A 69,105-nucleotide genomic window follows, 5' to 3' on the forward strand; every position below is an offset into this window, starting at 1 on the left:
ACAATGAAGAAAAATGGCATTGGGAGAAGATTCCTAGAGGCACTAGGAGACATCATGGCTTGAAGATGACACATGGAGGCCCAAGAATCTTCTAGATTAATTATAGATTTCGGCAAAAAGGTGAAAATCCCAAGTGATTTTGGGTTGTTGGACGTAATGGAGATATTTTTGGGAATTAAATCTGATTTTTCAGTGGGAAATCATGGAGATAACGTGAAATATCCAAAGAAAATCAAGGAAAAACATTGGAAATATTTTAGGGAGAATTTCAAGGGATTGTGCAACAAGAAAAAGCTCAAAACAAGTCTAGATTAGTTGCTAAATCCCCTCAATATATTTTGGATGAAAATAAGGAATAAAATCTGCATTTTGTCATGAAAATCAAGAGAAAATCAAGGGGAGACGTTAAAGATAAGGCCATGGAGAGTTTTAAGGAAAAAAAATGTTCAAAATGTGTCCAAATTCATTGTCTAGGTTCATTCCTTGATATTTGGCCAAAAATGAAGAAGAAAATCAGATTAAATCCATATATATTTCGGCAACAATATATTAAGGACTTATTTTTAAGGCTTTTGATTGGTTGGGTGACACAACAAAGCTGACATGGCGCTACGTGATTGGTCGAAGCTGTGTGGAATTATTAAATAAATCTTTGGGAAAATAAAAGAAGATTCATGAAGCTTGGAGACCAAGTTCACGCCCCCTATATATACTCCCCCCTAGGCTTGACATTCTACACATTCTCTCATTCACAAAATACTTCCATTACGTTAGAAAACTCTCTCCCTCTCTCCACTCTCTAGTTTCAAGTTCTGCGTTTTCAAGCAAGGAGAGGAAGAAGAAGAAGGAGCCGTGAAGATCATATCCTCCATCATCCACCTTGAAGACTTGCTTCCAAGATTCAAGAGTCCAACGTTTAAGCTCTCCATCTCCATCTCCACTCACAGTGTAATTCAATCTTTTTCTTTGTAACCTTTTGGTTTTCCTTGTTTGGATTCGTAGGAACTTGTTTCTAGTTAACAATAACGTTTAGGGCAAAATTTAAGCCCAACTTCTATGTTTAAATAAAGATTTCGTATTCCATAATTGTGATTCTAAGTTGCTTATGTGAGTTTGTTCGATTGAATTTGCTTGATAGAAAACTTTTATATGTTTATCTTATTTGGGTCGACACTTATAGGATTTGCATGTAATTGGTGCTAGATTTAGGTAAACAATTCACCTAATAGTTTTGTGAACCTATTTCAAAAGTAGTAAAACAGAACCGAACTAATACTCACACCAACAACTCGACCAAATCACCCTGAGAAGCACCTAATCACCAACTGTACATACCGCCTATATCACATACCGCCAAGCATAAGCAACAACCTCGTAGGTGGCCCCCGCAACATGGTAGGTCCCGCCTACAACATGCATCCGTGAGACCGACACCCAAGCTACCTCGCCATGGTGAAGGTCGACCGGTATCTTGCCAGGAGGCCACTCTCCCATGCTCTCCAAGAAGTCTTTAAGAGAAGTCAATATGTGTTTTGTGTCCCACATCGAAAATATAGAATAGAATGAGACTTCCTTTAGCTATAAGAGGAAGTCATCCCCTTCTTGGAAAGGGATGAGATCCATGATCCCCAACTTGTATCACTACCAAAGGCTACTTGGCCTTACTACTAGTGGAATCTCTAAGTGGACGTAGCCTTGCCTCAAGGGGGCAAGGTGAACCACTATACATGCTTGTGTCATTTCTCTCTCTCTCTCTCTCCATCATGCTTCTTACTTTAGGTCCCGTATTCTCACACAGAAACATTGGCGCTAGAAGGAAGGTCCCTAGGAGTTAGGGTACGAGCCTCCGACCTTGAGCAAGGGTCATGGATGGAAACCACCAATCATATACGCACAAGATACCTCCGACCTTGAGCAAGAGTCATGTACGGGTACCATGAGCCAGCGGGTACATGAGCCAGCGGATACATGAGCTTCTGGGTACCATGAGTCGGCGGGTACATGAGCTTCCGGGTACATGAGCCATCGGGTACCACAAGTCAGCGGGTATTCGCGGGACACCCTTCACCTACTCCTCCGGGACTCACGAGTACTCATCGCAGGGCCGGCCCTGAGGGCTGCCACCTGAGGTAGCCGCCTCAGGCCACAGGCTCCCGGGGGCCTCCGGAGTTTCTGTATATAAGTTATAGATAATATATATATTATTGTTTGCTTTAATAAACTAGAAATCGTGCGTTGCTCCAGCGGAAGGAGAGACAGGCCGCATCCACCTTCACCAAGGTTCGAATCACGCCCGACTCACTTTTAAAAAAAATTTCAATCAATTAAGGGACTTAAGTGGGGTCCAATTCCTTTCAGTTTTTTAATCTTTTTTCTTTTTTAAATCACTTAAGGCAAAAATTTTGTTGGACCCATGGCCCAGCCCTCGTTTTTTTTTTTTCCTTTTCCTTTTCCATATAAACCTTTCATTTCCTTTCCTTTTTCCATATGAATTACCATTCATTTTCCTTATCCATATGGAAAACTAACCCAATTAAACCCTATATATTGATTGTGTATGCATAGAAAATTTCTCACATCAAACAAGATCGATTCTTTTGTATTGTTATTAATTTCATATTTACTTTTATTCAAAATACATGATTTTATACTGTTATTTGGCGCAAAAAAAAAATATACACATATATTAGGAGGCCACATTTTAATTCTTTGCCTTAAGACATTAGAATCTCCGGACCGGCCCTGATTAGAGGGAAGCCAAGGGAGTTGTGCACTGGCTTGGAAAGACCCTGGACAACCATAGGGGGCACGTCAATGCCGACAGGAAGTAAATTCTTGCGGTCTAGCTCAAGGATTGAAACCGGTGCTGATACAAGCAAGGAGGAGATTAGAAATATGGGAGGGATGCCTCCGACCAATTGGATCCTCGGACAGACCATCAGAAGAACCTTCTTAGTGGCCAAACGTCCTCCAGAAGGGACTTACCTTCAAAAGAAGTTTTGCATCTGATGAGTTATTATGTAGTGTGTAGTATTCTTTCTTAAGCAATGAATGTGATAACAAGGAACGTTTTCTATTGATTCTCCTTCGGTAAATGACTAATTGGTGCTTACGTCTGTAAGGTATATCATGCATGTCCAAGGACGTTCTAAATTCCAAGGCATTGTGAGCACGTAGCGAAAAAGGATACATTTTAACTTGTTGGGCCAGTCCACCATTGATTGAAGACAAATCGTCCAATACTCCAATGTATGCATCGGTAATATATAATTCACACTTTATTTGGCTGAAGTTTAGACCAAGTGGTCTCCCACAAATTAGTTCATTACCTTGTTTTTTTTTTTTGATGCAGACATTACCTTGTTAGTTAAACCGTTACATAATGCCCTTGTTCTATATGAAGATAGTCGCAAACTCAGTCCAACCAAATTATTTTCTGAGCCACTTAATGGAAACATTGTATATTGTTTGCTACGTTTTCTGTTTCAAAGTTTCTGTGAAAAATTCTTCCTCCAGTAAGAGATGGAAAAGGAAGATCAAAAACCCCATCGTTTTACTCAAACAAACAAAAAAAAAAAAAAGGAAAAGAAAGAAAGGGAAAAAAAAAAGGTCTTTGATTCAAAACACCAAAATAAACAAAAATTATCACACTTACCCCAGCAACAGATTTTTATTCCCACATACACAATTTAACACCAAATGACCATTTTTCCCTCAACTAAATTAAAGAATTACAACCGCGCCACTCTGTCCTCTCTCTCTCCCCCCGGACACCGATTCTCTCTCTCATTCTCCGATCTGCGCTCTCTCTCTCTCTCTCTCTCTCATACTCCGATCTGCGCTCTCTCTCTCTCTCTCTCTCTCTCTCTCTCTCTCTCTCTCTCTCTCTCTCTCTCTCTCTCTCTCTCTCTCTCTCTCTCTCTCTCTCTCTCTCTCTCTCTCTCTCTCTCTCTCTCTCTCTCTCTCTCTCTCTCTCTCTCTCTCTCTCTCTCTGCGCCCTGCAAAGCCCAAACGCCAACTCCGCCTACTACCAGAGTCGGGCCGCCTACCACGGCGTCGTCACCAACGCTCTCTCTCTCTCACCGCCGTCGACCTCGACTGCAGTCGGCGTCAAACGATTCCAATTCCGATCTCGACCGCTCAGTTGCCGTCATCGTCGACCTCCAACTCCGATTAAGACCTCGACCGCTCAGCCAACGAGGGGAAAGCCGATCTGATCATCTTTGGCTAGGATTGATAAGGACCACATCTCCATTTGCAGCCTCGATTGCACGTGGAATCGTGGATGAGGAGAAAACCGGATTGATCGACCTTCACTCTTGGCCTATAACGACGCCGTTTTCACTGAGGAGGATTTTGCTAGCATTTTGAGGATTGGAAAGAGCAGCAAGCACGGCCACCGGTGACGTCTGGCCGAATTTCTGGGTTTGCTTCGATTTGGTGCCCAAAGTATTTCTTTGGGTGGCCAAACCAATTTCTCTCTTTCGTTTTTTTATTTTTTTATGTAATGGGGCAGAGAGAAAGGAATTTTTTTTTTGAATGTCTATTGGGGGGCAATATGGGTTTTTTAATTAATATAATCTCTTCGTTTTTTTCTTTAATCAAAGTTTTATTTGTCTAATTTTAGGAATATTAGTTCCCATTTCAGCTACTGAAACTGAAAGTTCTATTGGGGGGCAATAGACGCCTATTAGAGGGCAATAGACGCCTATTGGAGGGAAATACATGGCTGATAGACGTCTATTGAGGGGCAATAGACGTCTATTAGGGAGTAATAGCAATAGACGTCTATTAGGGAGTAATAGACTATTGGGGCAATAAATATCTATTGGGGGGCAACAAACCTCTATTACCAATAGATGTCTATTGGGGGTAATAGACATTTCCAGTGAGGTTTTCAGAAAAATCCGGTGGGTGGCGGCCGGTTACCGGAATCGCGCGATCGGTGACCGGAATCCGACGACCGGTGATCGGCTCCGGCGAAGTCTCCTATGGTTTCTCTTTCTTCCATTCTCTCTCTCTCTCTCTAAGTAATAATGGGGTGAGGGTAAAATGGTATAAAAAAAAATTTTAAAAAAAAAAAAACTTAATGGGATATTAGGGAAGACCTCCTTAAAGCAACTCCAACAGCTTCCCTATAATTTCTGTATAATAGGGAAGCAAAAGTCTAAACTTTAGCATATTTTTCTTTTCCAACTCCAACAGATTCTCTATTTTACAGCAATCTCTAAAATCTCCATATTCTTCCTTAAATTTTAGAGATTGCTGTAAATATAGGGAATTTGGTTTTCTCTTTCCTCACTTTCTCTAAAATAGAGATAATTATAGAGAATCTGTTGGAGCAAAAAAAACTCATTTTTCCCTAAAGTAGAGAAAAATCAATATATGGGAAAGCTGTTGGAGTTGCTCTAAAGTGTTTTGGGTTAGAGGGAATTAAAAAAAGGGAGATTCTAGTTGGACCTCCAAATCTACTTTTTGGACCTCCATCTTTTTTTAGTTTTTCTTTGACTTTGTCAACTCATATGAAAAGACAAATAAGGACAAAGAAATAGAGAAAAAAAAAAATTTCTTACTTCCACGTTAAAATCAATGAACCCTAAAATCAATGGCTATCTTCTTTAACGTTAAACTATAAGATAACATTCAAATTCAAAACCCTAAACAAACATTCTACGTTAAACCCTATGGAAGAAAGTGAAGATGCAGTAGTGGAGAGTCAAATTATCATGACTGAGCCTCAAGCTAAGGTATGGGCTAAGAATTTTCAGTTTCTTCTTCCTTCTCCTATATAAATAACTGAGGGGAGATGAGTATATGATTTATGATTTATTGGTATGCAGGATCAACATCAAGATGATAATGAATCTACTCAATATAGTGGGGTTGAATTGGAAAGCAGGGAAGATTATACAGATCAATTCACGCCAAGCGGGGTAACAATTGTTTATTATCTTTTCTTGTCTTGCAAATTGTAGATGGTACATCTTCTTGGTAGGTATAGATAGATAACTTCTTGTTTCACTAAAGTCATAGATGCTTATGATCGATTATAGATAGATGGATATAGGGATAGAAGCCAAGCATTTTTTTCGTTTAGGGTACAGTGATTAGACACCATTTTATGGTCAGCCATTCTATTTCTTTAAGATCGATCACTTGGCTGGCTGCACGTCTTTACCACGTTTATTTGAGAAGGAATAACACCAATTTAGCCCCTTCTGATCATGGCTATTATAATTCAAGAAAGCACCATGCTACATGATGTTAGTTTCTCATTAAATGTTGATCCTGCTAGTTAAACTCTAACTACTATTTGCTCTATAAACGGTCCTTAAGCGGATGCAAATCCTAAAAATATTGTCATCTGCTTTAATTCTATCACCAACTGATGTAGAGGCATGCATTTGTGAGAATATAACAAGCCAATTCTAATCTTCCTCACCAACACAAGTTAAATACGTAAGAAGAGATTGTGGATGAATGTACAATTCCACATTCTGCAGCTTAAACACAAGGCCATAAATCATTTGAATTCCCTACCAAAAACAAAACTAGAAGCAATTGTAACTGTTCTTTTTTTTTTTTTTTTTTTTTTTTACTTCTCTCCTCATTTGATCACAGTTATGCTTACAAATTATAATTGTCTCTACTTTAGAATCAGCATTGTAAGTTGATTATGACATTAGCTTACACCAAAATTCAACGTGTAATCTCTTAAGTCTTAGCTAATGGAAATCCAATATATTTCTGACAATATATTTATCATTCCATTGATTCAGTGGTATGGTTTTTCAGGTCTTTGAAAGTAAAGATGCAGTTATTGAGTGGGTTCGTGCTGTTGGAAAAAAGAACAATATAGTGATTATCATTCGGAGGTCTGATTCAGGAATTGTTGGTAATAAAAAAAAAAGACCAAAGATAAAGTTTTGTTGTGAGCGTGGCGGTGACTACAGGCGTGTTTTAAAGTTTGATGCTCAAAAGTCTTATGCAAAGAGTCAGAAACAAACTGATGGAGACGGTCAAAAGAAAAAGCGTCCTAAGGCTAGTGGTACTAAGAAATGTGGGTGTCCATTCGCATTGAGGGGGATTAACACTGTTGGGAATGAATGGACATTGGAGGTTATATGTGGTGTACATAACCATCCTCCTTCTCAATCCCTTCACGGTCACTCATATGCCGGACGCTTATCTAAGGAAGAATATGCAATGTTAGTGGATATGTCAACTAGTTTGATGAGACCCAAGGATATTCTGACTGCTCTTAAGAAACGGGATAAAGAAAACGTAACAATTATGAAGACAATATATAATGCCAGAAGAGTACATCGGACGAAGGTTATGGCTGGGAGATCACAAATGCAATGTTTGCTACATAAGTTGAGGGAACACAATTATATTGAGCATCACAGGAGTGAAGGTGATATTATCACTGACTTGTTTTGGTGTCATCCTTATTGTCTTCAAATTTTACGTACATTTCCACATGTTCTTATCATGGACTGCACGTACAAGACAAATAGATATTGTTTTCCTCTATTCGAGATTGTCGGGGTGACATCTACCGAGAAGACCTTTAATGTTGCATTTGTTTATATGTCAAGAGAGGCGGAAGACAATTACACATGGGCTTTGAGTAGGTTGAAAACTCTTTTGCATGATGACTGTACTCCAGGTGTTATTGTGACTGATCGAGAATTAGCACTAATGAATAGCATTAGAGAATTATTTCCGAGTTCTCGACATCTCTTGTGTAAATGGCATATCAATAAGAACGTGATGAAAGAGTGTAAGAAAAAGTTTACAACTAAAGAAGGGTGGGATGCATTTAATGGTGCTTGGAACACTGTTGTTAGTTCTACAACTGAGGGTGAGTATTGGAAAAATCTCAAGGAATTGGAGTCTAAGTTTAGTACATATCCCAATGAACTTCAGTATGTGAAGAGCAATTGGTTGGACAACTACAAAGAACGATTTGTGGTTGCATGGACAAATACTTGCATGCACATTGGTACCACTACTTCAAATCGGTAATCTTTAAGCTCTATTTCATTTTCCCTATATTATAAATAATGTATGTTACATGATGTAAACTTACATATATTTATTTTTTTGAGTAGGGTGGAAAGTGCACATTCAAAGCTAAAGAAGCAACTTAGTTCTAGCCAGTTGGACTTCAATATTTCATGGGATAATATACATTCATTGATGGAGTTGCATCATACTGATATCAAGGCATCTTTTGAGAAGAGCCGATGTTTCCTGCAACATGATTTCAAGCATGATTATTTGAAGGAATTGATAAGTTATGTATCAATTACAGCTTTGAACAAAATAGTGTGTGAAGCTAATAGGTAATTTGGATTTCAATTAGAAGAAATATATATAATATATGTTTGTATTAAAGTTTGATTAACTGTTGTAACCTCTTCATCAAATGTAGGGCTGACAATATTAAAGACTTGGCATGTTGTAGTTGTACTATACGTGTTACGCATGGTTTGCCATGTGCACATGAGATTGCTGAGTACAAACGCTCTAATACGCCAATTCCTATTGATGCGGTTCACAGGCATTGGAGACAGTTGGGTGTCGATCAACCCATGCATACTAGTGACACCGAAGAAAAGGTTCCAGTAAAGCAACATATGGTTCGATTGGAGAAGTGGGTTGAAAAACAAAATGATGAAACTAGACGAGAATTTTTGATAAAAATTGATGAGCTGATGAATCCAGGTAGTACGTTCCTTAAAGAACCTGCAGAAAGAGTGAAGACAAAAGGGCGTCCACGTAAAATTGACACTAGTACTCGTCGTTTGCCATCCTCATGGGAGATTGATAATGTTCTTTCTAGTCAAGACAAAAACTCACTTTCACCTGCAGTTTATGAAGTTGGTCAAGATGTTCCTCATGGTCCTATTGTTCCTGTTCATCCTACTACAGAAAAGAAACAACCAAAGGATGTTCCGAATAAAATTCAGGTATGAATGTCTTTTACATAATGGTAGCAATTAATTAAATGATTAGCTAATATTTTACTTACTATATTCTTCACTTTACAGAGCCCAAAAGACTCTACATTTGCACTTACAACCAAATATAATTGCCAATTCCGAGTTGGAATTCAGCCATATATTATAGGAGCATATGATGTTGAATCTGATGGCAATTGTGGTTATAGAGTTGTGGCTTCGGCAATGGGATTTGGTCGAAAATCATGGCGTCGAGTTCGTAGGGATTTATTGAATGAGTTAGATAGTATGCCGCAATTGTATGAAAGTCTCTTTGGTACTAAAGAGGTTAAGAAGGTTAAGGATGCCCTTAACCATTATAACTCTGGGAGTGCACCTAAAAGATGTTGGATGTATTTCCCAGAAATGGGGCATTTGATTGCAACTTGTTATGGTGTGGTGGTGATTGATTTATCAGATGGGCAATGCATAACATTTCTTCCTCTTGTGGAACACCATAGTGGACATTTCAGTAGCAATGAGCTTCAAGAGATTGGAATTGGTCATGTCAATAGCAATCACTTCGTACATGTATGTATACTTAGTCAAATGCATATGCTTATGTTTTAAGTTTTCTTAATCAGATGCTAATAAAGTGTTTCATACTTTTCAGCTTAAATTGTCTCCTGGACATCCTTTGCCAAAAGTTATACCAAATTGGGAGAGGAATGCAGACGCCAAAGTTATACATTTGTATTCAAGATACCAGAACCGTCTACAGCAATACAAAGAATGTTGTCCTATTACTGTAGTTTCAGAGACTTTTACACTCGATGATTGAATATTGTTCAATGTTATTAAATTCCTCCATCAACATAATATTTAACTAAATTGTTATTGGATAACACAGGTAGACAAAAGTACATAAATATCTCATAAAGCTTTACAAAAGAAATGCAGCACCAACAGCCAAGTACTAAATTGTCTCAGCCATCAAGTTCGTTTGCCCTTGTACACTGATGATACAAATCCTACTCGAAAAATCTTAATAACAAAACTAATCTATTCGTCGAAAGCAGCTTCCAAAACTTGCAGTGTATCTCTGAATTGAACTGAACTGCCAAAACGTAAAGTTAAACTGAAATTTCATACATACATATATATAATAAACTAAAACATACTAAGCAGATACATGAAATTTTAGACATATTATATACTTTATCAAACATAAATGTGTGATACTTTTACCTATAAGTGATGGTTAAATATGAAGAAGTCTTGGCCTATTAGCTGATTTGAAAAACAACCTCTGTCAGTATGTAATGTTACTACATTAATAATTTTTCCACAAGACAAATTACTAAATATATATTCCTCTGCCATCAGACCATACCTTTAGGGAATTAGAATTACATAGCAGCAAAGCAAAACAAAGCCCCAATTGCAACACATTAAACAGTTCACATATAAAAAAGAGTGATAGCACTAAATGCATTATAACGAGAACTCAAGAACAAAACAAACATAACTGGAAATGCCAAAAAAAAATAAAAATAAATACCAGGCATTTCCTTAACAGATTGTGAGGCCAAAGAACAAAACAACCAAATTTGATATATTATTGAACAGAATTCTTTGAGCCAAGAGAAAGAGTACACGAAATTAGAGCTTTTTGAAGTATGTATTCATTCCATCTTGCAATAATGTATGACATAACAATTAATAATGATAAAGCTTATGTCAGTCATCAAGAGTGCACCAAAGCTAGAATTCTATCATTCACTAGTTGTGTTAGCATACCATCAACTTCAATTTAAGAATGCAAATCATAATACTAAGATGTATTTGACCTACTGTGACCATTTAAGATATTGAACCAATGGATATATTAAAACTCTAATACTGAGCAACCCACAAATTAACTATACCCAAAAGTTATGCAAAGTGTGCACAATGAGATTTAACAGAACCTAAGAAGAAATGAAAATAGGTAAAGAAAAATAAAGAAAGAAAAACAAAAATCAAGAGAATATATACCTGATTATTTTCTTTTCGGAGTTGAACCAATCAGAACAAACTAACTTCCACTCTTAATATGCAGTAGACCAAATAAAGAGGGAAAAAAAAAACAGAACAATTAAACTCATTTCAGATTTGTATACAACGTTCAGTGATAACAAAGTACTAATGTGAATCTTGGTCCTTTTTTTTTTTTTTTTTTTCTTTTGAAGATCTTGATCTTCTTATGTAAAGAAAAATAATAAGGCAAAGTCTAGATATCGATGGTTTCAGGGATGATACTAATGCCAGACTTCTCTGTATAACATCTCCACCCTATTCCTACAATCAATAACTAATGAAATTCAATAGTAAAGAAAATCAAACAAGAGATCTAATAAGACCAAAAACAATAACCAGTCCAGGTTGTTTGAACTGCTAAATTTTGCAATACCTTACTTGGAAGCATTGAGATGCTCTGCTTGTTCGCAAAAAGTTGTTCTGGATCAATGCCAATACTCTCTTTCACTAACCTATTGAGTATTGATGTTGTCATCAAAGTACCTCAACCCCGTAAGCAATCCAGCAGATATGATATAAATATGAAAAACATAGACCAAAACGTAAAGTTAATCGGATTTTTGTTTTTTGATCAAAACGAATTATAGATGTAAGAATATACACATAATACATATCAATATGTGTCATTGGAACATGAGAACAACACATGCCAGACTACCAAAAGTTAAATGCACCTGACAAAACATATTGCATTCCAACATACACTGGAAACCTCATCTTGCTGTAACATTGTGTATCTTAATGCAGCTCTCATTTCAGAAATTACACAAAATGATATCAATACTTGTGCCCAACCTCTGGTTCCTGACGCAATAGCTAGGCCTTACTTGCAACGTGATTTAATTGATTGGTTTTCTCATATATGGCTCGAATTGTAGGAATTAGGATGCGCTCAGCTCACCATTGAGAGACTGAAATGCAGAGATTCTAACTCGGGATATTGACTGTAACACCAAGATAAAGTTCATTGCATACTCAAGGTACCCAGAACATGTATTCAAAAGAACCCAATCTTAATTGAAATCGATTGCTAAAATTCGAAATTCCAAATTGAGAGATAGATGGAAACCTGTATTCCTTGTAGCGATCAAAGGAGTCGCCAACCCAGCCATGAGTTTTATTAGCGGCCATAACCGAGAACAAAATCAAGCACGGCAACAACTCGATACCCTGAAATCCTAGCGCCGCCATCTTCACCACAAGGTCCCTCCTTAGGGGCTGCCTTGCCGTCCTCCATCTCTCAACCCAAACCTTGGACATCCTACGCTAAACGCGAAGAACCCAAACTCTGGACATCCTACGCTAAACGCGAAGATGCTATCCATGTTCAAGGACATTTTAGTAAAAATAAGGAGGTCTACTTAGCTTTTCTAATATTCTAAAAAGTAGATAGGAGGTGTACTAAGTAGCTGAGGTCCAAATAGCAAATTTGGAGGTCCAACTAGAATGGATAAAAATATCTCAAAATGGGGTAAATGGATAAAAATGGGGTAAGTGGGAAAAAAATATCTCAAAATGGGGTAAATGGATAAAAACCCAAAAAAAAAAAGTTATCCCATCTGACAACCCATGGAACGAAACGCATTGCATGGTTTGTATTGTAAGAATATTCTATGATACATTAATGTATCAATACTAAATTTGATATAGAGGTAAACTAACTCCATGCAAAAGTAGACTGGCTTCACTTGATCTCAAATTAGTCTATTTCTGTGTCAAACTAGTATACTTGATGTATCGATACATTAATGTACCGTAAACGACTCCTATATTGTAATAATCAACTGGACTTATCAGAATCAAGCTCCAATCTTCTATTTGTGTTCTCAAATATTTTTCACTTAGAATTTATGGCCTAATATTTGTTCTACGCGTACGTTACGAAATTGTATCTCACGAGGCTGCTATAGCTAGAGTCTTTACTCTTCTATGCAAGTTGTTTCATACAATTTGGTTATCACAATCCATTTCACCTACTTTTCAAATGCCATACTGTTATAGAATCCATGTAAAAGTATATAACATGATGCAAGTGATTTGCCAAGTAAAAAAATTGGAACGGGTAGCACTTTTTCGGCAACAGTGTGTTCTGATCTAATCTAATCAATCACTGTAATATCTTCAAATATACAAAAGTTCACCAAAATTCAGTTCAAAATGTTGCTATATTAAAATAAAATCTAGAAACATAGTGAACATTCTGATAAGAAAAGGATGTAAGAAAATCTCTCTCCCTCGCTCACTTCCTCCTTCCTCAGCACAATTTGTTGAACTGAAGCACATGTATCGTATAATTTGAGCGAAATGCTCCGTGACTAATTTCTACTAGTTTGTGCAGTCAAATCCCTGACAAATAGAAAGCCAGATAACCAAGATCAGAAGTAACAAGATTCCAAAAACCACCAACTTTATTTTCATGTTTTGATACCACAGCTTCCTTCTCATTTGTGTCCCTTTATTTTTGAAATCTTGGGCCTGAAAAGTGCAATAAAGTTGTTTAGTTTTTAACAAAGACACATACAACAGATGAATGGGTTGAGTTTCTCTTGCCTCCAGTTTACCTGAGAACGAAGGGTTTCGGTCTTGTCAACAAGAACAGTAAGGTTTTCCCCTCGATCAATAGCCTGAGAAAGCATGCAGATAAACATGAAGCACTACATCTATAGGCTGGTTAAATGATAACGGATGAAAGATTCTCTCAAAATGTGATAGAGTTAATTAAAGAAAACAAAGGTATAAATGCAAGATTTTAGTTATAATAAGTTGTATAAATATGGACTCCAGTCACCAACTTCTCTTGTCACAAAAGAAATCTACAATGTGAATTCATCCTTAATGCTGGGAACAAAATGCTACTTAGTATGCTCCTCCTCTTTAACTAAATCCTCAATTTACAAATTTTATCTCCACTCAGAGAGGGCAAGTTTTTCTTATAGCACTTGATAATACGGTCCTCGTACTGCATGTATTAATTTAAAAGAGTAGATTTTAACCAACCCTGCATTCTAGTACACAGCCAGAAATGTTCACAGCACCAGTGAATGACAAAGATGCACTCAAGAGGAGAGAGACAAAGAAACAAACAAGATCTCCTTGCTTCACTTTATCTCCTGTTCTTTCTTAGTTTGAGATTGCTTTACTGTATGGTGTGAAGGACTTCTAGCTAAAGTCCTCTTTATTTTCATCTAAGAAAAAGCTTGGCTGGCATAGTAAAAAGTACAAACACTGATCCCTCCCTAGCCAAAAGAATTAATTGAAACAATGACGTGCAGAAGTGCTCCATGCAATGTTATTCTCTAAGGCTATGAACTTGCAATGAGTGCCACTGATCTAGGCAAACCCACATTTCACCCACGGTCATGATGAACCCGTAATTTGTATACAACATCACCAATGTGGTGTCCCCTCTCTCTGAATTATTTTTCTTTTACACGTAAATGTTAGTTGCAAGATTTTGATCCACTACGAGGCCACCTGTCTAATATTTGTCTAGTTTGTACAGTATTTCATAAGTTTATGCAACATGAATTTATAGCCTGGTTAATTGGTACAGAAAACCGATATGGAACAAATAAGCATTTAGAATGATGCAACAAAAGGATCATACATGCAAGATGTTAGATGCAGAAAAAGAAGAGACATGTACTGGACTAATCTCATACTTAACGAAGCTAACCTTGCCAGCAAAGGAACTAACAAATCAAAGTTATGACAGGAAACTCTTTTTACTGATCTGTTTATTTGGATGCAGAACCTAGATTGATTATTTTCATTGTTGTTTGTTAAGGAGAAAGCAGTTTCCAATATTAATATAGACTCCAATCCTTGGCCAGGTAACAACGATTGTAACTTCTCTTGTCAGGTACAACATAAATCTTTCATCCTTAATCTGGGACAATGCTACGAAGTATGCTCCTCCTTTTACTAAATCCTTTTGCAAATTTATCTCCTCTCAGAGGGATGGAATTACAGCACCCAATACTATGGTACTTGGATATTTTTTGGTCAAAATGGTCCTTGGATTAAATGGTTTATTCTAAAATATTAGATTACTCCAACCTCCCGTGCAATATAGTGCCACAGCAGAAATCCATGGGCACATGCAAACTACAAAGTAACACTCAAAACAAGAGAGAGATACAAAGAAACCAACATCTCCTTATTTCTCTTTAGTTTTCTGTTTTTTCTCAGTTTGAGATTCCTCTGTCAGATGGTGGTTAGGAAGTGTAGCTAAAAGATCACTTCACTTTCTTCTAAGAAAAATCTTGGCTAGCATAGTCAAAAGCACATCACTCCTAGTCCTAGCCAAAAGACTTGATGGAAAATACTAATCTTGAAAAGATAATCATGCTTTTTCATTCTCTAAAGCTTAGAATTTGCAATGACTTCCACCAGTTTTGGAAAACCCCAAAAGTACAAAACCGACATTAGCACAAGGAAGCCACCCATACACATGATGAACCCCCCTTTGACACCACCACTGTGGAGTCACCTCTCTCTAAAATACTTTTCTTTGACACATTTTTTGATCCACTATGAGTTCACCAATCTACTTTCCTGAAGAACTTACTTGACTAAAGACAATTCACAAATTTTATTTCTTTGATAATGACAACTCTTAATTGTTCGTCTCCACGACAGTGAGGACCAAAATGTCTGCCAAGAAAAAATGTCCATAGAGGTCTAAGTAAACACTGAAAACTCAGGGAAGGTCCATTTACAAAACCCGCCCACCCCCAAAAAAAAAAAAAAAAAAACAGATTTTACCAACAAAGAAGAGAAGAGAAAAACAAGCTCCTTCTCGTGACATCACAAACAGATATCTTGGCAGAAAAATAGAGAAAAAGAATGCTTGTGCAAATGCAGATGGTAGACTGGTTTAAAATAACTTCATAGTTTAAAGACTACGCATGTGCACTATATTTGAAACAGAAACACATTTTAGTGATCACAGCTGATATACCTTGTCAATATTCTCCAACATTATGCTTTTAACTTCTGAAACTTGCGCCTTCACTTTCAATAGCTTTTCAATCTCTTCTGCGTGATCAATTATATACTTCATGTGCTCTTTCATTATTGGTCTGTAATTTTCAAGCCCATCTTAGTTGACCATTTAGAAAGAAAACTGTTCTCAAAGCATAGATATTCATGTACATAATCACATAAATTCTCATGAATGAACATACCCAAATTCCTTGTTAAGACTTTTGGCAATAGCTGTATCTGCTTTACCACCTCCATATCTTTTCCTAAAGTCGGCCTTCACTCGTTCTAGAAATGCAATAGATATCTGTTTGCCAACTGAGTCCTTGGCAACAACACAGTACGCTGCAGATTCCATAAAACACTGCATATGAGTTGATAGAAAAATATAATATATTCCCACTAGAACTAAGTAATTAAAAGGGTTTTGATTTGGACACTCAGACAGATGACAACAACACATCACAGATGGTATTTCTTAATCACTTGTTTCATATTGAACTTAAGAGTACTTTAGTATTATAAGAAATGAACAATAGCTACAGAAATGGATCAACTGCAGGACTTTTACGACAAAGTTAATATGCTTTTAAATACTTCGTTTAGATAAGCTGGCATGTTATCCTGATAACTATCTGTCTAACTGAATATAAATAGACAAGGTTATATTGGAGTTTGAAGGAGACCCAAAGGTAAAGGATACTTATTTTCCAGAGAGGCAAGGTTGAAAAGTTAAAATTTAGTAGAGCAATCAGGTGAATTATGAAATGGATGGTGTAATGTGGAGTTACAAATTCCATTACCAGAAGAACAAAAAGACGAGACATATTTCTTTTCCCAAAATTAAGTTAAAGCTATCAAATCAAAAGTTAAATTTTCAATAGTGGAACTTGGAAGAACTTGTTTATTCACATTTATAATTAATCAATACCCTTAATCCAAGTGGTTCCTATATCCTTAAATTTTTGTAAACACTTGCAAAAAGTTCAATCTCTTTTAAGAGTCTGACCAATCGCTACTCTGTAAAAGTGCAAATTTTCAAAGCCTACTAAAATAGTAAAATAAGCCAAATACAAATCTCTATTATATCCTCGAACAACAACACAACCCAATAGGAGGCAAAACTTGAATTTATTTCTTTTTTTGCCACAGTTTTTTGATCAATCAAACGGCTAAAGAACCAATTCTGAGAAGCTCAGAACACCAAGCAATATCAGTTCAAGAAGTTCACTAGTTTCAAATTTTCTCTGGAGACCAACCACACTTCAGATCATATCTCACTGTTTTGGACTAGGTCCATCTAATTCCACATGCAAATTAGAACAATATCAGGTGGATACAGTGGGAATAAGTTCCACACACAGGATGCATACAACAGACAACAGCACATACTAGGCAGTATTACTAATGGCAAACACTTGATATTGAACTTAAGAATTAGTACTAATGGTTGCATTGTCCGTTAATTAACCTTAACCAATTAAACGTCTAATCCCACTGTCCTGAACAATATAAAGTTTAAAACTTGACATACTACAAAAGATTTGTATAAACATTCAGTCAATGGAGCAGTTGTGTGCAAAGAGTATATCATAAAACAGCGTAATCTCATAGAAGCAAACAATAGCTACTGCAAAACCACAGGACTTGTACAAAAAATTAATACGCCCGTACATAGTTTTTAGATGAACTTGCATCTTATTCTGAACAAATAAGACCAATGGATACAGAGATATGAGGTTGGAACTGATTCTGTTTTGATGGGGTTTAAAGGAGATCTAGAGGCAAAAAATACTCATTTCACCCTGGCAAGGGTCTAAAAAGTTAAAAATGCAATGGTAAAGGATATACTCATTTTCTATAAAGTCAATGGTAAATCCAAGATTGCACCCAAATGAACTGCATTGTGTAATGTGGAGGTACAGATTGTACTGCTAGATGAGCAAAAAGGAAGGACCGAGACAAATCAAAACAGAACCACATATTTAGCTCTTTCTTCTCCTAAAGTAAATTAAGAATTCAAAACAGTAGTTGAATCTCCACTATATAAACACGGAAGAAGAACTACTTTATAAGCATTTGCAATTAACGCAATAACCTTGTTTCAAGTGCTTCATACATGCTTAAATTTATGCATACACTTGCATAGAATTCCATCCTAGCTAAGAATTAACCAACGCTAGAGTCAGCTAACACTAAACTAAGCTCAAAACAAGTCGAACAAATTCTGAAAACTCAAATTCCTTTCTCTTTGCCACAGCTTTCTCAGCAATCACACAGCTATAAAGGTCCAAACTTTATGAGAAGATCACAAAACCAAGACAAACCCAGTTCAAAAAGTCGACACTAATTTCTCTAGAAGCCAAGCAGAACGCAGATCAACAAGTTGACAGTTTCGGACTAGATCCAACTAGTTGCACATGCAAATTCAAGAAGGAAATCAGTCAGAAAAATAGTGAAAAATGAATTTAGTACCGTAGCCATCTTCAACAAGAAAGTTGAAGGTGTGGTGATCGCAGCTGTAGGTGAACTTGTTGTTAGTGGAGGGCAGTCTCTGAAGGCACTGAGAAGCAATCGCCGGGAAGTTTCCGGTGAACTCGGCCAAGATCATTATGCCTCTGGCCACGAAGCTGTATATGAACGATTCCTGACTCATTGGCCTGCAGCACTGAGTCACCTCGGAACTACTGGAAGAGAGAGAGAGAGAGAGAGAGAGAGAGCGTACGTTGTTGGTCGGCAAAGTTTGTTGCTTTGCTAGGAAGTAAAGAATTTGCTTTTGGGTTTGGGTTTTAAGGAACAAGGGATTATTATTACCTTGTTTTTGTTTGTTTGATGATGAGTAATTAAAACCAGTGGAGAGTGGAGACACGGATTCTGGTTTGGCGCTTTGTGTTGGAAATGTGATGATGATAAAGTGGTCTAAAGAATGGGGTGGATTAATGATTTGGTGTGGACTAAGAGGCTCTTTAAGGACCCCCCTGTAATGGTGTTGACTGGTGTCCGTTGCAATGACGACAATGTCCCTACTTTCTTTGTTTAAGGTAAAACTTTGGCCAGCAAATATTCGTCGCCGAACGAAAAATAAAGGGTGGCCTTAGTACAAAAGGAGATGAGAATGAACCAATAATGAGAAATAGTTTGTAAAATATAGAAAAAGATAAAAAAGGAAGCCTAATTAACTTTGTAGCGGATGTTTTAGTTGATATTTTTTTTTTTTTTTGTGAAATAGAAGTTGAATTCATTAGATCAACAGCAAATAGGCTGAAGTCTACCAAAACTTACATAAAAAATCGGGCAAGAAAATCCAGAGTAACCTACCTAAGCTAAAACAAACCTTTAAAGATCACTGGGTCGCTCACATTTAAGCGAGCCTATACAAGAATGAAAAAACCTCGCCTCCTACGGAAAGAAATCATTCAACTAGCCCTCACTTGCCAATCACGCATTTGTGGTACAAGCAAGAGACTAGAAACGTCATAGAAGACTCATAGAAGTTAATCCAACCTCACACATGTTCAAACCCTAATACATTAGGGCCCCAATTGCCTTAACCCGAACCCAAGCCCGTAGGCCCAGGCCCAAGTCCAGTCTTGTCTAGCAGAAATACAATCAAACAGGTCCATCAGCCCAAGATTGAGCCCAGGCCTCTGCCCCATCAGCCCAAGAGTGATCCCAAGCCCAAAGACCCAGGCCCAAACCCAAGCAAATAGAGGAGGGAGGAGCCTCTCTGCACCGCTGCTCCTTCGCCGTCGTCGGCGTCATGTCCTCCGGCGGCAAACCCTTGGACCACCACATCGGAGGTGCACCAACTCGCCTGACCCGCCCCCTTGCCTCGACTAGACCAACCGCTTCCTTCACTAGCGACCCCGATCGAGCCTGACGCTGCACCAAAGCCCAAAGCCTCCCTTGCAACGAATAGCTCTCATGCGTCGCAGGCCGGAACCCTGTCCTCCCAGCCTCTGTATTCCGGTACAACCCCGTAGCCCAGATCAGAAACTCTGATCAACGCCGATGCCAATCAGAGATCGAAAGTATTCCCCGATCAAATCAACTGCGGTCCTCCAAACGGAACTTCTTCCCTCTCCAGACTCACCAGTCAACTGTGTTGCCCCAGCCCACGACTAGAATCCTCGCCGTTGCTTACTCGGACAGCAAACGGAGAATCCCGCCACCGCTGCCCGCTTCTAAACCCTAGGGTTTCTAGAGAGAGTTTTTTTATAGAGTTTACGGATGTTTTAGTTGATATTGGTCATTCTTGTCTTAATTATTAAATTTTGGACTAATATGCTATTGTTTCAGGTTTCTAGGGCCATAAATTTTAATCGTTTGAGTGTTGGTTGCCTTAGAGGTTTCTGTATTTAAACTATTATGATTTTAATTTTTTATAAAAAAAAAGTCTAATGAAATTGAGTCTAGAGTAGTATATGCAAACCTATGAAAAACACATTGCAATAGATGAAACATTATTTGAACAAATAAAACATAACCTCCAATAGATGACACATTTTACTGTAATTTGAATAGTATTATTATATAAATATATAAATATATAAATATATAAATATATAAATATATAAATATATAAATATATATATACACACACACTATAATTTGTTCTTAAATCAAATAAACTTAACCTCCAATAGATGAAACATTTTGGTACCAAAACAATGTCGAATATTTTGACTAGGCCTGGGACTTAGAACCGTAAAACCGGGAAAACCGCACCGAAAAATCCGGTTCGGTTCGGTTCGGTTCTTCACAATATTAACTTATGTATGTTTCGGTTCGGTTCTTCAAGTAGAGTTTACGGATTGGTTTCGGTGTGAGGTTTTTTAACCTATGCGGAACCGAAGTACATGTGTCATTGTATAATTGGGTATTTTTCCGAGCTTATATGCCTAAAATAGGCTAGTCCGCATGGGATCATGGACGTTCTATAACCTAATCCAAAGCAGAAATCTCCTCCATTTTGGCATTTCCCTTCGATGAAAACCCCAAATCAGCTAAAGCCTCAAAAATTCCTCTTTGAAAGACTGGAAACCATCTCTCAAACCCAGTAACCCACGAATCCATTCAATCCACGGTATCCAATCACTGGATTCACTTCCAAACCTCTCTTTAGTCTCTCATCTCCATTTTGTTCTTCAAATCTTCAATCAGCACTCGTCCTCCAACCCTAATACCCAATCACTTGATTCACTTCCAACCCTCTCTTTAGTCTCTCATCTTCGTTTTGTTCTTCAATCGGTGCTCGTCCTCCAGGTACTTCCTCTTTTGGTTTTTAATTTTTGAGTTTTCTCTTGGGGTTTTATTTATGCGTTTCAGTCGATAATTGAGGTTTATATTTAATCAAGTTTTCTTTTCGTTTCAATTTTGTAGATAAGAGAAGAATCTCCGGAGGTTGAAGTGTTGCACCCTTGAAGGCTTGAACCTGGTAAACCCTTGAACCCAGAACTGGTAAGAAACCACATCTATCAGATTCTAGATTTTGAATCTGTCAATTTCTTACTCTTCGTTTCAATTGTGTGAAGGCTTTTGGTACTTCCTATTTTGGTTTTTAATTTTTGATTTTTCTCTTGGGTTTTAATTTCTGCGTTTCAGGCCGACATGGATTCAACAATGGCTATTGATATTGTCCCTGTAATTGGAAGTGGAAGCAGAAGTGAAGAATCAGGCGAGTGTCCGAAGAACGCAAAGGAAAGTGTCTGAACAAATTTGTATTTCTGATATGACTTTGAACTCTGAAAGTTTTTATGCAGCCAATATTTGACTATTTGTGTTAATTCCAGGCAGACTAGAACAATTCTTAAGGAATAGGAAAAAGGCAGGAACCAAACCGTTTAGAGTCGGTTCGGTTCCAAAACGGTTCTACAAAAATTGTTATCGTAACCGAACCGATTTTAAGGGTTAGTTTTTTTTTTTCGGTTCCACCACTTTTTAACTAGAACCGACCCGATCCCAGGCCTAATTTTGACTTTTCGTACTCCAAAAACTAAAAATAAATGAGTTGGAATAACATTTGAAAATCTAAATACATAAAGATTATGTGAGTGAGACTTTAATGAGGATCATTAAAATGAGAACTTCTTGAAGACTTTTAGATCAAATGTTACATCATATGTGTTGTGAAGAAATAATACTTGAATTAAAGTTTAAACTACTCATCCAACTATCCGTTAATTTGACAGTTTTCATTTTAAAATTCTAACCCGAAACTCTTCTAAAATTACGTATATATTAACATTTAGTCTAATAAAATAACTTTTTTTTTACTTAGTAGCTGTCACAAGTTAGTTAGGTGCCGCAAATACGAAAATTGGGACACGCATGATGTTCCTCCTCTAGTCAAAGACAGTAAAACACAGACTGACTCTAGAGCCTTGAGGAATCTAGCTTATACGGACGGCGATTACGAAGTCCCCAACACTCACTCACCAGTCCAAATTCAAATTTCCAACTCTTGCTGTTTCCAACTCTCTCTCTCTCTCTCTCTCTCTCTCTCTAAAACTCAGATATACCTCCAAAACCCCAAATTCAAAAGTTGAAACAAACCCCAGAAACCGTCTGATCTGAAAATGGCCAACTCCGATGCCACCGCTTCTCTTCCTCCATCGGCTCCTCTCTCCGTCGCTCCTCCGCTCTCATCCGTACGCTACCTCCTTTTGCTTTATTCTCACCCTTTTTATTTTTATTTTTTTGTGAAATATTGAACTTGATATTTGTGTGATTGCAGACAACAAAGGAGAATCTGACTCCAGTTGCCTGCAAGATTGAGGTAACCAACAGCCTTGTTGTTCTTGCTCTCTTTTCACCTTGTTTTAACTTTGACATTACTGAGGATCTGGAAACTGGTTTTTTTTTTTTTTTTTTTCATTTTTATTGCTAATTTTGTCCATAATGTTGTGTTTGTTATTAGGAACTGACGGAATCCAGGTCTGAGCTGTTTGGCAGAATTCAAGGGTTGAAGAAGGTGAACATGAACATAGATTTATTTATTTATTTTTATTTCAGTTTACTGATATTTTTTTGTTGAAGAATGATTTTTGAGGCTAATTTGGTTGTTTAATGTGTTTGTTTGGATAAACTAGGATTTACAAACATGGAGGTCAAAGCTAGACTCGCAAGTTAAGGTCTACCGCGATGTAAGTGTTTGCGTAACTTCTACACACTTGAAAAAACATGCATTCAGATTCTCATTCCTTCTTCTCTGTGGACTGTGGGATGAGGTTTTCTTGAATATTCCGGTGATTAACGTAGGAATTGGGTGCTTGTTCTCTGGCATTTTCCTTTTTTGTGCAACTCTTAGTTATGTGATGGTACAACTCTTGAGCTGGAGAGGTAATAATTCTTAGAACATTGAATCAATGTGTTGATTGAAGGATAATGTGGCTCTTAATGTATAAATTTCTAGTTGCATTGGGTATAGTCACTTGGATGGATCGGAATGTATGTCAACTTGTTTGGGATGAACATAGATGCTGCAATTTAGCTTTTTTCTGAATGCATCGGAGTAATTAGCTTTTGAAAGTACTTTCTCCCTACAATGACTTAGCTGATGATGTTTGTTTTGATTGTGTGCGTGTGTGGGTGGGCCATATGAGAGTAAAGAGTGAGAAACTAAAAGAGAGGAGGAGGTGGGCATTTGATCTGTATGATTCTTAAACTTGCCTGTTCAGAACACTTAACTTGATACATCATTGTCTTTGTTCAAATTTTAAACTTGAACATAACCTCAGTTATTAGTGTTTCATGGATATTTGCTATTGGATTATCATAAAAGACATATATAAGATAGAATTATGGCTTTCAGTGAAGACCGTATAGAAGGTGCCTAGAAGAGCCAGAGTTATAAAATTGGGTTATCCATTTCAGTCAGCCAGATGATGCCCCAATGCAACTCATTAAAAATATATAAGTCATTTTGCCAAATGCTTATGAATTGTGTATTTGAAGAACTTATTCCAACAGCAAAGGGTTTTCTTTTCTATCTTCCTTGATACTTTTTGCTGTGTATCAAATTATCTCTTCTCATGCTTGCTGAAACATGTGCAACTCTTGATGCATTTTTCTCTTGCTTAATCAGGAACTTTCAGAACTCAAGCAATCGCTCAACACTGAAGTGGAGCAACTTCGATCAGTAAGTTTTGCTCTGGCAACTCTTGTAGTTTCCAAATTTCATCTAAAAATGTCTTAAATCAACTTGCTGAACTGAAACTAGGAATTTCAAGAACTGAGGACCACTCTTCAGCAGCAGCAAGATGATGTAACTACTAGTCTTCGGAACTTTGGGGTATGTTCTCATATGTTGCATATTCGTTCTTTTGATTGCTCACTAGTCTTGTAATTTTGAGTGTCAGCTCATTTAACATTTTAGTTTCTGCAGCTACAGGACGTGACTGGAGATTCCAAGGCTGATAATACTGAGGTTGAAGGGGAGGCTCTCAAAGAATAAGATGTATCCAGCCCAGAGGATGATGTCAAAGAAGCTGAAAGCTAGGTGGGTCTTATCATTGAGCAGACGTCATTTATGTTTATTCCTGGAGGAAAGATGATTATATTGAATCTCCATATGTTGTGTCTGTCTAGTTAGAATTGGCCACAACCTTGTTGTCTTTCATTATGTAGAACGCTCTTCTGAACCAAATTATGTGGACTTTTGTGTAGTTTCCTAAATTTGAAGAAGCTTTCGAAGCAACTTTCCCTCCACTCTTAATTTGTGGATTTCCATTTGCTACTGATCATAGCATATCGTGTTTTGCAATTGCCTTTCAGCAAGAATCGAATTATCGGTTTGGAAACGGTTGTCTTCTACAAATACTGAGATAGATGTGAAATGTTCTTGGTGGTGTATTTAAACCAAAAAAAAAAAAAAATGAAAAAACGCGGGATACAGTTTTGAACTTACATTTCATGAATTAACAGATTTAGTACAATGTGTTAAACGTTACCTAACAAGTAGTTGCTACAAAAAAGGGCTATTGTCGAGTAGAGGAACCACATCATCCGGGTCAATAGTTAATTGACATTTCAATTTTCACATAACGTGGGTGTTGAAATTTTGCGTCATCTTTTGGATACGCAACTGAATACAGCTCAATTGAATGTGCGCCATTCTCTGAAACCTGGGTTGTGCAAGGCTAGCTCCGCGGTGGTTGGGGATCTTAATGCCATCAACGATCTTCTTACGATACCTTACAATGTAGGTATGACTAGTACGAGTGGTATCAATGTGTCATCATTGTGACACGTCCAATGTCAATCACCATTAATGCATGGTCATGGTCTTGTCCTAATGATGTGAGTCTCCTCTTTCATCAGTTCAGCTTAGCACAAAAGACAGAGCTGGTAACTCTGCAGTTCCCAAGGGTTTAATTCGCTTCCCTCCCTACTTCATGAAAACCAGCGGTGGGTTCGTTGGGATATTTATGATCTTTCTCTAAGGGATTCATTGCTATATTAATTTATACCACTAACCCTCCAAAGTTGGGAACTTGCAGTACTGTTTTAGCTGTAGTCTTGCTACTGCTATAGATAGGTTGAAGGCTTCTTCAACAGCTTCTGTACTATGACAACAAGCATGGAAAGGTTTGGTTGGTTTCAGGGAAAATGGAATTGAATGCAGCTCTCTATGACTACTCAATTCGAATGAACTGTCTATCTCCTCTGTTACGTGAAGCACCAATCGATATCAATTTTCTTCAGGAGAGCAGAGAAAAAGAAGAATTGAATGCATGCAAGTCTTACGTCATTTACAGAAAAGCTTTGATAGCTGCACGCTTGGCTTTGCTCTGTATCATATTAGACCAAGTCTCACTCATTCACACTCACACTAATTTTAACCTCTGGTGAATGTTGCTCTCTAGCTCTTTCTAATGGCTTCTGTATTGTCTGCTCAAGAAGCCTCACAGCTACTCAAATGTCAGGTATATGTTTGGTTGTTACAGAACATAACCTATTTCTTCTTTTTCTTTCTATCTATGCAAAGATGGTGATTTCTTTGTTCTTTTTTTTTTTTTTTTCAGACATGGATCTTGAAAGTGTTTATCCACTGTGAAGGTTGCAAGAGGAAAGTGAAGAAAGTTCTACTGGGAATTGATGGTACTGAAAATGAAGAATAAGACAAAGATCAGACTTAAATTTTGAGTTTTTTGACTACATTTGTTATCTTCTTGCAGGTGTTTACACCACATCTATTGAGGCAGAGCAAAACAGAGTCACAGTCACTGGAGACATTGACGTTCAGACCCTCATCAAGAAGCTGATTGTAAAAACTGGTAAACATGCCGAGCTATGGCCAGAAAATCTCACCAAGAAAGAAAAGACCAAGCCTGTGAAAGCCAAGAACAACGACCAACAGAAATCCTCAGAAATTTGCCAAATTAAGCAGAGTACTACATGTGACAAAGTTGGAGTGGTCAGGCTAAACAGAGCAAGTGAGGGTGACACAGCTAAGTTTAACAGAGAGGAACAATGTCAAGTATCAAAGAAGGGTCACATTCCGCCGGAGAAATCACCTAATGGCCATGATTCTCAGGCCATGGATCTTCAGCTCGGTGAAAGTGAAAAAGGGAGTGTTGGTGGCAAAAAGAACAGGAAAGGCCAAAGAGATGATTTGGGTTCAACAAGCTCCTGTGGACCTGCAAGCATTGGATCTCAACATTATGGTGATCACACTGCTGGTCCAGTTGATCTCAGCCATATCATCGCAAACATGTATCCGATGGATTACCACTCTCATCTGGTGTTCAATGGAAGTGACATTACAGCAGCTGCTACAGCACTGCCTAGCAAGAGCTTGGCTCCTTACTATTGTTATGGTCCATCATCACAGTACAAGGATGCAGCTAGTGGTGAACAGATTGATCAAGTGAAAGCAACATTTCTTCACAGTGTGCAGATTTTCAGTGATGAAAATGCTAATGGCTGTTTTATTATGTGATTTCAAGCCAATGCTATGTGTGTGACAATAAAGTGAAAAGCTAGAATATTTCAGTAGGGTAGGTTATTGCATTTTCAGCTGTAAACCTTTATTATTTTCATGCTTAATATGAGAGGATTAAGTCAAGTGTGACCCCTTATGTCTATTCAGTGTAGAATATTCACTGCACAATTCCTCTTGTAATATATATACAAAGAATATATCGATTCCCTTGAGAGTTCTCCTAACCGAAACTCCATTTGACATTCAAAAGCTAGCGTCAAAAGCTAACCATCATAACTCTCAAGTTTGCTAGACAATATTCTTCCTTGGCATAATGAAGAATCAGTGAAAAGAAAGACTTTGACTTGGGCTGGAAACGAAACAATGGGTGGTCATTCAACGTAAGCAAAAATGATATGAAATGATTGATAGAGAATATCAAATTCTTTCTTGCAGTTCAAATGTTCAATGAAGACCACCCATTCTTGTGGCCTGAAAGTAAAAGACATTCCCATCCAGTGTTGTAAACTTCTTTTCTGTTTAAGGTGTAATACAACTTGCTTCAGCTAATTAACGAAGGGTTGTAAATCTGTCTACCACAGTATATGAAGCACACACTTGACTATGAAGTGAATGATTTGCTTGTGGACCTAAACTTCTTGTAAGCAAATACCAAAGAAAGAAAGAAGAATAAGCTAAGTAAAATGTAGTAATTCCAAATTAAAGAAACAAAAAAATTGAGAGGCTGATAGGGCTAGACGATATTAAGAGAGCAGGTGGGATCACATTGACATAAAAAAGCCAGGACACAACAAGATCACAAAGCTTCTTATTTTACTAAGCATGCGATATGTGATACATATTTGCTGGTAAGTTTGAGAATAACTTGATTCATGCAATGATTTGCCCATCTTTCACAATCCTCACGAGAGATAAGTAACGAGCAATAATATTTATAAATGTAATAAAATAGTTATTTGTCGAACAAAAATGGATTATGATAAACCTTTATACAGATCAGGAGCAAGCATACCTGGAATCCCCTATATACATTTTAAAACCTAAGACTAGAATGCAAAAGTTAAAAATATACTAATACACAACCGATACTAATAACAAAAAATGACCTTACACACAAGTTGATGCCTTTGTGGTGCGCTGATTTGTACCAAGAATAACCACAATTACAGTTACATCATCATGATACTTCCTCCTCCTCCCCGCTGGTATATTCATTAGTTCTTCCATACTGAATCCTGCAACAGAAGTACAATGCTTAAAGACCAACCTCTCTACTGGTATGTACTTTTGGAATAGTTCAAAATACCAAATTCTGTGTACGAAAGCTTTCATGGAAGCGAAATTTGACAAACAAACAAAGTGAGAACAGAAACCAAGAGCCCGTATGAACGTAAGAATTAAATATCATTACATAAAAGCCTTCTCCATGAACAAAATCCATCGCTTTCTATCTTGGTTAATCAGATTAAAGTCTTACTTTGTAAATGCTTCTTGTGTAATAAACACCCAAAAGGATACAAGGAGCAACCTGTTGGTGATTTGAATGAAATAACAACAAATCTACATAATGACATCTTAAAAAGTCTACCTGCACAGTTGGCTGCTTTCACTACAAGCTGCTCCAGCAGAAACTTGGATGGATCACCAGAGGGGTTGCTCAAGATATAGGAATGGACAAGCTTTACTGCCTCGTCATTGGTAAAAAAGTCAAACAAACCATCACTTGCAACTATGACAAATCGATCCGACTTCGATATTCTACGCACGCTCAATGATGGTTGAGTAGAAACATATGGTGGGCTTATTAGATTACGAACTTGAAGAATCCCCATCAATGCATCATTCAGTTTTTTCTGTATGAAAGTCAAAGGACATAGAATCAGTAATTAACCAATGAAAAAGATATTGATTATAAAGAAAAAGTATATGACATTAAGCAGACCATACAATGTCAAAGTTCATGATATGACTATCCTATTTGATGTTGTCACTTACATGTTCCTAAATCCTACTATAATTACAATAATTGTTAGTGTAAAGAACCCATAGTTCTTCTATTCTCAACAGAACCTTCTCTTTCACTCTTTTGCCTAAAATTCATAAATCATCAGGTAATGAAGTTAAAAGAATAGCCAAATAGCACAGAAGAACAATCACCTTTTTCAAGTAACCAACTCCAAAAGCTCGAGTGACCTTCAATTTCCCTTTTACTTTTCCAGCCACAATGGACATGGGGTCATCAGGATGATCACACAAAACTCGCATTCTTTCAACTTCATCATCAACCGTATGACTTTCAGTGAGCTGGATAGCTTTGAGTCTCTCACTCCCATTCATGAAATCACCATCACCAAGTGTTGCCAACACAGCCCGGCTGTCGCCTAAATTAAGTGTATACAAATCATTCCCATGAAGAAGCACAACTAAAACACAAGACCCAACAGAAACCAAATCAGGACGATCCTCCATTTCCTGCTCAACCATGTATAGAAAATCATTCTCGGCTTGACTAAGAGCTCGTTGTAGGCTATCAAGTACCCCATGCCTGAATGAATCAGTTGACATTTCTACATCAGTAGATGAAGCATCCTTGGAGATATTTTCAATATTACTATCATCTTCAATAAATGGACGAGACCCATCAATATTTAGCCCTTTAGAAGCATTGATGGATTCCTGATTTGATTCCCAGTCTAATGAATTAAAGTAAAATACAATGGTTTCATATAGTGTCCCAGCCAGAAAATCAGCTGCATCTCTTCCATTAAAGCCATCGTATATTGCACAATACAGCCACCCATTTTCTTCAGAACAAACCGCTTGGACCCTGTCTTCACCAGCAGCTCCACCTGCCACTTGTACTTCCATGGAATTGAGAAAACCTTCACCTCTGGAAGTGGGACTCATGGATTTCATCAAGTAAGAATCAGACTCGGGTGTAGATGGACTGCAACTTAAGTTTGACATACTACTCTGAAGAGAAGATGATAATATATCCAACCTTGGCGAAGAGGGTACCTTACGAAATGAATTAGGGGAGTCCCAACTAGGAAGTATTTCTTCCCCTATCAAACCATTGCAGATATTAGTGTTTGCCAGAGTGGCATTGGCACTTAACGCAGCTCCAGACAAGCAAGAGAAACTACTGTTCCTTCGGAGGTCAGGCAGGATTTCATATCCACTGGAAGCCTCACAAGAATCGACTCTGTCACTACTGCATTGATAACCAAAGCTTACTTTAAGTTCTCCTTCAGGTTTAATCATAGTTTCTCCCAGCATGACCTACAGATGAAACCATACAAATTCTCCTTTGTTAATTTTTAAATCAACATAATAGGCAACATGGGATGCATATGGTCATACACTCATTGCACTAATGAGTACCAATGTTTCTTCAGATATCAATACCTTGTAATTAATCCCAGTCTTTTCCAAAGTCCATTGTGTAGTATATAGAGGTACTAGGAACATATATAGATTTAGAGAAACAAGAACAAATTAGTTATAAGAGTGCTTCTTATCTCCAAAATTCTATTATGCTTATAAAAACTCTGTGTGTCTTTGTGTGGATGTTGGAAAGACACTAAAAGGTAAATTTTGTGTTTTTATAAGTTATAAGACACAAGCAAGCATAGATCTCCCTCCTATTCCAATAAAACCAAACAAAATGAACTGAATTCAGCTGACCAAGACAAACATGGAGCATCCAACACAAAAAAAAAAAAAAAAGGATTACAAAACAGAAAAAAGAATCTTAACTTGGAGCTTAGAACAATTAGAAGAAAAGACTATTAGAAATTAAAAACAGAAAGCAATCCCTACACGCAATGAAAGATATGATTGGTTATACTTGAAGGTTCAAAATTGAGTCTTCTCCAATGAAACAGAGACCGAACATAGCAAATTCAATCAAATAAAACAAAGATAGTCCAAACCATTCAGACCTGAATCAAACAAAGCAATTCCCATCAAAACTACATTTCGATAAACACGGGCTCATGATTTAGAAACATAGCAAACATAGCCTAAACCAGAACACAAACCAGAACCCGTATGAAGAACAACAACACCAAACTGATACGACAGAGAACACACATACATCCATTCATGCATTACAGCCCAAAAACATAACAAAACAGAGTCGAGAAACGAAAACCCACCTCGGCTTATTTGTGTTCAACAACAAGGAGGAGGCGCCCAGCAGAGAAATGAGAAGAGGCCCAGAATGTGACACAAGATATAAAACACAAAAGAGACAAGTGGGTGTGTGTTTGTATAGTGTGTCAGGGTGGGAGTGTTGTAAAGGTTGAGACTTTGCAAAGCAAAAAAAAGGAAGCAGGAGCGGATCTGAGAGAGAGAGGTAGGAAAAGAGAGAAAGAAAAGGATGTAGTGGAGAATCTGGTGTATCTGGCGGGTGGTACATAAAAGGAGAGAAATTGGATGGTGAAGAAGGGGTCTTTGCTGAATTTAGCGGAATTTCCTTGGCTGGCGTTTTGGCTTTTTGTCTATTCTATTTGCTCTCTTACCGGTAATGCCGTTTCCCACTTCTATATGGACTCTCATTTTTCTTCTTCTTTATTATTATTCCCTCTAATTTGCCCCAAATAAATATCTCTGCGCCAAATATTACTTCTACAAATTTAACCTCTTTTTAACTTGGCCACGTTTGAAGGAGAAGATTTGATTATGTCAGATGTTTCCGTTGTTCAGAAATTGAATTTTCGGTGGAGGGGGCTTGATGCATCATTTGTACATTTGTATCTCGTGAATGTAATGAAACGGGCGTATATATTAGCTAAAAAATTTATTTTTGTTTCCTTCATTTAATGTTCAGGTCCATCCTCAATCAAAACATAAAAACGTATGAATGTATTGAATTCATTACGATTATATTTGTTTTAGTAATACAAATGAAATCATATATCGTATTCATATATTCATTTAAAGTAAGTGAGTATATTATAATTTTCGTCAATGATTTGCATAAGGAATATATTTGTACGTTAGAAGAGAAACACCTCCCTTTTATGGGTTTTTGGGTAAATAAGGCACTGCCTTTTTGTATTGCTTGGTTTGTTTTGGAAAAAAAAAATGAAGCATATTGGTGGAAGTAAATGGCCGATGCGCCATATTGCTTGTTTTGGTGAGAGTTTTACAAGGAATATATTTGTACGTTAGAAGAGAAATGATTTGCCCTCCCGGCCTCCTATGGGTTTTTGTGTAAAGAAGGCACTGCCTTTTTGTATTGCTTGGTTTGTTTTGGTAAAAAAAAGAATGAGGCATATTGGTGGAAGTAAATGGCCGATGCGTCATACTGCTTGTTTTGGTGAGAGTTGTACAAAGAATATATTTGTACGTTAGAAGAGAAATGTATCCCAAAATGAGGTCAGCACTTCGGTTGGAGCAGAGAAGGGTCAGTTTGGGAATGTTACCACATGACAGGTTTTGTTATTTCTCTTTGTATTTTGTTTTACATGAATTAAAAAAATTAAGAATCAAATGGGTGGATAAGATAATTGCTAGGGCTATCATATTTTGTTAAGATTTCTCATCTCCACTAACGAAATTAGTTTGTTTGATTTACAAGGTGAGGATCATTTGTATGTCATATGGTCATCTTTTTTCTTAATTTATTTTGGCTAGTAATTAAACCTAGAATTATTGTCAGGGTCAACTAAGGTATCAATCAGATGATCTAGGATAGTTAATATTGGTTACTCTCAAGTGTCAAGTTGGGTCTATAGTAAACTAGCAATTCAGGTGGTTTCAATTTCCAATTCTCTGCCTTGTGTTAAGTGGAGTGGATTTGATTTGGCCAAACCATGGGTGAGAAACCGGACTTGAAACCAAACGTTAATTCTGTTAAAATAGCCAATAATACAAAGGGCTTGACTGAAGAGAGAATGAAAAATAATATAGAATATGCAAAATACATGGATGATTGTTGAGTCACATGTTTTTCTAAAACCCTATTTCTCACTCGTAGGGTTTATCTAGGGTTTGCTAGTATGTGATTTTTTTTTTTTGTACTTTTTCAAAGAGATGTCTACAAATTTAGCTTCGAAGTTAGCTTTTATCCCATGGTAGTGGATCCGGTGGTTCCTAGGGAGGAGGTTGTCTCCTCTAATGATTTTTGCTCTTTTGTCACACAGTTGTTTTGTTCCCACAGCGTTTTCCTAATGCCATACAGGTCAGGTGTGGTCTTACGGTGGAGTTATTCAATTCCGTGAGCATGGGCTGGCCGTTTCTTGGTGTGATCACTGTGGTGTGCCATCAAAGGAGTTGCGGCCGGGATAGAGTCCTTAATGAGGCTCTTGATTATTTGATAAGGGTATGATGCTCTTAGGCTGTGCAATGGTCTTTTAGCCATTGAGAAAATCGCCCTCAACTTATTGAATGTTTGGGTACAACTTCATGGTCAATCTTTCGCGTTGATCATCAAGAAAGTAGTGTGTGTTTTTGGTGGATTGATATGCTTTATGTTCATTCCCTGAGATCATCCACATTAAGCTTCTGAATAATGTCTCAACCAAGGTGTGATATTGAGTCCCTTGTTAGGGGGCCTAGTACTCCAGAGAGTTGTCAGAATATTTTAGGTTTTGAGTCTTTTTGTTGTTGATGTTTTAATAATTTCTTATTATTACCATGCTTAATTGCATAATTTTTTTTTTAATAGAAATTGATATCATTAAAATCAATAGCCAGCAAATTGTCAATGGCTAGCATTTAACTGTACTTACAACAAGATAGCGGGCAAGAAAATCCAAAAATCCTATTCCAAGCAAAACATACTCATTACAAGTTGATGATAAGCTTGCTAATAGTAGCGAACATATAAACAAATAGTCTTCTAGGGCATAATCATTTACTAGCATTCCCATTGGTTAGGCGTGCAATTACGGTACCAATAGAAAACCACTTCCTAGCAAACAAATAGGAGCACCTCCTTATTCATAAGCCACTTGAAAAAAAGGCCTGTTGCTGACGAAAAATTCCGTAAAGGAGTTTGACGCACCAATGAATGCGGACTGGAGCGGGAGCTGACATGGAACAATCGAGAAGCTTCCTTCGAGCGTTGACCTAGAGTTTGACCGTCGGCTTGAGGAGAAGGGGGGGTACCTGCAGAAAACCCTCTGATGCCTAAGTCAGTACTTTTCTTAGTAGTGGATAGAGAGAATTGGAATTCGATGGATTACCTCAATGTCGAGCTCCCTATTTATAGGTGCATTTTGGCGTGGGCTGCAAGTAAACTTGCACAACAAGTTTGCAGTGACTTGAGCGGCAAGCCGCTGTTAAGGCCGTATTCACACCTGCAATAACCACCACTTATTGGCTGCAATGATTGTCGTGTTTGAATGCTGCATTGACTCCTGCATTTATGGCTGTAATAACAACTGTATTTACCGCCATCACTTCTCTGTAACTGCCCTGTTTAAGGCTCAAAATATTGACACCCCCACAATGCCCCCAAATTTTCTCTTTGGGAATCCATCCCAAGAGAAAATTTCCAGAGTTTAGATTTTTCCTGGCGGCATGTCTTCAAATTTCTCGCCCTTGGGCAGCCTAGATTTTTCTCCAGACACCCATTTCTAGTTAAAATCCAAAAAACAAAAATCCTTCAGGCCCGAGATGGAATATATCTCAAGCACAACTAGCCTCTAAGACCAATTCTGGTCAAATCCTCACTGAGCCTAGGCCCAATTTTTTTTTTTTTTTAAATATTTTTTTAGAGCGGGTCAAGTCTGACCTGGATACAACTCGGTCCGACCAGGATCGGGGTGTCCAGATCCTTCTTGTTTCTCGGATTTCCCTGCAGTCCGATTTTATCCCGGATTCTTCTCAGTTTGGTCCGAATTCTTCTGGGTTTTCTTCGCATTGGAGTCATCATCACGTTCCTATAAATGGAGCTTCAAAATTGGCTCTGAACCAGAAAAATTAAAATCTTCAAAATCTCCCATCGGCGCTGTCGCGTCTCCTTGGCTCACCTGCACTCTGACCGGCCCTAGGCCCATACAGCCTTGCCTCGTCACCGTGTCGCCGCTCTAGGCCCTAGAGCTACGCAGTCAGGCCTCAGCGCCACTTTGCCCCACCTCCAGCCCCTCTCGACCTGGCCACTGAATACCGTCAACGCATGATATTGAACTTTCCCAGGATAGACGAGTCCTTTTTGCCATACTACGTGGGCTCCGACTGTACCTCCCGACACTGAAGTTTTTCCTCGACTTTTCATTTTTTCAGCATTATGTCCATGCAATAAAGGTCACGTGGGAGGTGACCGTTTTAGCTTCTTCTTTTGATGTGTCTTTCAATTTCTAGCTTCGAATGTTCCTTGTTGATGACTAAGTAAAATAAACGTCTTTATTTTAATATAACATGGTTCTATCCTGATCTTCTTAGTCGCCCAACATTGTGCGACGTAGGGCCTCATCGACGTGATGTCCCCTTCGCGACAACCGTAATGTCGCTGTCGGCGTAAATGTGATGACGTCCCCCTCATCCTTGACGTCGGCGACGTTTTTCCTTAATAACCTTGATACTATCCTTGACATTGGTGACGTTTTCCTCAATACCCTTAGTGCCAACCTTGACGTCGGCGTCCACTTTGACGAGGGCGCCAGCCTTAACGTCGGCGTACGCGTCTACTTCGACGAGGGCGCCAACCTCGACGTCGGTGTAGGCGCCCTTTACAATATCCTCGACGTCGGCGCCTCGTTGGCGGCCCTTGGCATTGACCTCGATGTCGGAGTCTCGTCGTTGAAATATTCAGCTCGTTGGCATCCCTTGGCATCGACCTCGACGTCCGCGTCTAGTCATCGGCGTAGGCGTCTTTCTTCATGACCTCACCTCAGCGCCGACCTTGACATTGGTGTCAACCTCGACGGTGTCGACCTCGACGTCGTCGACGTAGGCATCCTTGCAATAACCTCAGCATCGACCCCAATGTCGGCTTAGATGATGACGAGACGGTCCCAATGACCGTCACCGACGTTTCCATGACTTGGATGTGTATTCTATTCCCCTATTTGCCCCTTGTGTTTCTTGTCTGTGCTCGCAAACCCTCAGAAAGAAAAACAAAACAAAGGTAGAATATGTGAGGCACGGAGCCTTCAAAAAAAAAATGATACATCAGAGGATTTGAAACCAAACCGTATTGGAGGGTATGCCTTCCGCGTACTGCTTCTTAACATCTTCCGGGGATGAGATTGCCCCCATTCCCGGTGGGGGTCTGATGTAGTACCAATTGCATAACCTTTACATCCTGCAAGTTTAAAATTCATCACGCCATCCCACCCTTACCTGCAGCGAGGGTGTGGTCCATCATCCCACCCCTGCCGCCGGCGAGGGTGAGGCACGCCATCCTACCCAAAGCATTAAGGTAACTGTCCTACTCGAGGAACCAGTTTCGAGCCATTAAGGCAACTGTCCTGCTCGAGGAACCAGCTCCTACGAATCAAAACAACTGACCTACCGTGTGGTCGTGGGTTCGATTCCCACAGACGGCGCCACTTGTTGGTGACGAAACTTGTTGGCGACGAAAAATTCCGTAGAGAAGTTTGACTCACCAATGAATGCGGAGTGGAGCGGGAGCTGTCCGGGAACAATGGAGAAGCTTCCTTTGAGCGTTGACCTGGAGTTTGACCGTCGGCTCGAGGAGAAGGGGGTAACCTGCAGAAAACCCTCTGATGCCTAAGTCAGTACGTTTCTTAGTAATGGAGTAGAGAGAATTGGAATTCGATGGATTACCTCGATGTCGAGCAGCCTATTTATAGGTGCATTTTGGCGTAGGCTGCAAGTAAACTTGCACAGCAAGTTTGCAGTGACTTGAGCTGCAAGCCGCCATTAAGGCCGTATTCACACCTGCAATAACCACCACTTATTGGCGGCAATGATTGTCGTGTCTGAATGCTGCATTGACTCCTGCATTTACCGCCATCACTTCTCTGTAATTGCCCTGTTTAAGGCTCGAAATATTGACCACCCCCACAACGCTAATCTTATTCGAAATAATTACCAACTCCCGTAGCAGCCTTGATCCGAAAACGATTGGTTCTGGACTATCTACCGATCCAAATGCCCAAGAAAGTCCACCTCTTAGCCCAGACCCACCTCATTTACCCACCCTCATCACTAAGCGATAAATGAGGGTGGCAAGACACCCTCCCTACAAGCTCTCAAATTAGAGCCAAGCAGCCTAAGTTGTAACTAACCATTTTGAAAACTCACTCCTTAAACAATATTTAAATTTTTATTATTTATAAGTGTTAATGGAGATTTACAATTAAAAATCAGACAATTAATTACATGTCACAGTTATATTGATTATTGACTTTACCATATATTTTATGGGAGGAGAAGAGGAATATGTTGGAACGAAAATGTTCAACTGGTCAGTTATTGACCAAAGAATTTATGCTCAACCACCCTTGGATGTAAATCCAATGGCAGAGAGAATTATTATTAAGTTGAGGTGTTTTGTTTTCCACCATTTGATGTAAATCTAAGGGTTATTGAGTATAAATTATTTGGTCAGCAACTGACTAAATGAACACCATTATATGTCGGAATATGTTCAAGAAAAAAACTTTTCTATTTTAGGTCAAAATAATGTTTATCTTAATACTAATATTATTATATGAGAGATATCGAGCATCTTTTTGAGACATGACATGGAGAGACATCACATAAGTAATTTCACACACTCTCTTATACAATCATTTCAGAATAGTACGTAGTATTAAAAACCATGAACTCACGGTCTTACTGATTAGGACTGATAATATGAGAAGATAAAAAATTGATTCATGCCACTTGTGCAGAAAAATACTGATGTATTTTGAGTGGTGATGTAACACGTACATAATCTTCCCGTGAACATGATTTGTGTAATTGTGTTGCGTTGTTCCTTCGCATTCTCTTCTGAAAATGAGGACCACATCATCAATACATGCATATATCCTTAGTACACGAAGCATTGCAAAGGCAATCTGCAGCACCTGGATAAAATTTCAAAGTCACAATCGAATATTAAGGCTAGCTAGTGTTCGAGTATCAAATCCAAATCGCAACAGTGTTGCTTTCGGCTCATTAGTACCAGCCAAAAATATTGCTTTCTCCTTTGTCTCTGTCAAAGCTAATAACCCAAGAAGCATATGCTCAACATTATGGTTCTCAGCACTTTCCTGAAACAACGAACTTGAAAATGCATCTGTGGCTATATATGTATGTGTGCATTTATATCACAGAATACTGATGACTATGACTACAGTCTTGGCTTTTAGCAAGAAAAATGGAACACGACACCCGTCCTTCCTTTAAAGTTCTTCACTACTAACTAATTGATCGAAACAGATGTGGAACTGTCAAGACTCGAGACAGTTTTGGACTTTTGGTATATACGTAATTGGGAGGTATTTCTAAATTTGTTAAGGGTACTTACGAAATTTTTATAGGTATTTAGACCATACGAGGAGAATTTTCATACGTAAGTATGTGATGCACAATGAACAAAAGCTAAAAGCCCCAACTCTTCAAAAGCATAATATTGTCAGCCGCTTTGCCCGTTGAGCCAGATTGGCTGAACCCTGATGCGGAATGTGATTCTTGAGATCTAAATCTGAATGGCAGATATGAGAATTGATTTGAAGGCTCCTTCGAGATTTGTCTATGTGGAAAGCAGTCTTAGGTTTTCAGTTTTCACTGTGAAATTAGGGTTCGGGTTGGTACAGGTTGTATAATTCCAGTGCTTCAAATTTCCTGCATGCATATATATGCCTTCGCAACGGACAAAGTCCGAGGACCAGGCCATTACTGTTTCTCGGTTAGGTATTGTTCGTTCGTGTTCTTTTAATGCATAAGAGAGGAGAGACAAACTTGTGAGCTTTACCAACAGTATTAAAAAAAAATGATGAGTTCAGTAAATCGGCATCTCGATTATATGGGTTAGAAATTTCCAGTTTCCCAATCGTGAAAACGTATGAAGAATATAAAGCCTCAAATAAGATATTAAGCTTTTGGGATTGACCCAAGTGATGAAAGAGAATCGAAAATTAAGAAGGAATTCGATTCCCTTCATGTGTTACCCAAAAGAAGATTTGGAACTAGTGACCGTGGGTATACTTATCTCGTAGTACAAGAGGCATCAATTTGCATAACCTAAATAAAACTTTCAGACCAAACAAATCCTGAAGATATGCTCAAGACACAATCATAGATGAAATCCGAATTGCAATAGTGGTGTTTTCGACTCTCAACTCTGAGACAACAATGAGCATTGCCTTCCCCTGTGGTTGTTTTGATAGAGATTAGAGACGGGATAGAGTCACAAACTCATTACTTAGCCTCACCTTCTTTCTTTTTAATTATTTATAATCAAGACAACAGACGGGATAGAGTCACAAACTCAATACTTATCCTCACCTTCTTTTTTTTTTTTTTAATTATTTATAATCAAGACTTCCATATAGATGCTCTAGTTCATATGACTTCATAATGTAAATTCCCTACCCAATGAAAGCAAAAAATGAAGGAAAAAAAAATGACCCAATCCCAACTCGTCTTGCCCATGACCCAAGCTAACTAGGAGTAGATAAGATAGTGATTACTGATTAGTATCCTACTAGAGGAAGCAGGATTCCCTACCCAATGAAAGGGAATGAAGGAGTTAAAAAAAAAAAAAATACCCAAGCCCAACTCGACTTGCCCATGACCCAAGCTAACTAGGAGTAGTCTTAGTGATTTATAGGAAGCAGGAATGTTACTAGTCTTAGCATACATTCATATGGATTCACCAAGTCTCCTGCTAAACGTTACAAGTCTTATGACACTATGATACATTCATATCTACCATCAGTATGTATACTGAGTCTTAGCTCACATAGAGACAGAGCTAAAACAGCAGGCAGCATATATACGATACGGATGGAGCCCATAGAATGAAAATTACAAGCAATGCTTTACTGTTCAAAAGTAACCCCTACAACTTTGATCATATCAAATGATCAATTGACCATCAACCCAATCAACAAGGCATCAAAAATGCACTTCGACAGACATAAGTTCCTTGTCAGAAACGTGATCAATACACCAAGATTTAGGGACCAACATTGTAAAAGACCTTCGTGAATCCTTTTTTGGTCCGTATTTGAGAAACCTGAATAAATAGGAAAAAAATCAAAAGGGAGTCTTAAGATGACCAAACAAATTCTTGACAAAACTCATTTCATAACAGTGTTTGTTGCAAACAGATTCTTACTGTAACACTGATGATCTCTGAAATATCAGAAACATGAGTACCACCACATGGGCAGCCCGGATTGGTCCCCATCTTCACAATACGAGGAGTGCTGTCCTGTACAAGATACAGAACTAGTTAGTACTCAATAATCTGTAGACCTAAAATGTGAAAGGACTTTGAATGCCCTCCATACAAAACTAGCCTAATGCTAAGGAATAACCTTTGGAATGTAATCGGGAAGACATTCACCACACAGCTTACATGCTTCTTCATATGGTACTGATGCAACAAAGACCTAAAAGAAACATGGTAAAGGCATGAAGCAGGGCATTATATGTCATACCAAGCAAGAAGCTTTAAACAAGTATCAGAACTCACCTTCCCTCCTCTCGATATCAATGCATTAACTTCTAACTCCAACTCTTTCTGCTTACTTTGCACATCTTTCTGTGGAACTATGCCTATATATTCCACATGTGGCCTGGAAACAGGTACATTTATAAGTGCTAGATTCAAACACAAGGATTTGCAAACCATGACAACATTGTATACAACAACACAACTACTCACAGACTTGGAATACTCACAGAAAACAGTTGATCACTAATTTTGAGGCATGTCCTAGAGGAATTAATAGATCAAAATATGGTATACATAAATGTTTTTTAATTTGAAGCATCAGTGGTTTCTTTATATCACGGAGAGGGTCTTTAGACCAGGCTGTTTTGGATGTATCGCTTAGTTTGAAGGCTTTTGTATCTGGGGGTTAAGTAAAAAGCTTCTGTGACACAAAAGTTCCAAATGTTAATGTAGTTGGTGAACAAAATTTCAGTTTAAGAATTTGGCTCAAGAGGAAAGAACACTTTGTGTTATATTGGTATTTGCTTGGACAGCCTACCATGTCCGGATTGAGAGGATCTACAGATACTTCACTAATAAACTGGACAATAAAGAAACAAACTTCCTCTTTCAGCTTCTGATTTTAACAGAGGATTATGAAACAATTAGATCATTTATAAAAGGAGCCTTCTTACAGAAAGATAAGAAACATAACCATGACTTCTAAAACTAGGCGGTAGACAATGAAGTAAATCATACCCTTGAGGGAAATGGTAGCCTTTGCTTGGCTTTAAATCACCTAATCCCACATTCTCCATACACACATCTAGCAAATGCCCAGCTGAGTGAAGCCTGCACAAAACAATCATCATTGACCAAAGTAGAAACCAAAACACAATCTCCTAATTAAGCACTAAAATCAGCATAAACAACCTCTAAAATTGCTTTAAATTCCCAGAACTAATCATACCTAGAATTAAGCTTGCGCCTAGACTCATCAACATGCAACACCACCTCTCTCCCTTTCTCAAACTCCGCTTCCCATCCCTCACCGCAATTCTCAACCAAACCGTAGTGGTAAACCTTCACAAAAACGAGTAAAATTAATTTACCAAACACCTTTACCACAAACAAAAATGAAAAAAAATCAAATTGAATTCGATTGCTTACTACACCGTCCTTGGACCGCACATCTTGCACGACGAACTTGACCTCCGAACCGGCGACGGCGACGAAGCCTGTGTCCGCCGGTTGACCGCCGCCTTGCGGATGGAACACCGTCCGGTCCAACACCAAAGCCGTCCGTCCATCTTCACCCTTCAATTAATCAAACATAAACCAACCAGATTAAATCCCTAAAACTCGATTTACAGAACCTAATTAAGCTCAAGAATCAAGACGATGAAGCTAGAAGAGTCGAGTAGATACTTTGACCAACGCTACCAGTGTGGCATCGGATTCAAGCTTCCACATGTCTTCGTAGTAATCAAGCTGCGTGGGGCTCATCGTGCCCATTGCCACGTCACACTCGCCGATCACCGACCACCGACACCGACTCAGCTCGGTGGGTTTTTTTTTTCGTCTGAGCTCGGTGGCTTTGGAAAATGAAGCTTAAAACCTGCGAAGCTGATGATCGAAAGCAGCCAAACGGCACCGTTTCGGGCTCCAAGTTCTAAGATTACAGGTGGCAGCGGAAAAATGCGCAGCCTCGAGACGGCGCCGTTTTGGGTAATTCGTCACCCAGCCGCCCCAGGAAAGATAAATCAAAGTGGTCGAGCTTAGGTCTGAATTTTACCACGTGCGTCAAAATTGATTGGCACGGAGAACAAATCCAATTTAAGATGCTTAAGCCGACTTCAAATAGGAATAGGATTCCTTGTGTTACAAGGCTTCTCCATATATATATATATATATATATATATATATATATATATACACACACGGACATCTTTTGTTTCCAAGATTATAGCTACTTCCTCTTATCCGATCCCCTCGATTTTTGTTAGAATCCATGGCGTCTCTCTCGACGACAAGGGATGAGGTTTTTTCTTCTTTGGCAAAGATAAGGAAGAAGGTTAGAAAGCGTAGGTCAACAAAGAAAGGTCATAACGTTTCGGCCATGAAGTCACTTCCCAACGATCTTTTGTTGGAAGTGATTGCTAAGGTTGCTACGAATTCTTTCGATGATCTTTGCCGCATTAGGCAAACTTGCAAGGAGTTTAACGAGGCGGGGCAAGAGGACTATATTTTTCAACATGTATCGATCGAAAAGCTTCCACTCTTTCCTTTGAGAAAAAGGAAACGATTTTCTGAATTAATGAGACGTTGCCAAAAGTGTGGCAATGCAGAGGCTCTGTATAGACAAGGAGTGCTTGATCTTTTTAGCTTGAGGAATCGATATGAATTCGAATCGGGATTCGAGTGTTTGGAGAAAGCTACAGCAAAAGGTCACATAGAAGCAACGTATCTTTATGGGGTATTCTTAACTTGTGTAGGAGGTGAGGCGAAGCAACAAGGTCTACAATCCTTGTGTAGTCTCAATGGTAAAGATTTAAGTGAATCAAGAGAAAGGTTTATGACTTTCATTCAAAGTATGTGGGTGAATAATGTCCTAGTACGTAAAATACTTGCCTACAATGATCGTGTTAAAGCATGCAGCCAATGCGGAAATTTGCAGAATAATTTCGTAACCAAACGAGGCTGGGACGATGTTTACGACGAAGGTGATAACTTAAATGGGTGTGGTTCATGCAAGATGAATCGAGAAGTAAATATTTTTTGTGATAGATTACGTAGCTCTACATATGTCAATTCATTGTGAAGCGGTTAAATTGTATTTAGTGGATAGATACATCCAATTCCCCCTCCCCCTTTCCAGGAGTAGTGCTTGATTGTTTAGTATGGGATGCTTAATAGATGGGTGCGTTTCTCTGTTTGTATCGAGATGGAGGTTACAAGTCAAACGTAGCTTCCATCAATTCATTACTAGAAGTAACTGATCTTTCCTTCAAAAAAAAAAAATAAATAAATAAATGTAACTGATCTTTGAACAATTTTATTATAAGAAAGCTTTGAAAATTGTTCATTTTAAAGGAGGTTTTAGACAGCAAGGACCTATTAGTCTAAAATTTTTAAGTACAAGGACTAAACGTGTGACATTAGAAGGCCAGTGACTGAAGTGTTTTATGGTCAAAAGCTCAAGGACTAAACAGTATGTAGTCCTTATAATATTTATTATAACCAAAAGTACTTATAATGCTTAATTGCTACAAATACTAAAGGGCTAAATACTAGTTAGTTTCATGTGGTTTAAGTCCAAAATCAATTCAATCCCTGGACTTCTAATTTCATCAAAATCCCCTTGCACTTTCAATTTTGATCTAATAGGTCCAATTCGTTAATATTCTGTTATGGGTTCAAGTTATAGTTGGATTATTTGTTGAAAAACTATTTATTTTTAATAGCAGGACTCACTCCTAAATTGACTATGCAGACCACCTTGACACCACATCATAAAACATAGGCCATATATGAGCCACATTAACAAGTTAAATAACTCAATTGTCGGAAAACTAACAAATTGGACCTATTAGATCAAAATTGAAAGTGCAGGGGTATTTTTGATGAAATTAGAAGTTCATGAACTAAATTGATTTTGGACCTAAACCAGTACAAAGTAGTAATTTGTATTTAGCCCAATACTAAATACTTAGAGACCTATTTAGTTAGTAAAAAGAAAATTACACAGTTTCTCATATTTGAGGGAACTTTAGATTAAAAATTTAAAACCCTTTATTATTTACCGAAGTTTCAAAATATTTCATTTTTCACTCCAGGTGGGTGATAATTGCATGAGATAACTGTACACAAGATATCAATTTATTCTCACTTGCATACGTTACAAGCTTTATCTTTCTTCACCCTCAAGGGTTAGGAGATACTTTCAAATTTAACTTTGTCAGACACAATTGATCTTTGTTTTAGGGTGCGACTATTTCCACCATACTAAATACTTTGTTCACCCTACAATTAAATTTTGTCTTTAAAATCCCAAAATTATCCTTAAGTACAATTATTAACAGAAAAAATAAGAGATCTTGACCAAATGCCCAAATTTAGCCTAATAAGAGCCCACTTACTCCACAAAAAGATTTGTTTGCCCACTTACTCCATTTAAGAGTAAAATTACAGTATTAGGCTATGAATAATCATTAAATTACTTATTGCCACCACTCTCTCTCACTCTCGCTCTGTCTCTATTACCACGACGGCCGAGTCAATCTCTCTCTCCTCGCTGGAATCGGAGTCGAAGCGTCGCCCATTTGTGCGAATTTGTATACTAAAGACTCTGATGAATTGATGAGATTGATGTTAAAGAAGAACAGCACCGGCGCCGGCGGCAGAGAATGCTTGGCTTCTCCAACAGTTCTGGAATCGATCGCCGTGAGCGTAGGGTCCAAGCTCTTGATCACCGAGAGGGATGGGGTGTTACCGGAAAAGGATTCGACCCTAATAAAGCCAAATTGTCTTGCCTCATCACCGTTTCGGTGCCGGAACGCCTGAAGGTGAAACTAGTCCAACTCGGAGCCGTCAAGTTTCTGTCCAAATTGTTGATGGACTCGAACTTCTCCCCCTCGCAATCCTTCTCATCAATGGCACGTCTTACCCAATCTGGGTACTGTACATGCTCCCATTTCCCTTAACCGGATTCATGATTTTGCTGTGAAAAACCAAAAATCAGAACTAACCCAGTAGAAGTCTCAAGGTCACAGAAGAAGAAGAAGAGATTAGCACCTGTTGTTGTAGATGAGCTGGTGAGAGGGAAGAGATTGAGGTGGCTAGCTTGAACGGCCATTGAAAAAAGGAGAAAAAAGGCTTGCTATGAAGCAAGTGTTTCTCTCGTCGCTGTCGGCACTTTTGGGTTTTTGGCCGGGTAGAACTTATGAAATAACATGTGCGTCTTTGTCTATGTATCATGCGTTTTTGCCTTTCTGGGGACTTGATTCTTGTTTTTGGGGTAGCTAGAAAGAAAGGAAGGAAGAAGGATGACAACACGTGTGAGGAGGAAATGAACAGAAGGCATGCAATAGAGGTGGCAAGCCTGGATGGTATGTTTATTTACGGTTTGGTTTGGGGGGTAATAAAATGTTTATTGGAGGGCAATAATAAGATTATTGAGAGACAATAAAATGTTTATTGGGGGTAATAATAAGTTTATTGGGGGACAATAAAATTAGACGCCGGATTTCGGTCACCGGAGTTCGGTGGAGTCTCCAATGACTCTCTCTCTAAGTGACAAAGAATGAGAGGGTAAAATTGTCCTAAAAATAAATAGAAAACAATAAAAAAAAAACACTTAATTGGGTATTAGGGCAAAAGATATATAAATTATTGGGTAATGGGTAATCTCATAAGATGTTTGGGTAAGTGGGGTTACCGGGTTAGTGTTGCTCAAATTTGGATAAATGGAAATAATTGTAGTTAAGCACAATTTTTAATTTTACCCAACATACATCCCAATTATCATTTCAACTTTCTATACCAAAAAAAAAAAAATTATCATCTCAGCTTCTTCATCACTAGTCTACCAAACAATTAGTTAGATGAAATTTTCAAGTTATGGCAACAAGCGAAAAGAATTGTTGGTTAATATTATTTTGTTCTACTTCGGGGGGTGTATTGTATATGGAATTATTGGAACTTTTAAAGAAATCTATGGAATTTAAAAGTCTGGGTGTATTCAATATAGACTTTTAACAGTCCATGAAAGTCTTGAGGTATTCAATTAGGATTTTTAAAGACTTCATGAATTGCACCAAAATCTAGGGATATTCAATTAGGACTTTTAAAAATGAATAAAAGTATAGAGGCTAGGTATTCAAAATATCATTCATACTTATGGAATTAGAAAATCATGGATAATCATGAACTTTGTAGTGTTAACTATACATACCAAACTCCAATAATTTTCCAGCCTCCAGACCAAAGATTTCAAAAAGTCTATCAAAGTTCTATCAAAGAAAAGAAAAGAAAAGAAAGGGTCCATCAAAGTTCTATCAGATTTCTTATCTCTACGCACGAAGAAATTTGTCCTTCATTATCTCTCTTTCTTAATTTTTTGTCTTTTCTCTAATATTTTATTATATCAACCTTTTTTGATACCCAACATGGTTATTATAGTTGTTGAATGTGATTTTTTTTTTTTCAATTGTGATACTTTGAACCCTAATAGAAATAAAAATGATTTATGAAACCCTAAAATTCAAATATTGTGGTCTAACCCTAGCTAAGACCTTGAACCAGACTAAATTTTATCTTATTAATTAATTATTCTCATTAATTTGAATTTATATTATGGTTCAAAAAAATGTTGAACAATTGAATTTCAATTGATTGATTGTAGATCAAGACATTGACCAATATTGCTACAATATATGTTAATCGGCGAAAACAAAATTGATGAGAATAATTAACCATAAACATCAAGTGATCTATATTGTATATTTATGTTGTTGGGAGATTAGGAATGAGAACAAACTCCTAGACAAACTAACAATCATTTATTTGAGTCAATTTCTATTAGAAGATACTGAAGCATTGAAGAGACAACAAGTTATTATTTTGTTTTGTGTTTGGGCTGCATTTGTTTCATTTTTTTTTGTTTTGTTTTTGTTTTTTTGTTTTTATATTTTGTACATCTTAGGAAATCTGTAGAAGTCATTCATAATAAAATATATAGATTTTCATGAATCAATAAAAGTCTGTTGCTAAAATCAATGGTTTTAAGAAATCCATAACAGTCTATCAACTTTTTAAAGAGTCTGTGGACTTTTCAAAAAAATCTGTCATTAAAAAAAAGTCTGCACAAATCCAAATACAATACACCCTCCTTCATATGACTCGTGTTTGATTCTATGTCACAGTAGCTGATGAAGGGAGAAGACAGAGAAGAGGGAAAAAAAAAACGAAAAGTAAAAAAAAAAAAAAAAAAAAAACTAGAAGGCATGGGGTTGCACCACGATGGTGTGTTTTTTTTTTTTATAATTTCTTTTCCAGTTTTACATTTTCAATAGTGATATTTTTTTCTCTTTTCTAAATTATTTGAGGGTGAAACTAAAAGTTTCAGGATAAAAGTTTAATTGTAGGGTGAACAAAGCATTTGGTAAGGTGGAAATAGCCTCACCCGATTTTGGACATAAGGCATGGTCAAAGTTAAGACACTCAACAAAAATTAACTTTTTTGGCAAAACAGGCGATTGAGCATCACCTTGTAGTACGTCTCACTTTATTCACGTACATACTTCTTCTACCTTTGACGTCAATCTCTTTTCCAGATATATATATATATATATATATATATATATATATATATATATATATATATAGACACACACACACACATATGAAGCCGTTCCAAAGAGGACGTCCGCACTTTCGCTAAAGTGCGGACGTCGACGCTGCAGCTCGGCTGGGGGCACGAAGGAGCGGCGGGGCTTGCCGAACTGAGGCCAGGGGTGGGACTGATCGGTCTGCAGTCGCACGGAGCGACGTGGTTGCAGAGCTGCCTAGAAACCTGCAGTTGCAGGTGAAGTCGTTGCCCAGAAACCTGCAACCTCGACCTCCTCCGACCTCGATCGCTGCCCAGAAGCTGTCTGTGATGCCTCCGGCCTCCGTCCGGCCCGATTCGAGCCCCCGTCGCAGCCTGAAACGCTGCAGAAGATTGCGCTAAAGTGAGGACGTCCGCTTTGGAACGTGCCTGTATATATATATATATATATATATATATATATATATATATATAGATCCTATCCAGAGCGGAGCTCCGCTTTGAAAATTAACGTGTGAAGTTCGAGTTTTAGGTCACTTTTCGGTCACATATCCACATCTCGACCGTTCAGTTTTTATGTACTAGTGTATAGATCATCTCTGCAAACTTTCAGCCAAATTGATGATCGTTAAGGTATCTAACTCGCTTAAACCAATGGACGGATTGAATCTGTGAACCTGAACCGTACTAGCTTTAAGGAAGTTATCAATGCCTTAACGATCATCAATTTGGCTGAAAATTTGCAGAGATGATCTATACACTAGTAACTAAAAACTGAACGGTCGAGATGTGGATATGCGACAGAAAAGTGATCCAAAACTTGAACTTCACACGTTAATTTCAAAGCGGAGCTCCGCTCTGGATAGGATCTGTATATATATATATATATATATATATATATATATATATAGATATATCTCTCTCTCTCTCTCTCTCTCTCTCTGCAAAAGAGAAAAAGAATATTAATTTGTTACCATGAAAGTTGATTGAAGAAATTTTTTTAATTTATTATCATAAAGTCGATTTATAAGGGAAAAAAAAGTATTTAATCATTACCATAACAAGTGAATCTTGAAAATACAAAATTAATTTATTACCATCCTCGAGCGTTTGAAAGTTGACACACACCACGCAATTTGCATGAATCAACAAGTGAATGGAGATAGGGGAAAATTATTACATGGTCCTGGACTATAGTACATGTGGTGGTCTGGAATGATATTATTGGCTCATGTGACTCTTAGTGATTTTTTATTTGTCTCTTAAATTAATTTTTCTTTTCTTTTTTCACCCCTGCATGGACCCCACCACATTCTAGTAATATTATTAGTTGAGACCACGACATGGCAGTGCCACGTGGTACTCCAAGACCACCTAATAATTTCCTAAGAGGTAGTAAGTGTAACGGTAGTTTTGAACAAATAAAATATACTTCGCTTAACTTTGAACAAGGTCAATCAGTCAAGTCTTCTCTCTTTTTTTCACCAGTATAAAATATGCTTCTGCATTGTTATGCTTCATACTCCCTAGCTAGCTGTCTATCTTAAGAGAAAAAGAGAGAGTTTGATTTCAAGAAAAATGGAGAACAATGTGTTTGAGAATGCTTCGGTGGTGATAGTAGGGGCCGGCCCGTCAGGCATTGCAACCTCAGCGCTGCTTAACTCCATGTTGGTGCCAAACCTCGTCTTCGAGAGGGAAGACTGTTGTGCTTCCCTCTGGAAGAAACGGTCCTATGACCGTTTGAGTCTTCATTTGGCGAAAAACTTTTGCTCTCTGCCTCTCATGCCGCACCCATTAAGCACTGCAACTTTCATGTCCAAAGACACGTTCATAAGCTATATGGACGAGTACGTTTCCCGTTTCAACGTCAACCCCCATTACTGTCACAATGTTGAGTCGGCTTTTTACGAAGAAGCTGATAAAAAATGGAAGGTTGAAGTGAAGAACACTAGGGTGACTGATAAGGAGGTTTGCCCCCAAGTGTACCATGCGGATTTCTTAGTGGTGGCCACCGGAGAAAATAGCCAGGCAATTATCCCAGAGTTGCCTGGACTGGAGACCTTTAATGGAAAGGTTATTCATGCGAGTGATTATAAATGCGGAGCGAGTTTTAGAGATAAGAGTGTGTTGGTCATTGGTTGTGGCAATTCTGGCATGGAGATTAGTAATGATCTCTCAGAAAATGGAGCTCATGCATCCATTGTTGTTAGAAGCCAAGTAACATCTCGATCTTCATCTATTTTTGTTTATATACAACTCGCTCTCTTTCATATCATCAAAATGGTTTTCTTTCAAAGAGAAAAGTTTGATCAACAGGATCTTGGTGTATGGCAAGAGACTTCTTTCTAGCCAAACAAATAAGAATAAGGAATAATTAATTTTATAAAGTAGAGAAGCTAGCTAGGGTTTCTCTCTCTTTCCAAACTGTTTTAATTTGTATTTTTTTTTCTGCCTCCAAATATTAGATTGCATGCCCTTAGCCTTTCACTTAAACAATAGTAATTTTCTCAAAATAAAATAAAAGAAAAATAAAAGAAAAAAATTTGGGTTTTCAAAACCTTGGTCATATGGTTTCCGTGAAATGACTTATTGGCTGCTTTTTCCAAGAAAGGTCATAAAAAAATTTATTTTTTTATTATGGCATACCGATGTTATTGAATAATTTTGCAGCTTCATGTACTTAGCAGAGAAATTGTACGAATTGGGATGATACTGTTGAATTTCCTCCCGGTGAATATGGTAGACAGGTTCGTTTCATTTCTTGCCATGTTTAGCTACAGTGATCTGCCCAGCTATGGGATTCATCAACCAGCTGAAGGCCCTTTTTTCTACAAAACACTTACTGGAAAGACTCCGGTAATCGATCGTGGAACTATCAAGAAAATTCGCTCCCAAAAGATTAAGGTATTTAATCATAATTGATACACATATACTTAATAACAACTAATGAAAAAAAGCTTTCATGCATTGCTCCACACTAACTAGTTTAACGTTTTGATGACTACCTTTTATAACAGAGTAAAACTAAAACTAGTAGACTTTTTTCTTAGGGTTAGAATAAACTGGTTGTGATCTTGCATGCATGAAACTTAATCTGCACTAGCTGTAATTATAGTTGTTGTAAAATCAGGCTTCGACCTTAGAAACTTTTTTATTTCAAGGCCTTATTATATAAACACTTATGATCTATCAGTGACGTTCTTCAGATATACTGACAGGTTTTCCCAGGAATAGAGAAGATACACAACAATATTGTGGAATTCAAAAATGGTGCCCTCCAGCGTTTCGATGCCATTGTGTTGGCAACTGGTTATCGAAGCGTTGCGCACAACTGGCTCAAGGTAACATATACATATATATTTATATTTATATATATATATATATATTTATATATATTCAGTTATAAACGTCATTCATTCAGTATTAGTGAGAGAACTCAATGTTACTACGTAGGATTATAAGTTCGTTTTTAATGAGGATGACAAGCCAAAGAACAAGTATCCAAACCACTGGAAAGGAGAAAAGGGCGTCTACTGTGTTGGATTCACAGGGAGGGGAATTCAAGGGATTTCGTCTGATTCTAAGGCTGTTGCTGAAGATATCTATCAGCTTTTAATGGCACAGAAACCCACTTATGCTGCAAGAATGGTTTAGCTCAGCTCGGACCATATATATATGCTTTACTAGTTTGCTTGTTTATGTTATTAAACTTGTTATCTATGTGTACGGTACTATATGTACTTGAACCCCAGAAACGTGTGTGCGCGAGTGCGCGCGCGCTTTGCTAGTTTGTTTGTTTGTGTTATTAAACTTGTTCTTTATGTGTATGGTACTACATGTACGGAACTCGTACGTGTTCCCTTCTGTTTTCTGCAATATTCTCTCCCTCTCTCCCTCGTCCAATTCGCATGCAACTCGACCTTTATTTCTTCTTTCTTGAAGTGTTTCGAAGGGCAAGGTTGTAGCGGGTAAGGGCTGCACGTTGGAAAAGAAAGGGATTGAACACCCCATCTAGCGAATGCACAGCTGATAAACTCATGCACAAGCTCTCCTTCTCCCACATGGGACGTTCCTCGTCTATTTAGATATATGCCTTTGCCTTTTTCGACAACATTCGAGATCAGTTTTTTGATAGGTAATACTGTAAACAGTAAAATTAGATGGATTGACGAACATATTTGTGTTTGATTGCATAGTCCGTAATTAATACCACACAAACAATTTAGATATCTAGCATGAGAGACAAAAAAGTTAAAACTTTCTAAGTCTTGAGTTTTAAGTTTTTTAGTGTAACTGATGAGTTAAACATTGACACAAAGTTTCACCCAAGACTCTACAACAGCAAAAAATAGATATCTATAGTGGTCTAGTTATTGGTTGTACCACTATAGACATGAGATTACTGAATCCAAATTGTCATTCCTTATAAGAATTTGGTTTTACCAAAGAATTAGGAATTTTGTTTTTTTGTTTTTTCAATTTTGGAAAAGCATGAGAAAGATTTAAAGCTTTTTTTTTCTTTCAAAGGAAACCTTCTCAAGAAGAAAAAGGGTTCTGCAAATTCTGCTGCTAATGTTTCTTTTTCTTTTTTCTTTTTTAATGTTTGGAAACATTTGTTTTTGTTACAAACCCTAGCGTTGATCCGGAGTGATGTTGAGAATGGTAGTGCAATTTCCTTTAAAAAAGTTACTAGAAAGAAAACCAGTGGAAGCTTTTCTGTAAACGAATTCCATCGAATTGAAATGTAGGGAGGAAATGAGAGCAACTCTTTCCAATACGGCTATGGAGAAGAAAGCGTGAAGAGAGAACTAGCTACCAATTCATTGACAGATGAGTTTCGTGAAGCACTGCAATACCACAACTGAGGATAGTAGATTGCCAGGCTGCGCGTCTGTGGTTATCTCCCGATGTGTTGGGTGGTGGTGGCTCCCAACGAAGTGAGTCCTGAGGTTGGGCGTGAAGTCACAGAGACTTGATGATGAATGAATATGTTCTGAAGCACGATTGAGGAGGACAAGAATTGGGTTAGGGGTTGTACGATCAAAGACACGAGCATGTGTGCTTCCAAATGTGCCACAAAATTAAACACTAGCTTAGTAAGAAAACCTTCTGATCCACGGCAATTTGCGTAGAGAGGATGTGGTCAAATGAAGTAATGGTAGCCAGAGGGACAGGATAACCAAACCAAACGCATCTTGTCCAAGAACAAGTAAAAAGGACAAGCTCAATTAGTTGAAGAGGCAGAGAGAAGGAGCTAAGCGCCCGCGGCGAAGGGCAACTTTAGTAGCTAGAGAACCAGTTTTTGGTAGAAGTACACTTCAACTGAAGTTCCACGCCAACTTGGTTAGAATAGTGAGGATGGGGAAATGAACGGGGATAAGCAACAGACCGGCTTAGTAAGTAACCAGAATGAACAGAGTAGCAGCCATGCTTTTCAGGAGGTCACACTAGTCTATCTGGATGAGGTGGGGTGAGAGAGTGGTATGGCATTTATGGCAGCGACTTCCTCAGGTTGGAGGAGGTCCCAAGATCATAAGTTTGGTTGTTCCAATTGATGAGATCAGCCACAAAAACAGCAGATTGAGAAGATGAGGGGAAACTGATGGTAAAGATGTAAGATCAAATATGGACATAACACATATCATCATAAAGTAATTGATGATTAGCTTAATATCAATCCTAGTTTAACATGGATACAAACAGTAAATCAATTCCTGTAACTTAATGAAGCAGTGTATCTATTCATTAAGGTAAGTAATCATATTCTTAGTCTGCAAGAAAGATTACAATGAAGTGTTACATTAAGAATCTAACTAGGAAACCTAAACCGATATGGATAGCTTTAATGGGAAGCTTCTTGAGGGTTAAATCTCCTATATATACAGATGAATTGGTCCCTGATTACTACCGACGTTTTGCATATTGTTCTGTCCATTGAGAAGCAAGTTGGTAAGTAACAGAATGCCATATTCAGTGTTCGTGTTTGTAGCATAAGATGGAATCCATGCCAGTGATTGCTGAAGGTAAGCCTTAATCCCTTTTATGATTGTGTGCATATATTGTGAGTATGTATATGGTTATTTTTAACAATTGGTATCAGAGCATAGGCTCACATATATCAAAATCGTTTTAGGGTTTTGCAAAACAAATACAAAAAAAAAAAAAGAAGGTTTTTGCTTTACGGGTCAAGTAACTGACCAAGTCACTGACCGTGTAACTGGTCATGTAACTGATCAAAGTAAGTTACTTAAGTCGATTGCTGCATCTGGTTAATTATCAAATTCACGCTTCCGCTGTGATTTTTAGCAGCAAATTGGGGAAAAAGCAAAAACAGGTTTTTCTATGGAAATTGATTTCGATTCATAGCATGATAATTGAATTTTGATTGTGCTCAAGAACACTAGTTGCATTCCCGGCGTGCGTTAGGTTAGAGTAGATGGTGACCGGATGAAATTTACAATTTCTTGATTGTTCTGTGGTTTCTTGGAATCGAAACAATTTTGATTGTGCTTGAATATGCATGATGAATTGATTGATGATATGGTATTGTATCTGTGATTGTGTAAAATTGCATGAAGAACAAAAATCTCCCAGAATTTGTTTACACAATTAAAATTGAAAGATACGAGAGCTTAATTTTCTTACAAGGATGAATCTGGGTAGAATATAAAGTTAAAACCTCATGAGTTTTGTGGTTTTCTGTTGGCATAAGTGATTATGATGCACAAAGCATTCTTCATTGATGTTGGCAGAAAACAATGATCAGGTCACTGACCATGTAACTGGTCAGGTCACTGACCATGTAACTGGTCATGTCATTGACCACGTAACTGGTCAGGTCACTGACCATGTAACTGATCGAGTAACAAAACTGAAATTGTGTTTTGTGTTTTAAAACTATGCTTCAGTTTTATCTTCCAAAGAAGTGGTCAAGTATGGTTTTAGAATACAAAACAGCAATATGCGTGCTTGATGAAAATAAATACTGATACTTAGAAATTTTTCTTCTGTCTAAAGATGTGGATAAATTTCTTTGGATAACTTGTTTTCATTGAACATGGTATATTGATAAAGAACTCCAGGATGTTATGCTTCTGCTCAAAAGTGTTGCTTAACATTATTTTTGGTTATGGACTGATATGAATGCAAGTATGGATTGTTTAGGTTTTCTGTATGTTCTTGTTTTGGTTGCTTAAAGCTAAATAAAACACAAAAAACTTAAAGTTATTTTCTTTACAAATTGAGAACTCACACGAATTTTTGTTTTGCTCCTTAGGTAACTCTTACATGAACTTGAACAGTGTCTTGATGCTAACTGGAACCAACTATAGAGCTTGGCTAGATTCTGTAGAGAACTATATGGGAATGCATGAGAACATAGACTATTGCTTCACTGAGGACAAACCTGAAGAGTTAACTGAAAAGAGCACTAAGAAGGAAACTGATCTTTACAAGAAGTGGCATAGATCCAATAGAATGGCTAAAAACCTCATTCGTACCTCTATGTCCAAGACTGTCAGGGGAAGTATAGAAGAACCTAACCTAGCATCAGATTTTTTGGAACTCATAGGTGCTAAGTTTAAAGAAAGTGAAAAGGCAGAAGCTGCTAGGCTAACCAAGGAGTTTCATGATTTGAAGTACATGGGTTCAGGGGGAGTTAGAGAGCATATTATGAAGATGATCAATATAAATGGCAGACTCAGGGAGCTCTTGATGGGGGTTAGGGATGAGCAGGTAGTGCATTATGCACTACATTCCTTGCCTAACAGTTTTAGTCATCTTAGGACCAGTTACAACTCTCAAAAGGGAAACTGGACTCTAGATGAACTTATATCCATCTGTGTGGATGAAGAATCTAGGATCAAGGAAGAAAAGGAACCTGCTACAACCATTAACCTCATTGAGAAGCCTAAAAGGAAAAAGCCCCAAAATAAGCTCAAGCCTATCAAAGCCATAACTAAGAGTTCAACAGCTGCAGTGGCCAAGGAAAATAGGCCATTTAGGTTCAAGTGCTACTTTTGCAAAAGAGTAGGACACATGAAAAAGGACTGCACTGGCTATAAAAATTGGTTAGCCAAAAAGGGTAAGATTTTTTCTAATACAGTTTTTTCTTTAGAAATTAATCTTATAAATGTTGAACCACAGTCTTGGTGGATAGATTCAGGCTCACCTATTCATATTACTAATTCTTTGCAGGGATTCATAAGGAGGAGAATCCCAAAAAGTGATGAAGTGAACCTGTGTGTAGGCAATGGCATGAGAGTGGCAGTCAAGGCTATTGGAACCTTAAAGCTCGATTTAGGATTAGGAAAATTGTTAGTTTTGGACAATGTTTTTTATGTACCTTCCATGAGAAGGAATTTGGTTTCGGTTTCTCTTTTAGTAAAATCTGGTTGTAGACTTGTTATGGATAGTAATGGAATTCTTATTTCTAAAAATTCTATTCAAATTGGTTCTGGTGTTATTATGAATGATTATTTACAGTTAAATTGTTCAATGGCTCAACAAGAAATTTTACTTGTTGAAAATAACACAAACAGTACTAACACTTTAACAGGTGTTAAAAGAACCAAACTAAATGAAAAGTCTGCATTTTTATGGCATAGAAGACTCGGCCATGTTTCAAAAGAGAGACTGAAAATTTTGGTGAAAAACAACATCCTAAATGAACTTGATTTTTCTGATCTAACAGACTGTGTTGAATGCTTTAAGGGAAAAATAACTAATACTAGAAAGAAGACTGCATATAGAAGCCAAAATTTATTAGAACTCATACACACTGATATATGTGGACCATTTAGGCATCAAACTATCTGTGGGAATGTGTATTTTATCACATTCATTGATGACTTTTCTAGATACAGTTATATTTATCTACTTTCAGAAAAGGCACAAGCATTGAAAGCCTTTCAAATCTTTAAGTCTGAGGTAGAAAATCAACTGGAAAAGAAAATCAAAACAGTGAGGTCAGATAGAGGGGGAGAGTTCTATGGAAAGTACACTGAATCCGGCCAACAAAAGGGTCCATTTGCCTTGTTTTTGCAAGACAATGGAATTAAAGCTCAATACACAACACCCTATAATCCACAACAGAATGGTGTTGCAGAGAGAAAGAATAGGACTCTTTTGAACATGGTTAGATGTATGATGTGTACAACTGGTTTGCCTAAATTTCTGTGGGGTGAGGCTTTAAAAACTGTAAATTATATTTGCAATAGGACACCTAGCAAAGCCATAGAAAATACTGCTTTTGAGCTTTGGTGTGGCAGGAAACCTAGTCTTCATCACTGTCATGTTTGGGGATGTCATGCAGAAGCTAGGATTTATAATCCAAGCTTGAATAAACTTGACCCCAAAACTGTTAGTTGCTATTTTATAGGTTATCCAGATAAATCTAAAGGCTATAAATTATATTCTGCTCATCATTCACCTAGAATTTTTGAAACACATCAAGTAAAGTTTCTAAGTGAAAAAGTTCACAATACAAACCTTGAGGATTTAACCTCAGATTTTGAGGAAATTGTGTCAGATGAGAATATAAGTGTAGCATTGCCTTTAGAACAAGATGTAACTGATCATGTCACTGGTCACGTAACTGACCATGTCACTGACTAAGTAACTGTACCTGGTCGAGTAACTGGCCAAATAACTGACCATGTCACTGACCAAGTCACTGACCATGTCACTGCCCATGTCACTGACCAAATAACTGTGCCTGGTCAAGTCACTGCCCATGTCACTGACCAAGTAACTGTGTCTGGTCAAGTTACTGCCCATGTCACTGACCATGTAACTGACCAAGTAACTGTCCCTGGTCAAGTAACTGACCACGTAACTGGTCAAGTAACTGAACCTCACCATCCTCCAGTGGCTCAGCCTAGAAGATCACAGAGAGCAAGAAAACCAACTTATGGGGGGGGGAGGGGAAGAGAGTGACTACATTGTTTATCTGCAAGAAGCAGAAATTGAAATGGACTGTGCAGAGGACAATGATCCAACTACATTTAATCAGGCCATTGAAAGTAGTGAATCTCATCAATGGCAGCAAGCAATGGAAGCAAAAATTAATTCCATGAGTCAAAATGCAGTTTGGGAATTAGTTGAACCTGACCCCAACCAGAAGCCTATAGGTTGTAAATGGGTTTTCAAAACCAAAAGAGATGCAAATGGCAACGTAGAGAGACATAAAGCAAGATTAGTTGCCAAAGGTTTTACACAGAAGGAGGGCATTGATTTTACTGAGACTTTTTCTCCAGTTTCTACAAAAGACTCGTTTAGGATAATCATGGCTTTGGTGGCTCATTTTGATATGGAGCTGCACCAGATGGATGTTAAAACAGCTTTCTTGAATGGTGAACTAGATGAAGTGATTTATATGAGGCAACCAGAAGGTTTTGTGCGAGCTGGAAGTGAAAACTTAGTGTGCAAATTAAGAAAATCAATTTATGGCCTAAAACAAGCTTCTAGACAGTGGTACAAGAAATTTGATTCTGTGATTTCTACTTTTGGATTTACAGAAAATCTTGTTGATGAGTGTGTCTATTTGAAGACTGTTGGGAACAATTTTATTTTTCTGGTACTCTATGTGGAGGATATACTTTTGGCTAGCAGTAACATTAAATTGCTTAAAGATACCAAGAGTTTTCTGTCAAGGAATTTTGACATGAAAGACTTAGGAGAAGCATCCTATGTACTAGGTATTGAGATTAAAAGAGATAGGGCACAGAGACTACTTGGTTTGTCTCAACAGAATTATGTTACCAAAATTTTAAAGAGATTTGGTATGGAGAAGTGTGCAGCTGGAGAAGTTCCCATGTCCAAAGGAGATAAGTTAACCAAGAAGCAAAGTCCCAATAGTGATGTTGAGAAAGAAAATATGGAGTCAAAGCCTTATGCCAGACTTGTAGGAAGTCTCATGTATGCACAAGTCTGCACTAGGCCGGATTTGTCTTTTGCAGTAGAGATTTTGTCAAGATTCCAATCTAATCCAGGCCATGAACATTGGGTAGCTGGGAAGAAAGTGTTGAGATACCTGTAGAGAACTAAAAGCCACATGCTAGTTTATAGGCAAGTGGAGGATCTGAAACTTATTGGATTCTCAGACTCGGATTTTGCAGGAAATTATCCAGACTCCAAGAAGTCCACTTGTGGATATGTGTTCTTGCTTGCAGGAGGTGCTATTGCTTGGAAAACCATGAAACAAACACTTGTTTCAACTTCTACTATGCAAGCTGAATTTATTGCAGTATATGAAACTGTGTGTGAAGGACTTTGGATTAGGAATTTTCTCATGCAGACCAAAGTATTGAGTCACATTGTGGCTGGAACACTTGTAATTTATTGTGACAATGAGGCTGCAGTTTTCTTTAGCAAGAACAGTAAAAGGTCAAATAATTCCAAGCATATTGATCTAAAGTATTACAGTGTTAGAGAAAGAGTAAAGCATGGTGAAATAGCTGTTTTGAGTATTGACACAAATTCACAGCTAGCAGATCCTTTCACCAAGGCATTGTCAGTAGCAGCATTCCAGAAACATACAGCAAGCATTGGAATTTTAGCTAATTTAGATGCTTAGGTTCAGTAGAGAGTTAGTCCAGTTGGAGCATTTAAAATTCTAAGGTTTTTTGAGTTCTTGTGTTTTAGTTGTGATCTTTTATTTTGTTTATCACAACTTGTTTGTAATGACAGATTTTATTATTAATAAATTTTGAGGTATTTTCAGATTTTGGTTATTACTGCAGTTTTTGTTGAATGTTCTGAAAATTATCGATTTTGTGTTTAAAGTTATACTTGCTATCAGATGGCTTAAATCATGTGAAGCATGATGTTAAGGTTCAAGCAATATCTTTAAGCCATCAGTGTTCAGTAAATTTGCTTGAGTTTTTGGTTTTAGAAATATAAAGTAGGACCTAATATATGTTTACTTGTTGATACACATTAACATATATTGTATCACTTCTGGTTTGACATATGTGGATTGCAGGAGCTTGTGTTTGTGGTTTTGAAACTCTGCATTTTTGTAAAAATGTATACTGTTTCTTGCTCTGCATAAGTAACTGTGATCTGACCATGTTGGAATGGATTTTCGATTTAAGTTTGTTATCTGGCGCGCACTTCAGTAAGTTAAGTAGGTTTTGATGTTCTCTGGTGCAAATCATCGAGCATGATATGTGTGAGTCCAAGGGGGAGATTGTAAGATCAAATATGGACATAACACATATCATCATAAAGTAATTGATGATTAGCTTAATATCAATCCTAGTTTAACATGGATACAAACAGTAAATCAATTCCTGTAACTTAATGAAGCAGTGTATCTATTCATTAAGGTAAGTAATCCTATTCTTAGTCTGCAAGAAAGATTACAATGAAGTGTTACATTAAGAATCTAACTAGGAAACCTAAACCGATATGGATAGCTTTAATGGGAAGCTTCTTGAGGGTTAAGTCTCCTATATATACAGATGAATTGGTCCCTGATTACTACCGACGTTTTGCATATTGTTCTGTCCATTGAGAAGCAAGTTGGTAAGTAACAGAAGACCATATTCAGTGTTCGTGTTTGTAGCATAAGATGGAATCCATGCCAGTGATTGCTGAAGGTAAGCCTTAATCCCTTTTATGATTGTGTGCATATATTGTGAGCATGTATATGGTTATTTTTAACAAAAGAACCAGTTGTCCTGCCAAAGTCGGCACTATTAATTTGCCATCACCAAGCGAACCATCCTGTTGCGGAGGTCAAGCACCTAAGGTGCTTCCCCAAATCCAGGAAGGAAATCCACCTCAAGCGGCCCCAAAATACTATAGGGAATTCTGGAGATTGTGGTGGATGAGCAATCCCTGCTTTGCCAAAAGAGGCGAACCAAGACCTCCATCTAATTGGACACGCAGAGGCCGTTCCGTTCTGCCAGCGTAGAAAATGAAAGAGATCCCAATAAAAATTTCAAAGCGCCAAGTTATTTGAACACACTGGGAACAAAAAGCAGGACATTGGGTAGGCGAGAAGCAACAGCCATTATGAAACCTCCAACGTCCAAACAGCTTAAGAGTATTCCGCAGCCGAATCGAGCAATTTGAAACGTTTACTTTTAAAGTTTTGGCAATTTATCAAAACTACAGAAACAATAAAATCTGGGAAACTTAAGCTTGCACAACTAGATACTTCGGAAGTCAATAGCAAAATGATGCCAACTAGTTGCAACCGTCATCAAAAACAAATACAAAACACCACACATTGGTTCACTTCCATACTCTAAAACATAAACTCGAAATACTAGAAAAATCAGCTGAAGTTCAGCCTGCTCCTTCTACTGTTGTTTCACTTCTGCTTTCTTCTTCTGCCAGAGTCGGTCGAGACCACTGTCAGCGTCTCCCTGAGAACAAATAGCATCATATCAGAAGCAGAAATGAATTATGTGAGAATAAAAACAGAGACAGAGAAAACCACGAAAATCAATTCTTAAGATAAGATATGAGAACACAGACACATTGCCTTCAACAGACTAAAAGATCCAATATCAATATACCAAAAAACCAGAGAAAATATGATAATCCAGTAGTCTGACAAACTAACTCAATGACACCAAAACACCATGCAGTAGAACACTGCACAAACAGCAATCTGTGATTTATACTCATTACCTACTTTCCTCGTGTTGCCTTCTTGTTAGGTTAACAACCTTACATTGCTACTGTATTATAACTTGGATATTAGAGGGTAGCGTTTAACTTTTCTATTTATATTCCTCGTGTGTTAGGTTCAATAGTTCTGTAAATTGATGTACCATAACTTAGACGTAAGAGGGTACCAAGGTACATATCAAAAGCAATTGAAACTAGACCAATGAAAACCCAAATCAAACTGATTCCCACGATTACAAGTTTACAACAATATACAGTACTGAAATGAGTGAAGGAGCACCTGAGCACGGACGTAACCACAATTCACAAAGAGCAAAAGTGGAGAACTGGCCAGTATAGATGCCATTCTCATCAAGATGCCCGATGTTGATCCGAACAGATGCATGATCCTTCGAGGTGATGAGACTGTTAGTTGCTGAGCTGCCTCCACATACCACAAAAGTTCAGCTAAAACCCTCCATCAAAATCACAAAACAGACAACGCTAGAACATTCTAATCAAGTTAGATTGCATACTATTTCCTGGGAATGTAGAGCTCAGTGATTTGACCCTCTTTGTTCTGCATCTTGATGAATGAGTTGATTACTTCCGCAAACACAACAAATCCTGACCCAACAGAAACACAAACAAACCTGAGCTTCTCAAAGCTAGATAAATTTTAACAAAGCAAGCAAAACCCAAGTGCAGATGCGCAAAGCAAAGCAATTCCGAAACACCGAATTGGAAAACAATCAAGCACAAACAAGTACATATAATCGTATCTCCAAGCAACACCATTAAGGCTTTTCAAAGCGCGAAACATCTAAAGTAGTAATAGTAATCAATTTCTCTCTTTTTCAATACAAAAATCTACTGTGGTACACAAAACTGCTCAAATCCCAACGTTAATCTCCATGTTTAAGTACAGGTTTACTAAATCATGCAAAAATTTAGACGCGATTACGCAAATTCAGAACAACCGAATCAAACCCATATAGCTAAATCAACCAAATAGGAAACGAAACTAGAAGTAGATTCCTTCTAAGAAATCACAGCTGCATTTGGTAAGGTGGAAATAGCCTCACCCGATTTTGGACATAAGGCATGGGTCAAAGTTAAGACACTCAACAAAATTAACTTTTAAGAAATCCCAGCTGCATTTGGTAAGGTGGAAATAACATCACCCGATTTTGGACATAAGGCATGGTCAAAGTTAAGACACTCAACAAAATTAACTTTTTTGGCAGAACAGGTGATTGAGCTTCACCTTGTAGTACGTCTCACTTTATTCACGTACGTACTACTTCTCCCTTTGACATCACTCTCTTTTGTGTGCGCGCGCGCCCACACACACACACGCTGCAGCTCGGCTCGGGGCGCGACGGAGCGGCGGGGCTTGCCGAACTGAGGCCATGGGTCGGACTGACCGGTCTGCAGTCGCTAGAGTCGCCGGCGACGTGGTTGCAGCGCTGCCTAGAAACCTGCAGTTGTAGGTAGGTCGTTGCCCAGAAACCTGCAACCTCGATCGCTACCCAGAAGCTGTCTGGGATGCCTCCGGCCTCCGTCTAACCCGATTCGCGAGGCCGTTGCAGCCTGAAACACTGCAGAAGATCGCGCTAAAGTGTGGACGTCAGCTTTGGAACAGGCCTGTATATATATATATATATATATATATATATATATATATCTCTGCAAAAGAGAAAAAGAATATTAATTTGTTACCATGAAAGTTGATTGAAGAAAAAATATTAATTTATTATCAAAAAGTCGATTTATAAGGGAAAAAAAAGTATTTAATTACTACCGTAACAAGTGAATCTTGAAAATACAAAATTAATTTATTACCATCCTCGAGCGTTTTGAAAGTTTTTTTTTTTTGAGTGGAAGACGACAAGAGAACCAACACACACACCCATGCAGTGTAGCCCAGCATAGCCAGACTAATCACTGCACCACAGACGCACGAACCATTGGGTGTTTTAACTAACCCAGTCCCTCAAATCTGTTGGCCACGGGATGGAGCTGGGATTCGAACTCTAGACCTGGGGGTTCCAGACTAGGCAGCTCGACCAACACACCACACCACGTGGTTGTTTTGAAAGTTGACACACACCACGCAATTTGCATGCATCAACAAGCGAATGCAGATAGTAAGTGTAACGGTAGTCTTTGTAATTTGAACAAATAAAATATACTTTGCTTAACTTTGAACAAGGTCAATCAGTCAAGTCTTCTCTCTTTTTTTCACCAGTATAAAATATGCTTCTTACTCCCTAGCTAGCTGTCTATCGTAAGAGAAAAAGAGAGAGTTTGATTTCACGAAAAATGGAGAACAATGTGTTTGAGAATGCTTCGGTGGTGATAATAGGCGCCGGCCCGTCAGGCATTGCAACCTCAGCGCTGCTCAACTCCATGTTGGTGCCAAACCTCGTCTTCGAGAGGGAATACTGTTGTGCTTCCCTCTGGAAGAAACGGTCCTACGACCGTTTGAGTCTTCATTTGGCGAAAAACTTTTGCTCTCTGCCTCTCATGCCGCACCCATTAAGCACTGCAACTTTCATGTCCAAAGACACGTTCATAAGTGTAAGTATTTGGGCCAATACCATTCAACACACACTTTCCTATCACCACAGGGAGATCAAAGATTACAGAATAATAGGAGAATATGTCTCCTACATTTTAGGAAATCCAAAGGAACAAGAAGAAGATTGCAGAATCAGATAATACAGCGAAAATCAAGGAAGATCGCCTCATTGATCTTGCGTTTAAGGTAGGACTCATACATATCATTTTACATGATTTGCATATCGGATAAATGATCTGATATGCTTATCTTCATTAAGATGTTTTCATCTTGCGAGATTGGATATGCACGAAAATAAGGAAAAGTATTTTCTGTTTTTAAAACCTTTACATGTATATCTTATTCAGTGATGCAATAAGAGATTTGAAAAAGGGGGAGTCTTGCACCTCTATAAAAGGTTTCGAAACAGTTTTCTGGTGTAGGTTTTTTGACTCAAAAAACAATTAGTTTTCGTTGTGTGTTGCTTAGCCTTCACATACTGGTTTTCATGTCAAAACTTCAACAGTTATTTATATAGTTTGATTTCTCACTACATACATACCATGAGCCATATTTGTAATCAGTGAGATCAGTGAGTTTGTGATCCAAGCAACTGAGGGGGAGATCTATAGTATAGAGATTACACTAAGCATTGGCTACGTGTGTAGAATAGTTTCTGCTACAGCAAACAAGTTAGCATTGTGTGCTAGTAAAGTGATTGTGATCAATATCACTACTTGTTATTGTATTCTCTTTACACATAGTGGATTTATCTTTCGTGTAGGCTACGTAAACAGCCTCGCAGTGAAGTTTCCTCAGTGGAGAGGTTTACACTGCGTCAGCAAAACTTGTGTTTGTTCTACGTGGATTAGTTGAATATTTAGTATTGTCTTTTATTCACATCATTGTTCCATCTGGTGTTTTCAATTGGCATCAGAGCGGGTTCTAGAATTGTCTAGTGATCCCAGGAAAGATGGAACACTCACGTGATAGGGCTGCTGGTGGATCTATAAATAGTCCTCCATGGTTCGATGGTGGATGTGAAAAATATACTCAGTGGAAGATATACATGAAATCATATCTTTATGCTCAAGATGAACATGTGTGGAATATTGTAGAAAATGGCTGGACTACACCTATGGTAAAAGCAAAAGGAGAAAGCTCTTCCACTACAAATCCCAAACCAAGGAAGGACTGGACTGAGGAAGAAGTTCGTGATCTGCAAGCAGATTTCAAGGCCAAGAACAGCATTTTCACTGCCCTATCTGAACGGGAAAAACTGAGGATAAGTCACTGTGATATTGCCAAGCAGGCATGGGACCTTCTACAGACTACATATGAAGGAAATAAAAAGGTACGTGCACAGAAATTACAAGCACTGGTCTTTGAATTTGAAACTATGACTATGGGAGATGATGAAACCATTGATGACTTCCATGGTAGAATTCTTAAAATTTCTGGTCAGTGTCGGAGTCTGGGAGCACCTTTCGATGAAGATAAGATTGTCAAAAAAAATCCTCAGAGCCTTGCCAGAAAAGTTTCACTCAAAAGTCACTAGTATAGAGGACTCTTTTGACATTGATGAATATCCACTTGATGAGCTCATCGACAATCTCAAAACCTATGAGATGAGGTTAAAACCTGAAAAGAAAAACAAGGGAGTTGCCTTCAAAGCCGTAAAAGGAGCAGAAGAAGAAGAAGAAACACTAGATCTCGCTCTACTAACGAAGGAATTCAAAAAATTTCTCAAAAGCAAGAACTCCACTAGAAATCCAAATGCTCCTAGGAAAAACTCTTATGGAGGAAGCAGTAGTAGCGGTGATTACAACAGCAAGAGTGGAAAAGGAAGCTTCAAGGGAAACCTCTCAGGAAAGCCGAAATGTTATGAATGTGGTGGCTATGGTCATATCTCTACTGACTGTGGAAACAGGAAGCATGGAAACAACAACAACAAGTCTCTTCTCTCAACTTGGAGTGATGATGAATCTCAAGAAGTTGAAAATCTAGCTCTTGTATCATCACTTCTACCTGATTCAGACAGTGATGAGGCCTTCTCTGATGATGAAACAAATGTCCGCTGCAGACAACTCTACAAAGCCTCAAAGGTTACTCTGCTTAGAAACTTGAATTTGGAAAAAGAAGTTGAATCTCTGAGAACCGAAAAAGAAAAGGCGGAGCGTCTATTGGAATCTTCACACTCTGCATGGAAATTAGAGAAAAGCAAACCTATGAGTGATCTACTAGACGACCAAGAGCTGTTGGCATGGAAGATTGAAAAAAATGAGTGCCTCAACAGGATCAAATTACTAGAACTGGATGTTAAAGGACAACAAGCATTAAACCTGGAATTGTTGGCTAAAAATGAGTCTCTTCAAGATGAATTGAGATTGACTCAAGAAAGATTCACCAAGTTTGATATCAGCTCCAACTCCATGTCAAAATTGCTCGGATCTGGAAAAGCTCCCCATGACACTTGTGGTTTAGGATACACTGGAGAGAATTCCAAAAGTACCAAGTTTGTAAGAGCATCAAGACATTCTGGAGAAAAAGAAGAAGTCACCACTAATGATCATGTCAAGATTATGAAGGAAGGCAAGACAATTCCAAACTGTCAGGTAAACATTGACCAAGATTTCCCCACTGGTCAAAACAGGTACGCAAACTCCAGAACTTTTGTTCCTATTTGTCATCATTGTGGTAAGATAGGCCATATCAGACCTAGGTGTAATGAAAGACTTTCAAACTCACAGTTCTCTCAAGAAAAATGTACGGTTGAATCCCTACAGGTTGAGCTTAAAGAACAAAAAGAACTCATTAACAGACTAGCTGAAATTGTTTCTAAGAAAGACTTTCAAACTGGAAAAAGGAAAAAGATCTGGACCAAGAAAAATGAAAGTAATTATCTTAGTTCTTATGAAACTAATGATACATGTCTTTTCGCATGTGCAAGCAAAGCTCAACAAGGCTCTCACATTGAGGCAACTTGTTTGGTAGCCTTGACTGCATTAGTTGACAAGCGACGAGATTTCTGGTATGTTGACAGTGGTTGCTCAAGACACATGACTGGAGACAAATCTTGGTTCACATCCTTTGACGATGAAAACACAACTGGATCAGTCACGTTTGGAGATGGAAGGAAGGCAAATATTCTGGCTCAAGGCACAGTAAACACTGCAGGTATTCCTAATCTTAAAAATGTCTTATTCGTTGAAGGCTTAACTGCAAACCTGATTAGCGTCAGTCACTTGGCTGATGACTATGAAGACGTGTGGTTTAACAAACAAAGATGTTTGGTCTTAAATCAGAAAGGAGAAGGTATCACGGGAGGTAAGAGATCCACTGATAACTGTTATCATATTCAAGCTAATGAATCTTCTAGCGTGCAGTCTTGTTTGTCTGTAAAATCTACAGAGGAGACCTTTGAACTTTGGCACAGGAAGATGGGACATGTTAACTATCAGGACTTGCTGAAATTATCTTCCAAGCAATGTGTCAGAGGCTTGCCAAATTTAAAGGGCAAAACTGACAAGATATGTGGAGAATGTAAAATCGGAAAACAAACAAAGGCACCTCACAGAGTGATAAATTCTACAACAACCTCAACAGTATTGGAGCTGTTACACATGGACCTCATGGGACCGGCTCAATCTGAGAGTATTGGAGGTAAGAGTTATATACTAGTAGTTGTAGATGATTTCTCAAGATACACTTGGGTAAGCTTCTTAAAAGACAAGACTGAAACGTTTGAGTCTTTTAAACACTTGAGTCAAAAATTGATTGTTGAGAAGAAATCATCTAATATCAGTATAGTGAGAGTAAGATCAGATAATGGTACTGAATTTAAAAACTCTGCGTTTTCTAACTATTTTCTTGAGCTTGGTGTGTCACATGAATTCTCAGCTCCAATCACTCCACAGCAAAATGGTATTGTGGAAAGGAAAAACAGGGTATTGTTAGACATGGCTCGAGTAATGCTACATGCTGCAGGTCTCAGCACAAATTTTTGGGCTGAGGCTGTCAGCACTGCGTGCTATACAATGAATAGAGTCCTTCTCAGACCAGGTACTGAACAAACAGCATATGAGCTATGGAAAGGTAAGAAACCAAATGTGGGGTACTTCCATATTTTTGGAAGTCCTTGCTACATTTTACGAGATAGAGAACACCTCGGTAAATTTGATGTTAGAAGTGATGATGGTGTGTTCTTGGGATATTCTCCGAACAGTAGAGCTTATCGAGTTTACAATAAAAGAACTCGAATTATTATGGAATCTATTAATGTCTCTATTAATGATCAATGTATGAAACAGGAAGAATCATTTGCTGATCCGTTTCCCTCTTCTACTACATAACCTCATAACACAGAACATCCAAATGCAGAAGAAGGAGAAGAAATCTCTGAAAACATCTTCGAACCAGCTCCAAATCCAAGGAGAGGGTTCAAGCAAGTTCAAAAGGACTACTCCACTCAAGATATCATCGGGAATCTAACAGATGGAACAACCACCAGGAGAAAAGCTACAGCACAGGTAAACCCCTCCGAGGTAAGTCAAGAGAATGTGTTCCTATGTTTCGTTACCAAAAATCTGCTAAGCATGAATATTATCTCTCACTTTGGTTTTGTGTCCATTATTGAACCAAAGAACATTAAGGAAGCCTTGTTGGATGATAACTGGATTAGTGCTATATAGGATGAGCTGAATCAGTTTACTAGGAATGATGTGTGGTATTTAGTACCTCGACCTAGAAATTGCAATATCATAGGAACCAAATGGATTTTCAGAAACAAAAGTGATGAAAAAGGGAATGTGATTAGAAACAAAGCCAGACTAGTTGCTCAGGGATATTCTCAGGTTGAAGGTCTTGACTTTGACGAGACCTTTGCTCCTGTAGCTAGACTAGAATCAGTTCGTTTACTTCTCTCTGTAGCATGTCATCTCAGGTTCACTTTATTTCAAATGGATGTCAAAACTGCCTTTTTGAATGGGATCCTTCAGGAAGAAGTTTATGTAGAACAACCTCCGGGTTTCAAAGATCCACATAACTTAGATCATGTCTACC

General features: G+C 38.0%; 9 protein-coding genes and 1 pseudogene across 11 annotated transcripts; 5 read left to right on the forward strand and 5 right to left on the reverse strand.

Annotated features, from left to right (window-relative positions):
• Window positions 1-5,684: 5,684 nt before the first annotated feature.
• On the forward strand, window positions 5,685-9,789 carry LOC112199447 (PKS-NRPS hybrid synthetase CHGG_01239-like). The gene is made up of 7 exons (XM_024340465.2): window positions 5,685-5,747; window positions 5,841-5,933; window positions 6,796-8,027; window positions 8,118-8,351; window positions 8,441-8,978; window positions 9,060-9,539; window positions 9,622-9,789. Exons 1-7 carry the CDS (start codon window positions 5,685-5,687, stop codon window positions 9,787-9,789), a joined length of 2,808 nt encoding a protein of 935 aa, XP_024196233.1.
• Window positions 9,790-11,151: 1,362 nt separating this feature from the next.
• On the reverse strand, window positions 11,152-12,341 carry LOC121052936 (CASP-like protein 4A2). 2 transcript variants are annotated; one of them, XM_040519062.1, is made up of 3 exons: window positions 12,097-12,341; window positions 11,401-11,479; window positions 11,152-11,301 (listed from the first exon to the last, which is right to left on the reverse strand). In XM_040519062.1, exons 1-3 carry the CDS (start codon window positions 12,285-12,287, stop codon window positions 11,221-11,223), a joined length of 351 nt encoding a protein of 116 aa, XP_040374996.1. In that variant the 5' UTR covers window positions 12,288-12,341; the 3' UTR covers window positions 11,152-11,220. The 2 variants fall into 2 exon arrangements, 1 of the variants encoding a protein (XP_040374996.1); XR_005810307.1 differs by lacking the exons at window positions 11,152-11,301; window positions 11,401-11,479 and adding an exon at window positions 11,494-11,971.
• Window positions 12,342-13,034: 693 nt separating this feature from the next.
• LOC112196050 (vesicle-associated membrane protein 724) lies at window positions 13,035-18,904 on the reverse strand. Its single transcript, XM_024336327.2, has 5 exons — window positions 18,489-18,904; window positions 16,217-16,358; window positions 15,991-16,111; window positions 13,589-13,651; window positions 13,035-13,502 (listed from the first exon to the last, which is right to left on the reverse strand). The coding sequence occupies exons 1-5, from the start codon at window positions 18,667-18,669 to the stop codon at window positions 13,353-13,355; spliced, it is 657 nt and encodes a 218-aa protein (XP_024192095.1). The 5' UTR covers window positions 18,670-18,904; the 3' UTR covers window positions 13,035-13,352.
• Window positions 18,905-22,344: 3,440 nt separating this feature from the next.
• Window positions 22,345-24,722, forward strand: LOC112198383. Of its 2 annotated transcripts, none has more exons than XM_024339494.2 (7): window positions 22,345-22,663; window positions 22,750-22,791; window positions 22,933-22,986; window positions 23,105-23,158; window positions 24,100-24,153; window positions 24,235-24,306; window positions 24,391-24,722. In XM_024339494.2, the coding sequence occupies exons 1-7, from the start codon at window positions 22,592-22,594 to the stop codon at window positions 24,466-24,468; spliced, it is 426 nt and encodes a 141-aa protein (XP_024195262.1). In that variant the 5' UTR covers window positions 22,345-22,591; the 3' UTR covers window positions 24,469-24,722. The 2 variants fall into 2 exon arrangements, with proteins under 2 accessions (XP_024195262.1, XP_024195263.1); XM_024339495.2 differs by having other exon boundaries at window positions 22,352-22,663; window positions 24,400-24,722.
• A 785-nt stretch (window positions 24,723-25,507) lies between these two features.
• On the forward strand, window positions 25,508-27,081 carry LOC112195744 (heavy metal-associated isoprenylated plant protein 35). The gene is made up of 3 exons (XM_024335932.2): window positions 25,508-25,939; window positions 26,039-26,114; window positions 26,192-27,081. The coding sequence occupies exons 1-3, from the start codon at window positions 25,889-25,891 to the stop codon at window positions 26,953-26,955; spliced, it is 891 nt and encodes a 296-aa protein (XP_024191700.1). The 5' UTR covers window positions 25,508-25,888; the 3' UTR covers window positions 26,956-27,081.
• Window positions 27,082-27,884: 803 nt separating this feature from the next.
• Window positions 27,885-31,476, reverse strand: LOC112199832 (probable protein phosphatase 2C 40). Its single transcript, XM_024340794.2, has 4 exons — window positions 31,119-31,476; window positions 29,116-30,240; window positions 28,547-28,811; window positions 27,885-28,193 (listed from the first exon to the last, which is right to left on the reverse strand). Exons 2-4 carry the CDS (start codon window positions 30,235-30,237, stop codon window positions 28,066-28,068), a joined length of 1,515 nt encoding a protein of 504 aa, XP_024196562.1. The 5' UTR covers window positions 30,238-30,240; window positions 31,119-31,476; the 3' UTR covers window positions 27,885-28,065.
• An 8,217-nt stretch (window positions 31,477-39,693) lies between these two features.
• LOC112198009 (alanine--tRNA ligase) lies at window positions 39,694-42,166 on the reverse strand. Its single transcript, XM_024339004.2, has 8 exons — window positions 41,960-42,166; window positions 41,702-41,848; window positions 41,502-41,614; window positions 41,291-41,383; window positions 40,571-40,673; window positions 40,413-40,487; window positions 40,211-40,306; window positions 39,694-40,108 (listed from the first exon to the last, which is right to left on the reverse strand). The coding sequence occupies exons 1-8, from the start codon at window positions 42,044-42,046 to the stop codon at window positions 40,049-40,051; spliced, it is 774 nt and encodes a 257-aa protein (XP_024194772.1). The 5' UTR covers window positions 42,047-42,166; the 3' UTR covers window positions 39,694-40,048.
• Window positions 42,167-42,496: 330 nt separating this feature from the next.
• On the forward strand, window positions 42,497-43,559 carry LOC112201142 (putative F-box protein At1g67623). The gene has a single exon (XM_024342151.2). It carries the CDS (start codon window positions 42,543-42,545, stop codon window positions 43,350-43,352), a length of 810 nt encoding a protein of 269 aa, XP_024197919.1. The 5' UTR covers window positions 42,497-42,542; the 3' UTR covers window positions 43,353-43,559.
• A 5,734-nt stretch (window positions 43,560-49,293) lies between these two features.
• LOC112199448 (probable indole-3-pyruvate monooxygenase YUCCA10) lies at window positions 49,294-51,512 on the forward strand. The gene is made up of 4 exons (XM_024340466.2): window positions 49,294-50,075; window positions 50,529-50,762; window positions 51,077-51,199; window positions 51,312-51,512. The coding sequence occupies exons 1-4, from the start codon at window positions 49,437-49,439 to the stop codon at window positions 51,510-51,512; spliced, it is 1,197 nt and encodes a 398-aa protein (XP_024196234.1). The 5' UTR covers window positions 49,294-49,436.
• A 9,471-nt stretch (window positions 51,513-60,983) lies between these two features.
• On the reverse strand, window positions 60,984-62,455 carry LOC112197302 (annotated as a pseudogene).
• Window positions 62,456-69,105: the final 6,650 nt, after the last annotated feature.

The sequence above is a fragment of the Rosa chinensis genome, chromosome 4 (genome assembly GCF_002994745.2).
Source record: "Rosa chinensis cultivar Old Blush chromosome 4, RchiOBHm-V2, whole genome shotgun sequence".
NCBI classification, from domain to species: domain Eukaryota; kingdom Viridiplantae; phylum Streptophyta; class Magnoliopsida; order Rosales; family Rosaceae; genus Rosa; species Rosa chinensis.

Bases quoted from the DNA above. Each gene is read 5' to 3' on its own strand.
- LOC112199447 (XM_024340465.2), top strand. From the start codon at position 5,685: ATGGAAGAAAGTGAAGATGCAGTAGTGGAGAGTCAAATTATCATGACT. The intron at 5,748-5,840 runs GTATGGGCTAAG...ATTGGTATGCAG, and splicing joins TGACTGAGCCTCAAGCTAAG to GATCAACATCAAGATGATAA. The intron at 8,028-8,117 runs GTAATCTTTAAG...TTTTTTGAGTAG, and splicing joins GGTACCACTACTTCAAATCG to GGTGGAAAGTGCACATTCAA.
- LOC121052936 (XM_040519062.1), bottom strand. From the start codon at position 12,287: ATGTCCAAGGTTTGGGTTGAGAGATGGAGGACGGCAAGGCAGCCCCTA. The intron at 11,480-12,096 runs GTTTCCATCTAT...AATACTCAATAG, and splicing joins GATCGCTACAAGGAATACAG to GTTAGTGAAAGAGAGTATTG. The intron at 11,302-11,400 runs GTATTGCAAAAT...GAATTTCATTAG, and splicing joins TCTCAATGCTTCCAAGTAAG to TTATTGATTGTAGGAATAGG.
- LOC112196050 (XM_024336327.2), bottom strand. From the start codon at position 18,669: ATGAGTCAGGAATCGTTCATATACAGCTTCGTGGCCAGAGGCATAATG. The intron at 16,359-18,488 runs GTACTAAATTCA...TGGAATCTGCAG, and splicing joins TCTTGTTGAAGATGGCTACG to CGTACTGTGTTGTTGCCAAG. The intron at 13,503-13,588 runs GTAAACTGGAGG...TGCACTTTTCAG, and splicing joins CCGAAACCCTTCGTTCTCAG to GCCCAAGATTTCAAAAATAA.
- LOC112198383 (XM_024339494.2), top strand. From the start codon at position 22,592: ATGGCCAACTCCGATGCCACCGCTTCTCTTCCTCCATCGGCTCCTCTC. The intron at 22,664-22,749 runs GTACGCTACCTC...GTGTGATTGCAG, and splicing joins TCGCTCCTCCGCTCTCATCC to ACAACAAAGGAGAATCTGAC. The intron at 24,307-24,390 runs GTATGTTCTCAT...TTAACATTTTAG, and splicing joins CTAGTCTTCGGAACTTTGGG to TTTCTGCAGCTACAGGACGT.
- LOC112195744 (XM_024335932.2), top strand. From the start codon at position 25,889: ATGGCTTCTGTATTGTCTGCTCAAGAAGCCTCACAGCTACTCAAATGT. The intron at 25,940-26,038 runs GTATATGTTTGG...TTTTTTTTTCAG, and splicing joins CACAGCTACTCAAATGTCAG to ACATGGATCTTGAAAGTGTT. The intron at 26,115-26,191 runs GTACTGAAAATG...ATCTTCTTGCAG, and splicing joins AGTTCTACTGGGAATTGATG to GTGTTTACACCACATCTATT.
- LOC112199832 (XM_024340794.2), bottom strand. From the start codon at position 30,237: ATGCTGGGAGAAACTATGATTAAACCTGAAGGAGAACTTAAAGTAAGC. The intron at 28,812-29,115 runs GTGATTGTTCTT...ACTTTCATACAG, and splicing joins GAGTTGGTTACTTGAAAAAG to AAAAAACTGAATGATGCATT. The intron at 28,194-28,546 runs GTAGACTTTTTA...CTTCTGTTGCAG, and splicing joins GAAAGCAGCCAACTGTGCAG to GATTCAGTATGGAAGAACTA.
- LOC112198009 (XM_024339004.2), bottom strand. From the start codon at position 42,046: ATGGGCACGATGAGCCCCACGCAGCTTGATTACTACGAAGACATGTGG. The intron at 41,849-41,959 runs GTATCTACTCGA...GATTAATTGAAG, and splicing joins CACTGGTAGCGTTGGTCAAA to GGTGAAGATGGACGGACGGC. The intron at 40,488-40,570 runs GTGAGTTCTGAT...TGTTTCTTTTAG, and splicing joins TGATATCGAGAGGAGGGAAG to GTCTTTGTTGCATCAGTACC.
- LOC112201142 (XM_024342151.2), top strand. From the start codon at position 42,543: ATGGCGTCTCTCTCGACGACAAGGGATGAGGTTTTTTCTTCTTTGGCA.
- LOC112199448 (XM_024340466.2), top strand. From the start codon at position 49,437: ATGGAGAACAATGTGTTTGAGAATGCTTCGGTGGTGATAGTAGGGGCC. The intron at 50,076-50,528 runs GTAACATCTCGA...ATAATTTTGCAG, and splicing joins CCATTGTTGTTAGAAGCCAA to CTTCATGTACTTAGCAGAGA. The intron at 51,200-51,311 runs GTAACATATACA...GTTACTACGTAG, and splicing joins TTGCGCACAACTGGCTCAAG to GATTATAAGTTCGTTTTTAA.